The sequence below is a fragment of the Pan troglodytes genome, chromosome 13 (assembly GCF_028858775.2).
Source record: "Pan troglodytes isolate AG18354 chromosome 13, NHGRI_mPanTro3-v2.0_pri, whole genome shotgun sequence".
In the NCBI taxonomy this organism is placed as follows: Eukaryota; Metazoa; Chordata; class Mammalia; order Primates; family Hominidae; genus Pan; species Pan troglodytes.
This window is the reverse complement of record NC_072411.2, coordinates 144,038,425-144,102,675: the sequence shown is the minus strand read 5'-3', so window position 1 is coordinate 144,102,675 and position 64,251 is coordinate 144,038,425. Positions and strand designations below refer to the sequence as shown.

At 54.5% G+C, this 64,251-nt stretch overlaps 1 protein-coding gene and 1 long non-coding RNA gene across 10 annotated transcripts; one reads left to right on the top strand and one right to left on the bottom strand.

The window, feature by feature from the left end:
* Nucleotides 1-23,311: 23,311 nt before the first annotated feature.
* On the bottom strand, nt 23,312-57,482 carry D2HGDH (D-2-hydroxyglutarate dehydrogenase). 9 transcript variants are annotated; one of them, XM_016950940.3, is made up of 12 exons: nt 57,381-57,476; nt 56,562-56,945; nt 50,973-51,030; nt 49,761-49,900; nt 48,507-48,700; nt 47,435-47,603; nt 43,362-43,439; nt 41,480-41,623; nt 40,388-40,530; nt 35,200-35,826; nt 34,873-35,038; nt 23,312-24,398 (listed from the first exon to the last, which is right to left on the bottom strand). In XM_016950940.3, the coding sequence occupies exons 2-12, from the start codon at nt 56,851-56,853 to the stop codon at nt 24,139-24,141; spliced, it is 2,271 nt and encodes a 756-aa protein (XP_016806429.2). In that variant the 5' UTR covers nt 56,854-56,945; nt 57,381-57,476; the 3' UTR covers nt 23,312-24,138. The 9 variants fall into 9 exon arrangements, with proteins under 9 accessions (XP_016806429.2, XP_024210951.2, XP_063647874.1 ...); XM_024355183.3 differs by having other exon boundaries at nt 48,507-48,683; nt 57,381-57,473; XM_063791804.1 differs by having other exon boundaries at nt 43,005-43,439; nt 57,381-57,395.
* A 67-nt stretch (nt 57,483-57,549) lies between these two features.
* Nucleotides 57,550-59,968, top strand: LOC129143441 (uncharacterized). The gene is made up of 2 exons (XR_008546891.2): nt 57,550-57,681; nt 58,258-59,968. It is a non-coding gene; the product is annotated as an uncharacterized LOC129143441 (long non-coding RNA).
* Nucleotides 59,969-64,251: the final 4,283 nt, after the last annotated feature.

Genomic DNA, 64,251 nt, shown 5'->3' with positions numbered 1-64,251 from the left:
TTCCCTCCTTCTTAACCAGTCATTTTACTTTAGGACTAAATTTATCATACAAGATTCTAACATGAAATTATTTCTCTTTAAGCTTTCTTACCAAAAAAAACTCATTGTTTGTATAACTTTCTATCTTGCTTCATATATAACTTTTAAATAAGCTTTGAATTAGACCAAAATTATTCACCTTTTTAAAAGGACACCTTTTTTTCAGCAAGAATGTTTTCCTACAATATATTTTTGTTGGAAAATAAATGAAATATCTATTTTTTAATATAACTTTAGATTCTAAATTATGACGTTTGTCTACAAGTATTTATCCTATTACATTTCCCTAAGTATCTTATTTTACTCATTTACTTAGATTAGTGAAACATTGTGCACATAACACATAAATACATAGACATATTAGGCATGCTGATAGAAGTACATTTTTTCTTTCTTTTTTTTTTGAGATGGAGTCTCACTGTTATCAGCCCAGGCTGGAGTACAGTGGCACAATCTCGGCACACTGCAACCTCTGCCTCCCAGGTTCCAACAATTCTCCTGCCTCAGCCTCCCGAGTAGCTGAGATTACAGGCGCCCACCATCATGCCCCACTAATTTTTGTATTTTTAGTAGGGACGGGGTTTCACCACATTGGCCAGGCTGGTCTTGAACTCCTAACCTCATGTGATCCACCCTCCTTGGCTTCCCAAAGTGCTGGGATTATAGGCGTGAGCCACCACACCCAGCCAGAAGTACATGTTATAGATCCATAAAGACCATATTTTTTTCCCTATCTTAGACTTTCAAATTCTTGATAATCTGTTTCACAACCCTAAGGCAGTTGTCAGCTAAATAGTCTTAAATTTGCATATTAAAGGAAATAACTCAGGTGAAAGTCAAATAGCAAAATTTACATAGTAAGGTACGAAGAGAAAGTCTGGTGAGCTAGAGGGAAACTAAAGCAGATTTAATTGCCAATTGAACATAAAATTATATAAGTCTATTATAAGGGCCTTCAACTATACACACACACAGACATATACATCACACATACACACACACAAAGATTCTATAGCTTTTACTTCAGTACTTTAGCCATGAGATAAATATAAGTTCACTGGCTTGCAAAAAAAGACCTGCTAGATCGAAACAGTGGTTTTTATCTCACTAGAAAGGTAACAGCAGATTTAAAGCAGGCAGAAAAGAAAATGGGGAAAAGGGGACGTAAGAACTCTATTGGTTTGGGGTCGACGTTAGGGCTCTTTTTTCCTTAATGTAAATGTGCACAAAGACTGTCTTACTTCCATTTTACTCTGGCAAGTAGATGTGCCTTAAACCCTACAGAGTGCTCAAAAGGGGATCATTCTCTGTGTTTTCTCCTCATTCTTGGATTATTTGTTTCCCACTTTTTTTTTTCTTAAAAGGAGGAACTGAGCTGTGGCCTAGGTTTTTGTGTAGTGGATTGATGCGTGCTGCTTGTGGGCAGGACTCCACAGTGTGTCACCACTGAGTCATTTCTGCCCTCTTATGAGTCTCAGTTTCTCTCTCCAGAGGTCTATGACCTCAGAGAGGGCTCAAAACGCTGGGTGATCAGGCTTTACATGCGTTTCCTGGATGAACTATTTTTAAATTAACTTTTGAGGGGATTTCCCTGAAGGGCTGCTGCATGTCACAGCGGGGGTCAACCCCCTAGACACTCCCACGAGGCCCCCTGGTCACCCAGGGGCACCTTTGGCTGGGAGAAGCAGATACCCTTTCTCTTTGGAGCTGAAAAACTCAGTCTCTCATTTACCTATGAAAACAACAGTTCAGTTCCTCACGCGAATGCACATAGACAAACCAAACTGAGATTAATGTTGGGAGAAAAGCAATAAGGAAGACCCTTTAGAATGCATCTTCAAACTAGAATTAGGATCCTTAAACAACAACCTCCTAGGAGAGAAAAGAAAAAAAAATACAGCCAAGACCACTTCCTGTAAACTGTATTCAGCCACCCATAACTTTGTAGCTCTCATCTGCCATTATACACGCCGAGGTCAAATCCTCTCACAGTGCAAGGTCATCTATGGTACCCCCCAAAGCCAAAGAGGTCAGGTAATGCAATACAGGAAAACAGAGCTTTAGACCTAAGAAGAACCTGCCCACGACTCTTGAAACTCCACAATGAAGACAGAACACCCCAAAAGCGGTGAGTGGTGCCCTTGTTCTGAATTATTTAAAGGGGTTCAAGTCATTAGAGGCCTTCTCTAGAGTCCTTGGTACTGGAGATGGCAAAGGGGGAAGGAGGTATAGGGCGGAAGAAAAGTAAATGAAGGAACAATTGCTTTTTTAAGACAGAAAGCAAACACATGGTTTTATGTTTGATCTTTTTTCCCCCTTTGCAGCTGCAAGGAATTTTAGCCAAATTAGAGAGGCCTTGTTACCCACAATTTGGAATTCTCACTCGGATTTGACCAAGTCAGGCTGAGTTGGTCAAATCCAATTAGAGAAAGACAAGAACAAACAACGACAACAAAATCCCCAACAATATATCACTGAGCACTCTGACGGAAAGGAGAAATTAAGACCAGCTGGTTGTCACGTTAGCCAAGACAGAACCCCAGTTCAGTTACTTACCTAGGGAAGGGTCTCAGGTTGAAAACAGCAGGAAAAGAAACTCATCTTCTCTGTTGGAAGTGAGCTCAAACTCCATAAAGGAGTTACCTGCCTTCCATCGTCATGGAAGCAGGAGAACTGGCCCTCCTTGTTGGAAGCAAGTAAAACTCCAAAAAAAAAAAAAAAAAAGGAGGAGAAGTTGTACAGCAAAATAAACTTTATATCTTGACCAATTTGGGGAGATTAGGGAGTCTCTGGAGGGGGTGCTCCCAGACATCAGCAAATTATCCTATTGATTTGAGCCATAAAGTTAGCTCATGCCAATACCAAGCACCAATAGATTTGTCAAAGGTCAGAATCCCTCTGTGGTTACCAAAATGTGAACCTAAAAATTTGAGACACGTCTCAGTTAATTTAGAAAGCTTATTGCGCCAAGGTTGACGATGCGCATTTGTTTGCCAGCCTCAGGAAGTCCTGACCACATGTGTCCAAGGTAGTCAGAGCACAGCTTAGCTTTTTTTTTATGTATACATTGTAGGGCGACATGAGACATCAATCAACATATGCAAGATGAACATTGGTTTGGTCTGGGAAGGTGTGACAACTAGAAGCAAAATGGGACAACTTGAAGCGGGGAAGGGCTTCCAGGTCATAGGTAGATAAGAGACAAACAGTTGCATTCTTTTGAGTTTCTGATTACCCTCTCTGAGTTTCTGATGAGCCTCTTCAAAGGATGCAATCAGATATGCATTTGTCTCAGTGAGCAGAGGGGAGACTTTGAAGAGAACGGGAGGCAGGTTGGCCCCAAGCAGTTCCCAGTTTGACATTTTGCTTTAGCTTAGTGATTTCAGGGGCCCAAGATATTTTCCTTTTGTAGACCTATTTCAAATTTTCAGGGTTTGCATTTCGGTAACCATGGAGGGATTCTGGGTGGAGATGTCCCTGACCTTTGGCAAACCTCCTGTCGGAGCTTGGTACTGACATGAGCTAACTTTATGGCTCAAACCAATAGGACAATTTGCTGAGGTCTGGGAGCACCCCCTCCAAAAAATCCCTGATCTCCCAAAATTTGGTCAAGATCTAAAGTTTATTTTGCTGTACAACTCCCTATTTTTTTGGAGTTTTACTTGCTTCCAACAAGGAGGGCCAGTTCTCCTGCTTCCATGACGATGGAAGGCAGGTAACTCCTTTATGGAGTTTGAGATTGTTTCCAACAGGGAAGGTGAGGTTTTCTTTTTTTCCTGCTTCTAAGATGGTAGAGAGTATCAGCCTGAGACCCATCCCTAGGTAAGTAGCCGAATTGGGGTTCTGTCTTGGCTAAAGTTATCAACCAGCTGGTCTTAATTTCTCCTTACCATTAGAGCACTCAGTAATCATATAGTTGTGTGATTGTTTGTTTTACTGAACTGTTTGTTGTTGTTGTTGTTGTTTGTCTCTGTTTTTGTTTTTTTTTTTTCAGTCTTTTTCCCATTGGGTTTGACCAACTCTATCCAACTTTATCAAATCTGAAGAAAAGTTCCAAATTATTGGGAACAAGGCCTCTCAGATGGTTAAGTTCCCCCCAACACACACACACACACACACACACACACACACACACACAAGGTGTGTGGTGGGGGAGAAAGATGCCAGCCAAAAGAAAAAAGAAGAGGAAATATTTTTTATTTTCACTACTAAAGGGACTGTATTACATAACAAGACCACCTTTTTGCTAGCCAGACCAAATTGAAAGAGCAGTGTCTGTATTTCTGAAACAGCAGCAATTTGTCGCAGGTGAAATATGGTAATGAGATTTAAAAACATTTTTTTAAAGGAGCTCAACTGTTAAAGTCAGCTTAATTAAAAGCTAACATCCAAGGGATGTGTGTGTGTGTGTGTGTGTGTGTGTGTGTGTGTGTGTATTTAAAAGGCCTTCTTCATGTTCTTCATGTTTTTGGGTTTTTTGTCTCTCCTAGGACCTTGTCCTTTTTTTGAGCAAAAGTTTTTTGTTTTTTCTCAGTTGATTGAGGTCTGTTTTTCTTTATTTACTTCTGCTGTCTCTCCTTTCTCTTGCACCCTCTGCTGCACGAGAGACCTAAAATAGTTTATAAGAGACTGGGGTTCCTTAAAGAAAACCAAGAAGGTGCCAGACTCCCTTTGGGTTCCCATGGAACCCCAAATGTGTAAACAGACAAGTTTGTCTCCGTTTTTTTTTTTTTTTTTTTTTTTTGAGACGGCGTTTCATCCTTGTTGCCCAGGCTGGAGTGCAGTGGTGCAATCTCAGCTCAATAAACCTCTGCCTCCCAGGTTCAAGCGAGTCTCCTGCTTCTGCCTCCTGAGTAGCTGGGATTACAGGTGCCCACCACCACGCCTGGCTAATTTTTTGTAGTTTTAGTAGAGACAAGGTTTCATCATGTTGGCCAGGCTGGTCTCGAACTCCTAACCTCAGGTGATCCACCCACCTCAGCCTCCCGAAATGCAGGGATTACAGGCGTGAGCCACCACACGTGGGCTGTCTTAGCTTTTAAACTGCTTGCTTTTGTATTGTGTTACCTGATTTATTGACTAAAATAGTTATTTGAAACAGAGGCTACTCTTGGGTTTTTACAGAAGACTGTAGTTTAGACACTTAGAAACATCTTTGTTTAAAAAAAAAATTAAGTGCACTGTAAAAGCATCACATGATCCAGCCTCATAATAATTCTCCCTTTTTGGAAACCCAGGATTCAGTGTGGGCTCTGCCCAGAGCTCAGAGGTCCAGTTACAATATAGGTAGTCCCTGTCTAAATAAAATTGGTCTCCTTATATAATCCAATGGTAGATTTTTATAATTTTATGTTTGATTTGGCATCCATCTTTAACCTCCCTCTAGCACGCCAGACTTGTTCTCTCCATATCATATGTTGTAAATTTTGCTATTTGATTTTCACCAGAGTTGTTTCCTTTAATATGCAAATTTAAGACTAGCTAACAACTGCCTAGGGTTCTGAAACAGGTTATTAAGAATCTGAAAGTCTGAGATAAAGAAAGAAAAAGTCTTTATAAATCAGTAAGATGTACTTCTATCAGCGTGCCTAATATGTCTATGTATTTATGTGTTGTGTACACAATGTTTCACTAGTAAAAATATATAAAGGAGCTCAATTAATTGGCTTAAAAAATAAAAGTACTTAGATGCTAAAGAAAAAAGACTAGTCAAATGCCTTTCAAGTTCACACCACTTAAGTCAAATCTTTAATACGCTGGATTTTAAATCATTGGTAAAGTAATACTAGAAATGTCTTAAGAATTTGCCAGCATCCATTTTTGTTTGCATTTGTTAATCAAGCAATTTCCTACTTATCTCTGCCAAATAATATAAGGTGTCAAAATTTGGCATAGGGGTTGCAAAACTATAAAGGCAGCCCAAAACCGAATGGTCTTTATTTGTGTAATCTTTAATAAAGAAGACTTTAGGCCAGGCATGGTGGTTCACACCTGTAATCCCAGCACTTTGGGAGGCTGAGGCGGGTGGATCACGAGGTTAGGAGATCGAGACCATCCTGGCTAACACGGTGAAATGCCGTTTCTAATAAAAATACAAAAAATTAACCGGGCGTGGTGGTGAGCACCTGTAGTCCCAGCTACTCGGGAGGCTGAGGCTGGAGAATGGCATGAACCCGGGAGACGGAGGTTGCAGTGAGCTGAGATTGCACCACTGCACTCCAGCCTGGGCAAGAGAGCAAGACTCCATCTCAAAAAAAAAAGAAGACATTAATATTTGTTTAATGATCCATAGCTACAGCTTGAATTTAGTAAGATTACCATAAATTCTAATCCTGTGGCTTTAGACAGTCTAGTCCACAGGCAGTAAGGAGGTTTGTTTTGGGAAAGGGCTCTTATCATTTTTGTTTCAAAGCTAAACTATAAACTAAGTTCGTTCCTCCCAAAGTTAGCTCAGCCTCCAACCAGGAATGAACAAGGACGGCCTGGAGGTTAGAAGCAACAAGGAGTCAGTTAGGGCAGATGCTTTTTACTGTCTCAGTTATAATTTTGCAAGAGCAGTTTCATAACGTTAAATGATGAATATCACAGTTTTCATAAATAAGTAAATGATTAAAATAAAATAATTAGGTAAATGTATTAGGATAAATACTTGCAGACAAATGTCATAATTTAGAATCTAAAGTTATATTAAATTAGATAATAGATATTTCATATTTGGGTATTTTCCAATAAAAATATATTGAAGGAAAACATTCTTGCTAAAAAAAATGGTATCCTTTTAAAAAGGTGAATAATTTTTGTCTAATTCAAAGCTTAAAGTTTATGTATGAAACAAGATAGAAAGTTATAAAAATACAGAGGATTTTTTGGTAAGAAAGCTTAAAGAGAAATAATTTCATATTAGAAAGAATCTTGTATGGTATATTCAGAGAAGGACTGTGTGGTAGATAGAGCTCCCTCTCCCCTCTCCCCTCTCCCCTCCCCCCTCCCCCCTCTCCCCTCTCCCCTCTCCCCTCTTTCCACGGTCTCCCTCTGATGCCGAGCCGAAGCTGGACGGTACTGCTGCCATCTCAGCTCACTGCAACCTCCCTGCCCGATTCTCCTGCCTCAGCCTGCCAAGTGCCTGCGATTGCAGGCGTGCGCCGCCACGCCTGACTGGTTTTCGTATTTTTTTGGTGGAGACGGGGTTTCGATGTGTCGGCTGGGCTGGTCTCCAGCTCCTAACCGCGAGTGATCCGCCAGCCTCGGCCTCCCAAGGTGCCAGGATTGCAGACGGAGTCTCGTTAACTCAGTGCTCAATGGCGCCCAGGCTGGAGTGCAGTGGCGTGATCTCGGCTCGCTACAACCACCTCCCAGCCGCCTGCCTTGGCCTCCCTAAGTGCCGAGATTGCAGCCTCTGCCTGGCAGCCACCCCGTCTGGGAAGTGAGGAGCGTCTCCGCCTGACTGCCCATCGTCTGGGATGTGAGGAGCCCCTCTGCCTGGCTGCCCAGTCTGGAAAGTGAGGAGCGTCTCTGCCCGGCCGCCATCCCATCTAGGAAGTGAGGAGCGCCTCTTCCCGGCCGCCATCACATCTGGGAAGTGAGGAGCGTCTCTGCCCGGCCGCCCATCGTCTGAGATGTGGGGAGCACCTCTGCCCTGCCGCCCCGTCCGGGATGTGAGGAGTGTCTCTGCCCGGCCGCCCTGTCTGAGAAGTGAGGAGACCCTCTGCCTGGCAACCGCCCCGTCTGAGAAGTGAGGAGCCCCTCCGCCCGGCAGCCACCCCGTCTGAGAAGTGAGGAGCGTCCTCCCTCCTCGTCTGGGAGGGAGGTGGGGGGGTCAGCCCCCCGCCCGGCCAGCCGCCCTGTCCGGGAGGTGATGGGCGCCTCTGCCCGGCCGCCCCTACCGGGAAGTGAGGAGCCCCTCTGCCCGGCCAGCCGCCCCCTCCGGGAGGGAGGTGGGGGGGTCAGCCCCCCGCCAGGCCAGCCGCCCCGTCCGGGAGGGAGGTGGGGGGGGTCAGCCCCCCGCCTGGCCAGCCGCCCCGTCCGGGAGGTGAGGGGCGCTTCTGCCCGGCCGCCCCTACTGGGAAGTGAGGAGCTCCTCTGCCCGGCCACCACCCCATCTGGGAGGTGTACTCAACAGCTCATTGAGAACGGGCCATGAAGACAATGGCGGTTTTGTGGAATAGAAAGGGGGGAAAGGTGGGGAAAAGATTGAGAAATCGGATGGTTGCTGTGTCTGTGTAGAAAGAGGTAGACATGGGAGACTTTTCATTTTGTTCTGTACTAAGAAAAATTCTTCTGCCTTGGGATCCTGTTGATCTGTGACCTTACCCCCAACCCGGTGCTCTCTGAAACATGTGCTGTATCCACTCAGGGTTGAATGGATTAAGGGCGGTGCAAGATGTGCTTTGTTAAACAGATGCTTGAAGGCAGCATGTTCGTTAAGAGTCATCACCACTCCTTAATCTCAAGTACCCAGGGACACAAACACTGCGGAAGGCCGCAGGGTCCTCTGCCTAGGAAAACCAGAGAACTTTGTTCACTTGTTTATCTGCTGACCTTCCCTCCACTATTGTCCTGTGACCCTGCCAAATCCCCCTCTGCGAGAAACACCCAAGAATGATCAATAAAAAAGAAAAAAAAAAAAAAAAAAAAAAAAAAAAAGAATCTTGTATGGTAAATTTAGTCCTAGAGTAAAATGACTGGTTGTTTAAGATGCAGGGAAGTTGAGGACAAACGAGAAAATCCACGTAATGAATGGTCTATGTAAGTCACAATAAGAGGATTTATATGTAAAAAAACAAAAACAAAAACTTTTATATGATCAAGTTGTCATATTATTATTAAGTTTTGGTTTCCTTAGGAAAAAAAATTGAGATTAAACTTTTTTTGTGTGGTTTTTTTTTTGGAGATGGAGTTTCACTCTTGTTGCCCAGGCTGGAGTGCAGTGGCACAATCTCGGCTCACTGCAACCTCTGCCTCCTGGGTTCAAGCGATTCTTCTGCCTCAGCCTCGAAGTAGCTAGGATTACAGGCACCCACCACCATACGAAGCTAATTTGTTATATTTTTAGTAGAGACAGGGTTTTACCATGTTGACCAAGCTGGCCTTGAACTCCTGAACTCAGGTGATCCACCCACCTCAGCCTCTCAAAATGCTGGGATTACAGGTGTGAGCCACCACACCCAGCCTTAAACATTTTTAAATTAAGGTTATTCCATTCACGTATCTCTCTGTATGCACTTTTAAAGTACTTGTGACACTGAATTACAGGACTTTGACTCCTGGGTGTAAAAAGGACACCAAGTCCTGCTACATTTTAAACACTGACAGCAATTAAAGCCCCAGTAGAAGATGCCAATCAAAATAAACTGCATTATTGAAACACAGAGTCAGAAATTAAAGCTATTCAACTCCTCGGGGACAGGCATGGTGGTACACGCCTGTAATCCCAGCACTTTGGGAGGCCAAGACATGTGGATCACCTGAGGTCAGAAGTTCAAGACCAGCCTGGCCAACATAGCGAAACTCCATCTCTACTAAAAATACAAAAATTAGCCAGGCATGGTGGTGAGTGCCTGTAATCCCAGCTACTCTGGAGGCTGATGCAGGAGAATAGCTTGAACCCAGGTGGAGGTTGCAGTGAGCTGAGATTGCACCACTGCACTCCAGACTGGGCAACAGAGCGAGACTCCATCTCAAAAATAAATAAATAAAAATAAAATAAAATAAATAAAGCTATCTAACTCCACAAGGCCCAGGGACAATCACAGAAGAGGTAGGCTTGTGAGATTATAAGGGCTGATTTTGAGAGATAAAATAAGTTGTTTCTCTATAAATTAATCATTAACGTCAAAGACACACTGATGCAAGACCAGCATATGGGCCTGTGCCAGATTAACAAGGTTTTCTTGAAGCATCAACCAACTCCTAAATAAAAGTTATAAAGGCTTACGGAAGTTGTATCTTATGATCAAGATTAAAATGTTATAGATCATTCATAAAATTTTGAAAAGCAAATTAAATTGGCTTCATGCTGTTTTTATTAGGGCTTATTGTTTGGAACACTAAGTCACCTCTCTCAAAGAATGAAGGCTTTTGCCTTTTTTGAAATCCTTGAGTTATCACCTTGGTTAAATGAATGATCCTGTTTTGTGATATAAAGTGTTTTAAACCTTTGATACTTGACAAACTTTCCAAAATCAAATTATAAATTATGTCTTTTTCTGACCTAATTAATCCTTTAAGACATTAGGTTTGCTAAAGTCCAAAAACGACATAGTTTGGCTTATTTGGTATAAAAGTTATACAGGAAGCATTGTCAAGTATGAAATGGTATTTGGTTTTCTTTAGGCTGTATTTGTATAAATATGTTATTGGTATGTGTACCAAAATTATGGGAAACTGCTATAATTCTGATATAATTTAATGTATGTTATCAATAATATTTATAATTCTTATGTTAAATTATACTGTGCCACAAAGGTAACAAATTTCCTTGTCAATTGTGTCTTTGACTATGGCTGTCCTAAAACTTTTTATCATCCACAGGCAATTGTTGTCTTGTTTTGGTCCTCTTTACGGTGGTTTTATAATCAGCTATAGAACTCTAACAGGTGTTCTTAAATACAGGGTTCTGATAACGTTGGAGACTGTGTCATCAGAATAGAGGAAAAAATTTTCAGGACTCTCATGGAGAGCTGAAATCTTCATGAATATCAAGCAGAACAGGAGTAAACTGTGTAAACTGAACTGACAGAAGACTAAAGTAATCTTTTTAATGTTTTTCTTAAAACATTGCTGATCCTTTGTTTTGTTTTTTAGAGTTAAGAAAACTTTTAAGTTATTACAGCTTTTAAGAATTGAGTAAAGTATACTCCTATGAACAAAATTTCAAGCATATTTGTTTCTCTCTACCTGATTTATCCAGAATTTGGAAACTATCTGTGAGCATTCTTAATTTATGACAATACAGTTATTTGCATAAGTGCAATAAGAATCTGTTTTCATTTGTAACATGACACAATTGGAGAAACTGGTTATTTTACCAAGACTGACTGGAACGATGAGCTTTCCTTTAAGGAATCAAACTTGACTTATTGACCCAATAAATGCCCCTTGGAAAAACTGGCCTCATACTTTTGTCTACAGAGTCCCCGAACAGGGTTCCTGACCTGTGGCAAGTAAAGAATATCACTTTCTGACATGTCCAGGAGCCCCAAGTTTATCTTGGATCCTCAAGAGGAGAGGATCACCCAACTCACAGATATTTAATGGCACAAATTCGTGGCTGGGCTCAGCTTTAAAAAAGTCTTATCTGAGATTCCTCCTATGGATCAATGTTCCATCAAAGCCAATTTAAAAGCCTATGTAAAAAGTAATTATTCTTGCTGCACTGTATACAAATAATTAGGCCAAGCATAATAAAGCAAACCAGTCCTACCATGATTTGTCTTTAGTAAAAATGGGAAACTGAAGAGAGAAAAGATTATGTTTCTTTTTTGTTGTCATTTTGTTTTTTTGAGACAGTCTCGCTCTGTCACCCAGGCTGGAGTCCAGTGGTGCAATCTCAGCTCACTGCATGCTCCACCTCCCAGGTTCAAGCAGTTCTCCTGCCTCAGCCTTCTGAGTAGCTGCAATTACAAGCGTCCACCATCATGCCCAGCTAATTTTTGTATTTTTAGTAGAGATGGGGTTTCACCATGTTGGCCAGGCTGGTCTCAAACTCCTGACCTCATGATCCATCCACCTCGGCCTCCCAAAGTGCTGGGATTACAGATGTGAGCCACCACACCCAGCCAAAAAATTATGTTTCAAAAACTACAGTACACCTGTTGTTAGATTCTAGTCTTGCCTAATGTTTTTCAATTTTTACTATTTTCTGCAGTTTGGACCGAATTCTAATTTTTCTTGGCTACAAGTCTTCAAAATAATGTTTGCATTTTTTTAATTTTTTTCCCATTTTTCCTAATTTGGAATAAGCTAGACAACTTAAACTTCAGAAGAAAATAACAGCAATCTATTTACATACATAAGCCACTTTTTTTTTTTTTTTTTTTTTTTTTTTTTTTTTTTTTTTTTTTTTGAGACGGGATTGTGCTCTTGTTGCCCAGGCTGGAGTGCAATGGCACGATCTCGGCTCACCGCAACCTCCGCTTCCCAGGTTCAAGCAATTCTCCTGCCTCAGCCTCCTGAGTAACTGGGATTACAGGCATGCACCACCATGCCCGGCTAATTTTGTATTTTTTAGTACAGACGGGGTTTCTCCATGTTGGTCAGGCTGGTCTCAAACTCCTGATCTCAGGTGATCCGCCTGCCTCGGCCTCACAAAGTGCTGGGATTACAGGTGTGAGCCACCGCGCCCGGCCACATAAGCCACTTTCATGTTTGCCTACTCATGTTTGGACTTCAGAGTAGTGTGGCCTGTATCGATTTTCCAGGATTGTTCTTTTCTTTGTTGTTGTTTTTCTCCTTCCTTCTCCTATTTTGTCTTCCTAGGACTTGACACTTCACAACCTGCTAAAAAATGAACTTCCTGGGGCCGGGCGCAGTGGCTTACGCCTGTGATCCCAGCACTTTGGGAGGCCAAGGCGGGTGGATCACAAGGTCAGGAGATGGAGAGCATCCTGGCTAACACGGTGAAACCCCATCTCTACTAAAAATACAAAAAATTAGCTGGGTGTGGTGGAAGGCGCCTGTAGTCCCAGCTACTCGGGAGGCTGAGGCAGGAGAATGGCGTGAACGTGGGAGGCGGAGCTTGCACTGAGCCGAGATCGCGCCACTGCACTCCAGCCTGGGAGACACAGCGAGACTCCGTCTCAAAAAAAAAAAAAAAAAAAGAGCTTTCCTAGTAACTCAGGACCTGCCCGTCTAGGAATAAACCATCCTAGCCATGAGAGATCAGATGAAACCTGGGACCAGAGACTCATTTTCTTCTAAAATACTTTCTCTAAAAGATTTTTAAAAAGAAATGGGGGGAAATGTGGAAGGAAAATAAATCTTGGGGCCCCCAGATCACTAAGCTAAAAGGAAAAGCCAAAGTGGGAACTGCTCAGGGCCAACGTGCCCCCCATTCTCTTCAAAGTCTCCCCTCTGCTCACTGAGATAAATGCGTATCTGACTGCCTCCTTTGGAGAGGCTCATCAGAAACTCCAAAGAATGCAACCATTTGTCTCTTACCTGCCTGTGACCTGGAAGTCCCCTCCCCACTTGGAGTCTTCCTGCCTTTGCTTCGAGCCGTCCTGCCTCTCCAGACCGAACCAATGTTCGTCCTGTATATGCTGACTGATGTCTCATGTCTCCCTACAATGTATAAAGCCAGACTGTGCCCTGACCACCTTGGGCACATGTCATCAGGACCTCCTGAGGCTGGGTCACGGGCGCGCGTCCTCACCCTTGGCAAAGTAAGCTTTCTAAATTAACCGAGACCTGTCTCAGATTTTGGGGGTTCACACCGGCATGGTGACCCCCATGGGCTCTGTACCACATCTTCTCTGATCATGAGTCCCCTCCTCCCCAAAGATACCTGGCCACACCCCAGGGAGGCAACACCCCCAAGTGCCATAGCTCAGAGTTTTGTGCCTGAATCATCACCAGCAAAACAAAAGATCAGCAAGCATCCAAGTGAGCACTTTGCCCGGCGGCCTGGATTTCCCATGGCCGGTGGTCAAGACTAGGCCTCACTAGCGCAGGCAAAGTCTCTCCTCTGTTCTGGGCGGCTCTTTGAATCACCCAGGTGGGTGCCGGTGGCACCACACACTACCGTCCCCTTTGTCCCCAGGGCTGTTGATTTGTTCCACCCACAGGCCAAGCAAGCTGACACAAGCGAGGTGAGCCTCCCACACTTGCCCAATCCCAGGAAAATAAATGCGAGGCTCAGGAAGGCTGCTGTCCAGGGTTGTGGGGAAGTGACTCGGGGCTTCCCTCCTGCGGGCCGTGCTCAATGAAGCCTGGGACACCCGGAGCCAAAGCTCCCTGGCCTTAGTGTGGGACGTGCAGCCTGCAAGGGCTGCTGCAGTGAGCCCATCCTGCCAGGCAGTGAGACCAGCAGCCGAGGAGCCTGTGCCCTGGGCTCCCCGAGGGCCTTCGGCTGCAATGCCTCCCATGTCTCACCCACAGAGTCTCAGCTGGGGTCAGGCACACCCGCCCTGGCCAACCTCAGGGGGCCCCAGGGCAGCCAGGGGGGCCCTAGCTTGGCCACCAGCTAATCAAGTGAGCCTGATTCCCCAGCCCCTGGGCCTCTTCTTCACAATATGGTGACAATGTCCACAGGAGGGGGCACCTAGGATGGTCCAGGCCAGGCAGCCGGCCCCACACCTCTCAGCCCTGTGACGGGGTGTCCTCGGCCAGTGTCCTGGCAGCTGGTCTTAAGTCACCCCTTAAAGGAAGGTAACTGAATTCATGGCGGCACACGCCCCGGGGAGGCAGGGACCTGCCAGCGCAGGGACGGCTTCAAACTGCCCTGGAATCACCCCAAACAGGATGGCGAGCAGGAGAAGGAAAACGCAAGGCATTCTTGGCCACACCCACCACCCCTCCAAACCTAAGTGGGAAGAAATCCACCTCCCCTCTGTTTACAGAAGGGAGACAGCACAGCAGAGCCCAGCCTCCCCGTCACCACCCAGAGCCCCGGGAGCATCCTGAAGCGCACGCACGACCAACGCTCCAGCAAGCGCCTGGCACTCCCACCCACACGGCCCAGCCACGGGCCTGAGCCGCAGACCGAGGCTGGGAGGTCCCAAGCCCGGCAGGTCTCGCCCTCCCCGGCCGTCACGCGGACACTCGAGCGTCTCCACGCCACAGTGTTGGGGGGCAGCTTTCTCACTGGGCCCCACATCCCAGAACCCCCAAACACCCAGAAGCAGCACCAGGCCTGGGCAGGAGGGGCCCCCTACTTCCGAAACGAAGCCAAGGCAGGTGAATTCAGGGAAGCCTGAGTAGGAACAGCCTCCAAATCCAAGTCACTTCCTTCGAAAGACAAACAAAACCCACTCCTGTCAGTCTCTCAGAATAGCCACAGATAAAGCGCTTTGTCCACCTGGGGGGTCCAGTTGCCCCCCTTACCTCTTCAAGCCGCCCAGCATGGACATCATCTTGGCCTCTGGCCTCCAGCGAGGGGACAGTCAAGGCTTGAGCTCCCCTGAGGTCCCACCGCCTCGGCCCCTGCCGGCTCTGGGCTCCCCGGGGCGCAGGCACAGGCAGGGTGCGGCTGTGGGGCAGGTGAACTGGAATCCCCAGAAGCTCACCTGCCTCCTGGGACGGGAGCCACGCCCTCTCCCCGCACCTCCATCGGAGGGCTTGGTTTTAACTGTTCTGTTCTCGGGAAGAACTGGCTGAGGGAGTCTGGGGAGCCCTCGATGGGCCCCTGTGTTCCCCAGGCCCTGGGAGGACCTGCCTGGGGCCTACCCCTGCTCCCCTGCCCCACCCTCAGTGTCCATCCCCCCGGGGGGCTTGGAGGGAGCTGTCCCCACAAGGGACGGGCTTGGTGGGCTCCAACAGCACAGCGAGGGCTTCTGGACTCAGAACTCAGGACCTGACGCAGGCGAGAGGGCAGAGGGCCCTGTGGCCACTGCAAGGATGAGCGAGGAAAGCTCAGCCCAGTTCCCAGCTTCCTCCCCCTCCTCCTCCTCCTGAGCCTGCTTCACACCAAAAGAAAATCTGACTTTTTAAAATCTTGGGCTGGACAATAAGTTTGAAACAGGACATGGAGGTGGAAAATAAATATAAATATTTGTTTGATTTTACTGCAAGAAAGTTCATTTCCCTTTTCAGGAAATAGATATTAATTCCGAGACAAGCAGCCAGGGAAATGCTGCAACATTGTGACCAGGCGCTACAGCGAATCCACAGGAAAACGCAAATGCTCCTCAGAGCTACGGGCCACGCGCCATGAGTCACCACCACCCTCGCCGCATCCCACCAGCCCTGGTGCCCACCATGCCCTCCGACGCCAAGCTCTCCACACGGCTGGTCACCTTCCCACAACCCCTCCCTGTCGGTGCCAGCTGAGCCTGGATTCCGGGACTGGCCCCAGCCCAAGGCAGCCTCCCTGCCCCAGCCAGTGCCTGGCTCGGATGGGTGCAGGCCCCATAGCCATGGAGGCAGAAACAAGGCTGGGCTGAGGGGCTCAGAGGAGGGGCCGAGCACACATGGACCTCCCTGGCATCAGAGCGGCTGCTGGCGAAAGGCCCAGAGACCCCCGGCCTCCCTTCCCCATTTACCTCCACCTGCAGCCCAGGGGCCTGGCATCTCCGCCCCCGCCTAGGCATCACCCTCCCAGCTGCTCTGTAGACCTCCAGAGCCCGAGTCTGTGGGAGGGTCCAGCAGAGCAGCTCCCGGTGCTAACGGCAGGCGGGAGGGATGCCGGGGCCTTGCTGGCACGGCTGGGCGGCTCTCCACCGGCGTGCCCTGAATCCTCCGCATTCCACTATCCAGAGACATCCGTGTGGGTGTTCACTCCACCATTAAGGAGCCTCCCTGCTGCTTCCTCCACCCACCCTGCCCAGAGCACCACAGGCTCAGCCTAGGAACAAAGAAGATGGCGCCTCATGGGTCCTTACCCCAGAATCACCTTGGCCGAGCCATGTGTTACAAACGGTGGGGCCGGTGGAGAGCAACCTGCCAGGGACACACGCCTGAGGGTCACGGCCTGAGGGTCACGGCCAGGCACCTCCCTACACACGCCTGAGGGTCACGACCAGATGCCTCCCTCCCAGGTCAAAGTCCCCAGCTCTTCAGATCCCAAGTGACTTATGGGGCCTGAGCAAGAAGTGTGGGCCTGGGCAGGGGGTCCTCAGCCACCAGCCACCTTCACCCCCTGCTGGGGCAGACAAGGGCAGTGCAGTGTGGTGTGGAGCGGTGGCCCCAGCCCCAGGCTGGGAAAGGGACGGAGGCCCGGCGGCCAGAGGGAGGAGGCTGCCTGTTGCCAGTGGGGCCCTGCTGGGAGCCCCAGGGAGTCAGGGTGTCTGCCCGGCCCCAGCTCCCCGCTAAGAATCAGCCGTTCTGGCAGCCTGCCTGGTCCACAGTGACTCAGGAACACCAATCAAATGTACACGTTGTTTGTCAGAACAGATGCCCACGCCCCCATGGCAGAGCCCTAACCCCTGGGGTGCGGGCGGGGCTGGCTGGAGGCCCCTCAGCTGCTTCGTGTAAGGGACAGGTCCACATGCCCAGGAACCCGCCTCCATCAGCATCGGCATCGCCATGCCCATGTGCTCCAGTGTGTGGCCTGGTCCCACTAGGAGGGCCGCACCCACCAGACCCAAGGCCAGCGGGGAGCAGCGGGAAGCAGCCGGGAGCAGCCGGGAGCAGCCAGGAGCAGCCAGGAGCAGCCAGGGAGCAGCCGGGAGCAGCCGGGGAGCAGCCGGGGAGCAGCCGGGAGCAGCCGGGGAGCAGCGCGGAGCAGCCGGGAGCAGCCAGGAGCAGCCGGGGAGCAGCGCGGAGCAGCCGGGAGCAGCCGGGGCGCACGCACGTTACCCTCTTCAGCCGACACTGCAGGCGGGTGGGCAAGCCCAGGGCCACCTCGGGGCAGGGGCAGGGGTGGCCTAGCTCAGAACAGAGCAGACAAAGGATGGAGTCAGCTTCTGGGTCTCAGATCCCGGGTCCGGGGCTGCAGGAAGTCTCCTGCCCCGGGCAGGCAGTGGTCGACTGTGGGCTGGGGGCTGGCAGGAGGTGGGGGCCCTACAGAACTCCCGGCCAGTCCTTCACCAGTCCAGGGCCACCCATCCGCCCACGTCCACAGAGGGCCGAGGCCACAGCCCCCAGCACTGTGCTTTGAAGTGGGCCCTGCTCCACGGTCTCTGCTTTCCGGAGTCAAGGGGCAAACCCTCACCACCAGGAAGAACAGGTTTCACCCCTTCCACCGGTGACGCTGAACATCCCTGGCCACTGTGCATCCCATTCCCTCCCTGTCCCCAGGGCCCCAGGGCCATGGAACCCGGAAGGTGGCTCCAGGTGCCACACACTCTGCCAGAAACAAAGGGAGCATCACCTCGCTTCCTGGCCTCTGTTTGCACAGCCGCTGGCACAGGGCCTGTGGGGAGAGGGCGAGGCAGGAGCCAGGAGGCCGTCTGAGGACCTGCCCACAGCCCAACAGGACCCCAGCCCTGTCAGGCCGCACCCGGGCACACCCAGGAGGCACCTCCGTGCCCGTCCACCAGGCCGGGCACTGTTCTAGAAACTTCACAGCAACTCTTGATCTCCCAGAAGGGCAGGTGGGGAGACAGGGCCCATGCTCCCTCGAGAGGATCCCCCTCTGGGGGTGGGTGCAGGAGGGCAGAGCCTTTGACTGGGGCTGCCAGGACCATGACCCCCACCAGCCCTTGTGGCCTCCTGGGTCCTGCCCTGGTCTGTCCTCCCCACACCCCTGAGGTCCAAGGGGCAGTGCTGGGGAGCATTGCCAAGGGCTTGCGCCCACCCTGGGTCTAACCGGCTACCAAAGCGAGGAGGGGCCCGTCCCGGGGCCTCAGCCTGGGAGCAGACAGCCGCCCCAGCTCCTTGCCTGTGGGGTCCAAGGAAAAGTGAGTGGGAGGGCTCAGGTCTGCGATGTTCCACCAGGAGGAACCTGGCCCAGGGCCTAGGTGTCAGGAGGGCTCTCCTAAGACAGCCCCGAGCTTCCCAGCCCCTCCACCTGCCCCTAACCCTCAACTCAGGCTCCTGGTCCACCCCAAGGGCCCCCAGCCCTCCCCGTCCCAGGCAGCGCCACATTCTAGCAGCTATTTGCTCTTGGCCTCCCTGACCAGCTCCTTTTTATTTTTCCAGAGAGGGTCTCGCTCTGTCACCCAGGCTGGAGTGCAGTGGTGCAGTCACGTGGGGCTCCCCACAGCCTCGACCTCCTGAGCTCAGGCTTGTCCCTCCTCCCCTGTAAGAGCCTCCTGTAGCTGGAACTCTAGGTGCATGCCACCACGCCTGGCTATGTTTAATTTTTTGTAGAGGCAGAGTCTCACCATGTGTGCCCAAGCTCTTCTCAAACTCCTGGGCTCAAGCAATCCTCCCACCTCGGCCTCTCAAGGTGCTGGGATTCCAGGCGTGAGCCACCGTGCCCGGCCCTGGACCGGCTCCTCGAGGAATCATTTTTCACTCCTCTGCGTCGTTTGGGTGGGTGTGGGGGTGGACACGCCTACCACACAGGCAGCTTCAGGGTCCCAGAAGGTCAGTGGCACCCCAAGGGACCCAGGCCGAGGGTAGGGCCTTTTCAGGTCACAGGTGCTCAGAGGCAGCAGAACAGGGCCTAAACCCCGAGTGCTCAGGAAAGCAGCCGGCGTGAAGCCACATCACTGGGGGGCCAACGCGCCGGGCCAGGTGGGCAGAGCCCTGGTCACTGATCGTTAACGTGCCTGCCATCTGGGTCCAGACACACTGCCCTGCACGCCTGTCACCTCTGCCTCCATGTGGGCGAAAGTACCTAGGTGCCGAGGCAAGAGACTGAAGGCACAAACTGTTTCAGTATAATAAAGAAAATAGTTGGAATAAGAATAGTCATAAGACAAATTAGATATAGAGATGATCATGGACAATTATCAATCATTATTATAAACATTATTAATCATTAGCTTTTAATATTACTCTTTGTTGCATTTCACACTCCTCCTGTACTCCTGGTTCCTCTTTGAAGTTCATAGCAGATAGCGGTAAAATAAATAGTGAAAGTCTTAAAGTCTTTGATCTTTCTTGTAAGTGCAGAGAAGAAAATGCTGACGTTTGCTGCCTTCCATCTCTGCTTCGGCTACCTAAAAGGGAAGGGCCCCCTATCCTGTAATCACATGACTTACTTCACCTTGTCAATCACTGAGAAGATTCACCCTCCTTACCCTGCCCCCTTGTCTTGTATGCAATAAACATCAGTGGGCCTAGCCCTCTGGGACCACTACCGGTCCCCGTGTCTTGATGGTAGTGGTCCCCAGGGCCCAGCTGCTTTCTCTTTATCTCTTTATCTTGTGTCTTTATTTATTACAATCCCTCATCTCCACAGACAGGGAAAACACCCGCTAAGCCCCGTAGGGCTGGACCCTACACCTCCACACTGCCAGGATCCTGATGGACGTCTTCAGGGGCCTGCGGCGTCCCAGGAGCCCCAAACCCCAAACGCTTCCTCTGGGCTCTGAGTCCACAACCGTCAGACACCCCTGGGTCCCAACCACTTGCCCTTCTGCTTACAGGAAACTGGCTCCCCCAGGGGCTCTCCCAGGGGCCAGCCGTCCTGGGGGAGGGGAGGGGCGGGCAGTCTCCTCCCCCAGACTCCACTCTCCCAGGGGCTGAGACCACCAGGCCCACCCCTTCTCCCCTCTCCCCTGCTGTACACAGGCAGCTCTGGCCCTGCCTGGGGCCCCTCCCGCCACTCTCCTGGCCCCCTCCTTGGCCTCAGCTCAGGGGCCCTGGTTGTGTAACATCTTCTCAGATTGCAGCAGCTTAGAGGTCTTAATGTGACAATCACCAGCTTCTAATCCGAACACAAAGGCCGCCCCTGAGCACCCACCCCGCCCCGACGACCCTGGCTGGAGCCGCTGCAGAATTCCGTCAGAACCTGCCAGGCCGGAGCCGCTGCGGAAGGAACGGGGTCAGAACCCGCCTTCCTCCCCACACACTTGTGCTCCTGATGGCTCTTTCCGCGTGGCTGCAGGCCTCGTCAGAGCCTCCAGCTGGGAGGTTGGGACGGTGTGGAATTCTTTGCGCGTCTCTTACACACACCTGACCACGGACACTCAACGCCGTCGCACGGCCGTTGGGGGAGCTGTCTCCGGGGCACCAAGACCGGTGGCCTGCCTCACGCAGATTCGCCGCGTTCTCCTGCGTCGGAGTCACTCGGAGGCTGTGTGAACCCGCGGGGGCTGCGAGCACACGGCCTGCCTGGATGTGATCGGGTCTCATCAGATTTTCCTGCTGTTAGGTAGAGAAATCTAACAGGTTTCCGGCTTGTGAAAACTGGCCTCCCAGCCACCACGCAGTGTGGGTTTTCCTCATGGCAGACAGGCAGTTCTTGGGGCCAGCTCGGGCCAGCCAGGTGTCTCACCGGCACCTGCTTTGCCTGGCTGTGTTGTATTTCACATATCTAAAGGCACAAAGAAAAGCCTGAGGGGGATCTAAGAAGCCCCTCTCCCCATTGCTGGATAAACTGGAGGTGAACATGGCAGGGCAGGGCAGCAGCGGAGACGGCAGGACCCAGCCACGGAGCTCCAGGAACAAGCGCCCACAGCTGGTAGCAGGGCTGTCATGGGCAGGACGTGCCCGGCACTGGCCTGCTCCGGCCCAACCGTCACCGCAGCCTCCTGGAGCCGGACCCCCAGGGAAGAGCAGCCATGGCCTCTTCCTCCTCCAACAGTCCTGTACTGTGTCTGCTTCCCCAGTCCCCGACTGTGTCTGCTTCCCCAGTCCCCAGAGGCCCAGCGGAAGGCAGTGTGGATGCAGAGGTCTTGCTCTCCCAGGGTCCAGAGGGCACTAGAGGGAAAAATTCCTCCTCCCCCCTCTGCAGGCGCTGCCAGCGGGTGTCCCTCAGCAGGCAAGGCCAGGCCTCTGCAGCCCCACAGCCCATCCTGAGCCCAGATCCTCACAGGAAGCCCGGGGCTCTGGGCTTTTCCCTGTCACCCGGCTGGCCTCTCCAACAACAGGAGTGAGCATTTAGACCACGGCCAGGGCCGCAGGTCCTTAGGAAAGCAACGGACCCCAGGTCTGAGAATCACAAGTCCCTACCCAGGGTGGGACGTGGGGTCGTGCAGCCAGCACGGGCAGAAGCTTGAAAGCCCCCAAGTCACCCCTGGGCCAGCAGCAGCCACCCAGGGCAGGAGGGCAGGTGCACAGCCAGGGTCAGCGGGTCAGCAACTCACCCTGGCCTGCAGCCTACCCAGCACGGACCATGTGCCCAGTAGCAGAGCTAGAGGAACAAGCAGAAAAATGGCCGGCCCCCAACCAGAGGTCAGAGGGAAGGGCAGGAGCCGCCGGCTGACCTCGGGGGACACGGGCACACGCTGTGGGGCTTCGTGTCAGGCACCCATGGGGCCTGGGGTCTGCTCTGTGCAACAGATACTGTCGGGCTGCCCATGGGTACCCAGCCTGGGATGGTAGAACAGTGGCCAGAGCCCAGGGACAGAGCCGGGCCTTGGCCAGTGAGGCAGGACAGCCCCAGGTGCCCCCAGGCACAGCAGGAAGTAGCCCAGGCATCGGGCGGGACCCACTGGCTCTGCTGGGCCAGCATGAAAGTGCCCCTGATTTGTGCCTTCAAAGCATGCTGGATCGGCTGGACACAGAGGCTCGGGCCTGTAATCCCAGCACTTTGGGAGGCTGAGGTGGGAGGCCGCTGGAGGCCAGGAGTTCAAGACCAGCCTGGGCAACACAGGGACACCTCATCTCTACAAAAAAAAAATTAAAAAATTATCTGGGCATGGCCGGGCACGGTGGCTCATGCCTGTAATCCCAGCACTTTGGGAGGCCAAGGCGGGCAGATCATGAGGTCAGGAGATCAAGACCATCCTGGCTTAGACGGTGAAACCCCATCTCTACTAAAAATACAAAAAATTAGCCGGGCACGGTGGTGGACACCTGTAGTCCCAGTTACTCGGGAGGCTGAGGAAGGAGAATGGCGTGAACCCGGGAGGCGGAACTTGCAGTGAGCCAAGATCGCACCACTGCACTCCAGCCTGGGTGACAGAACAAGACTCTGTCTCAAAAAAAAAAAAAAAAAAATTATCTGGGCATGATGGCTCACACCTGTACTCCCAGCTACTCAGGAGGCTGAGGTGGGAGGATCACTTGAGCCCAGGAGGTGAAGGCTGCACTGAGCTGTGACTATACCCCTGCACTCCAGCCTGGGTGACAGAGTGAGATCCTGTCTCAAAAAAAAAAAAATCATGCTGGACCAAGGCCCCCACCCATCCCCCAAGGACCTCCACCAGGAGGACGTGGCCTGTCCACACAGAGGCCCTGGCTAGGCAGGCGGGCTCTGCAGGGCGGCGGGTCAGAGGTAGGTATCCCCCTCTGAGCAGGATCCGAGGTCCTCGACGCCCACGGGGACAGGAGGGGCCCGTGGATACGCCTCGGTCAGGCCCAGCTGCTGAGGGCCTCCAGGGCCACCAAGGGCTACGAGGTGCCCGTTCCATGTCCAGGCCTGCCCTGTGCAGCCAGTGGGAGCTCAGCTGCCACCAGGACAGTGCATGGGGGACAGGAGGCACAGTGACAGTCACAGTAGTGTCAGGCCCGGCCACACAATGGCCCCAGTGGTCCAGGGGCTGTGGGAATGGGATGCACAGGCCCTTCACAATGGGCTCTGAAAGATGATTTTCCAGTAACAGAAGCAAAGAGAAGGTTGCAACCAATTCAGATTTTTACTGGACATTCATGACAGAAAGAGATGTGCGTCCAGCTGCGTCGCCCAGCCCATCCGCTGCCCAGGGTGGCTGACGAGCAGAAACACACTCTGCAGTGACCCTTGTCCGTGCCGGGGCCCTCGCCCGCAGCACCGCACGTTCTTTGTAGGAGCAGAACCTGAAACTCAGAGCACAGCTTGCCCTGATAACTGTCTTCCCAGCTGGCAGCCCTCTAGAAGATGCGGGAAATGACACATTCCTGTCACTCAGGTCCAGACACAAGCCACAGTCACCCCTCCCGAGGGCGTCCACGGCCTGAGGGACCCGGCTCCATTCAGCAGAGCCGCAGCGCTCAGGTCCTCTCGGCAACCCACGATCACGGCCCACGTGGTCCTGCCCATGCCCACCGCTGCCCCCCGCTGCCCACGCGTGCCCGGGGAACGAGCAGCAAACAGGCAGAAACACCACCCAGTGCCTGCTCCCTAGACTGCAGCAGGCAAGATGGGGCCAGGGACCACCACCATGCAAGTGAGACCCACCCCGCTTCCACGTGGGCAAAGCTGCCGCCACCCCGGCCTGTCCAGGATGGCTGCAGAGGCCCCACCTTGCCCTGCAAAGGAGGGTGCCTGCCGCGCCCCCCACTCTGCCAGATGCTCCTGCCCGAGGGCCTGCGTCCGGCAGTTCCCCAGTGCGGGCTCCCAGTCCCTTCGACCAGGTGCCTGGTCCCCTGCCCACTGCCGGCTCATCGCTCAGAGCCACCGCAACACCCCCGCCCGAGAGCCACCCGCTGACCCCCAGTGGGCCTTGGCAGCAGCGGGAGTGGCCGTCAGGCCTGGCTGGGCAGCGTCTTGTAGGGGTTGAGGATGCCCTTGGGGTCCAGCAGGGCCTTGAGCTGCTGCATGAGCTGCAGGGCCCCCGGTGGCTTGCTGTAACCCAGGACGTCCCTCTTCCTGAAGCCCACTCCGTGCTCCGCGCTGACGCTGCCCTGCTGCCCGGCCGTCCACTCGTACACGTGGGGCTCCAGGGCAGCCAGGAGCGACGGGCTGAAGGCCTCCGCCGTCACATTGAGGTGCAGGTTACCATCTCCTGGAGGGACAAGAGCACACGGGTCAGGCTGGGCAGGGCAGCCCCCAGGACCCCACTCCTCCCCCAACAGCCCCTCCCAAGATCCCCTCCCCAGCAACCCCGAGACCCCGGGCTGAGCCTCACCCTCATGCCACTCGCCCTGGACGTGCCGACCCCTCCTCTGGGGCCACTGCTACCATGGCTTCTCCCTGCTTCTCTCCCCAAGTTCTCCCCCCTCTTCCTACTCCCTCAGCCCGGGGCTCCCATCTCCCCAAGTTCTCCCCCCTCTTCCTACTCCCTCAGCCCGGGGCTCCCATCTCCCCAAGTTCTCCCCCCTCTTCCTACTCCCTCAGCCCGGGGCTCCCATCTCCCCAAGTTCTCCCCCCTCTTCCTACTCCCTCAGCCCGGGGCTCCCATCTCCCCAAGTTCTCCCCCCTCTTCCTACTCCCTCAGCCCGGGGCTCCCATCTCCCCAAGTTCTCCCCCCTCTTCCTACTCCCTCAGCCCGGGGCTCCCATCTCCCCAAGTTCTCCCCCCTCTTCCTACTCCCTCAGCCCGGGGCTCCCATCTCCCCAAGTTCTCCCCCCTCTTCCTACTCCCTCAGCCCGGGGCTCCCATCTCCCCAAGTTCTCCCCCCTCTTCCTACTCCCTCAGCCCGGGGCTCCCATCTCCCCAAGTTCTCCCCCCTCTTCCTACTCCCTCAGCCCGGGGCTCCCATCTCCCCAAGTTCTCCCCCCTCTTCCTACTCCCTCAGCCCGGGGCTCCCATCTCCCCAAGTTCTCCCCCCTCTTCCTACTCCCTCAGCCCGGGGCTCCCATCTCCCCAAGTTCTCCCCCCTCTTCCTACTCCCTCAGCCCGGGGCTCCCATCTCCCCAAGTTCTCCCCCCTCTTCCTACTCCCTCAGCCCGGGGCTCCCATCTCCCCAAGTTCTCCCCCCTCTTCCTACTCCCTCAGCCCGGGGCTCCCATCTCCCCAAGTTCTCCCCCCTCTTCCTACTCCCTCAGCCCGGGGCTCCCATCTCCCCAAGTTCTCCCCCCTCTTCCTACTCCCTCAGCCCGGGGCTCCCATCTCCCCAAGTTCTCCCCCCTCTTCCTACTCCCTCAGCCCGGGGCTCCCATCTCCCCAAGTTCTCCCCCCTCTTCCTACTCCCTCAGCCCGGGGCTCCCATCTCCCCAAGTTCTCCCCCCTCTTCCTACTCCCTCAGCCCGGGGCTCCCATCTCCCCAAGTTCTCCCCCCTCTTCCTACTCCCTCAGCCCGGGGCTCCCATCTCCCCAGGCGGAGAGCGACCACATGAGTTACCGCATGGCCTGCCACTGCCTCCCTCCTGACCTGGAAGAGTCCAGACCGTCTCCCAGTCTGTATCCCCAGCACCTGGTCAGATGGAGGGGTCTGCAGTGGCACCCAGGGCAGCTCTATCTGGACGCCCCCACCCCCATGGGCGTCGCCCCTGGAGCTGCCCAGCCAGTGCCCACTGCAGACAAAGTCCTGGCTCCCAGCTGCCTCCTCTCTGGTCCACTTACCCCACACTGAGCCCCCAGGGCAGTGGCTCTCCAAGCACACCCTGGCCCTGGCCCGCCCCACGCACAACCTCCTCTTCTGACCTCAGAGGTCAAGAAGGCGACGGCTCAGAGAAGAGGCTGGGGACAGCCAGGGTCAGAGTCAAGTGAGGACCCCGCCCCACCTCCGGGCCAGCAGGAGAGGGAGCCAGAAACCAGCTCAAGGGCTGCCCAGACAAGGACAGCGGCTTTTAATGCAGAGCTGCACACCGAGGAGGAGCCCCAGAGGCAAACCAGGACGCACCACCCCAAACTGTGCCATGTTGGGGTGAGGGCTGTTTTCCCACAAAGGCAACTGAGAAGCGGCAGATCCAAGAAAAGCTCCCCCGACTCAGGTCCTGCCTCAGAGCGGCACAGGAATGACTGACAAGGGCAAGGCCCCTCCCTCCACCAGAACCGACAAAGGTCGAGGCAGCTTCAGGCCCTGCCGTCCTCTGCCAGCTCCCTGCCTCCTCCGAGATGCCACCTGGAGACTCACAGTCCATGTCCTGTCATGTGACATCCCTAAAACTTGACTGTTTGTTGAAGACGCCACGTGGGCCTGAATTCACAGCCAGCTCTTTGAGAATCACTCATTCCCTGGCCACTCCCAAGTAGACGTGAAACAAGCACGTCATGAGCCTCTGTTATTTCTCCTGTTAATCTGTCTGTAGCTGCAGGGTCCATCCCAGCTGGGAACTAGAAAGGGTAGACAGAAAACTATTTCTCCACCCCTACGAGAACAAACCCCAGGCAGGGAGTACAGCAGAGACCCCTCCCACAGTCCCCGTCACCCCACAGTCCCCGCCCCTCCCACAGTCCCCACGGACGCGTGCTCAGGCCAGAGAGGGCTGAACACAACCCCTGCCCGGGGACTTGCCCAGGAAGGACTGGTTGTGAAAGAAGAAAAACCACATCCACAGAATATGTTCATTTGGTTTTGTTTTTTTGAGACAGGGTCTCCCTCTGTCACCCAGGCCGGAGGGCAGTAGAGTGATCGTGGCTCACACTTCAACCTCCTGTGCTCAGTCAGTCCTCCCACCTCCGCCTCCTGAGTAGCTGGGACTGCAGGCATGTACCACCATGCCTGGCTGATGATTTTTTTTGTAGAAACGGTGGGTGGTTGGGGGTGGGGGGCCGGTCTCACCATGTTGCCCAGGCTAGTCTTGAACTCCTGACCTCAAGCAGTCCTCCCACCTCAGCTTCCCAAAGCGCTGAGATTACAGGCGTGAGCCACGTGCCTGGTGTCCACAAAGTATGTGAATACAGTCACGCTTCATAACAACGTCTCACCCAACACCGGACCACAGAGATGATGCTGGTCCCATAACATTAAAATGGAGCTGAAAAACTGCCATCATCTTAATGATGATGTCACCATGTTGTAGCACAATTACTTGTTAATATCAGTTTAGTGTGGCCTCAATGTGCAGCGTTTATAAAGTCTAGAGTACGGTCATCTCCTAGGCCTTCGCAACCCCTCACGCTCACCCACTGCCTCGCCAGAGCAACCTCCAGTCCCGCAAGACCCACTCGTGATGGGCACCCCACGCAGGTGTGGCATTTTTACCTTTTATACCGTACTTTTACGGTCCCTTTTCTAGGATTAGCTTCTGTGTTCAGGCACATACTTAGCATTATGTCACAACTGCTTCCGGCATTAAGTGGATGACAGCTGTGGTTTGTCACCTAGGGGCAATGGCTACACCACACAGCCTTGGTGTGGAAGAGGCTGTCCCATCTGGGCGTGAGTGCCCTCCGTGATGCTCGCACAAAATGAAACCACCTAATGACACATTTCTCAGGACGCATCCCCATCATACAGCAACACCCAACTGTATTCCCAAGCAACGGCCAGCCTGCACCCGGAACTCACGCTGCCTCGGGTCCCAAAGGCTGAGAATGTGGAGATTAAAGAGGTTCCGGGCGGGGCCCCAGGCCCTCACCCTCCCCACCCACTGCAGAAGCAAACCACCTCCCCTGCAGGCCTCAAATAATTCCTACAGATAAAAATCTAACGAATATGAGCTCATGTCAAAAATCACACACACAAGAAGACAAACCACCACGGCTAAGGTCAGAATCAGACCCACAAACACCTCAGACACCGTCATTTCCAGACACAGAACACAAATGTGTCATGTGTAAAGAAATGAGACAAAAATATAAAACCAAAAAATCTGACCAAGCAATTTTTAAATATCCACGCCAATCTTCCGGAGATGAAATGCATCATGGCTGGCCTGTGGACCTTAGCAGACAGATCTGACGGCCGATCACACACGGCAGAGAACGCCAAGCTGGAGACACTGCAAATAGCATCCAAACGTGAGAGGCGGGACCCTGGCAGCAGCCGACAAGAAACAAGGGGGCTTGGACTGAGTTCCAGGAAGAGAACAGAGGAAGGGGAGAAACGGTGCTTGAAGAGGCTCTGGTGGCTGAGGAATTTCTAAAGCCAGCAAGACCCCAAAGCCCAAGAAGTGCCAGGCAGGTAAACAAACACTCACCCGGCCGACAGGCAGGTAAACAAACACTCATCCGGCCGACACCCGGCTGAACCAGAGTGAAACCGCAGAACCCCAAAGACAATGGAAGGAGCTGAAAGCAGCAAAAAGGAAAAAGCAGGCTGGGCGCGGTGGCTCACACCTGCAATCCCAGCACTTTGGGAGACTGAGGCGGGTGGATCACGAGGTCAGGAGTTCGAGACCAGCCTGGCCAATATGGTGAAACCCCATCTCTACTAAAAATACAAAAATTAGCCGGGCGTGGTGGCACACGCCTGTAATCCCAGCTGCTCGGGAGGCTGAGGCAGGAGAATCGCCTGAACCCGGGAGGCTGAGGTTGCAGTGAGCCGAGATCGCACCACTGCACTCCAGCCTGGGTGACAGAGCAGGACTCCATCTCAAAAAAAAAAAAAAAAAAAAAAGGAAAAGAAAAAGAAAGAAATTATTTATTTCCCTCTGTTCCCTCCATTCCCCCGAAGGGAACTGCCCTGCACTGAGGCTGTCTCCGCACCAGCAGACATCAGAAGAGAGAACAGAGACTCCCTCCTGCTGCTGGGAAGCAACTGTCAACCCAGAACCACTGAAATCCACTGAGGAAAAGACATTTTTATCAACTAAATCAGTACATTTCCAGACAAAGAAAATCTGAGCTGTTCCGTCACCTATTTTTCCATGCCGGGGAAAATTCTGGAGGCTGAGATTCAAGCAGAAGCTGTGTGCAAACTGGCTACGCAGAATCAGGACGGTGACATGGTGACAGGGTTATGCGTGACTGAACAAGGCAGAACCAGAATACACCACCGAACAGCATGCAGGTGCCCCTCAGTGTCCCTGGGGGACTGGATACAGGACCCCTCGGATATCAAAATCCTGAGATGCTCGAGTCTCTGACAGGAAATGGCATAGGATTTGCATATAAACTACACACATCCTCCTGTATACTTTTTTTTCTTGAGACGGAGTTTCGCTCTTTTGCCCAGGCTGGAGTGAAGTGGCACAACCTCGCCTCACTGCAACCTCCACCTCCCAGGTTCAAGCAATTCTCCTGCCTCAGCCTCCCAAGCAGCTGGGATTACAGGCACACGCCACCATGCCTGGCTAATTTTTGTATTTTTAGTAGAGATGGGGTGCCACCATGTTGGCCAGGCTGGTATTGAACTCCTGACCTCCGGTGATCCACCCGCTTTGGCCTCCCGTATTGCTGGGATTACAGACGTGAGCCACTGTGCCCGGCCCTTCCTGTATACTTTAAATCACCTCTAGATTACTTACGATTTCTGGTACGACGGAAATGCTGTGTCTGTCACTGTTATACTACATCGTCTTTTGTTTATTTTTTATTGTTGTATTGTTATTTTTATGGTTGAATCTGCAGATGTGGAGCCCGCAAATACAGGGGCCACCATAAACTGGGGGGTAAACGACAGCCAAAGTGACGGGGCCCTGAAGTCCTCGCACTGTGCAGCCATCAGGGCTCCCAGAGAGGCAGAACCAGCAGGATGTGTGTGTACAGACAGTGCGAGCAAGAGAGTGAGATTATACATATTTAGAGAAACAAACAGAGAGAGAAAGATGGAGAGACACACTGAGACACAGGGAGATGACAGACACTGATTTTAATGAACTGACTCATGTGACTGAGGGAGCTAAGTCTAAAATCTGAAATCCAGGTCAGCAGGCTGGAGATCCCAGCAGGAGCTGGTGCTGCAGCTCGAGTCTCCATCTGGGTCAGAATCCTCTCTTCCTTGAGAGACCTTAGATTTTTGCTCTTGTGGCCTTCGACTGATTGGGTAAGGCCCACCCACGCTGTGGCAAAGGACTTCGACTGATTGGGTAAGGCCCACCCACGCTGTGGCGAGGTCCTTCGACTGATTGGGTAAGGCCCACCCACGCTGTGGCGAAGGCCTTCGACTGATTGGGTAAGGCCCACCCACGCTGTGGCGAAGTCCTTCGACTGATTGGGTAAGGCCCACCCACACTGTGGCGAAGTCCTTCGACTGATTAGGTAAGGCCCACCCACACTGTGGCGAAGGACTTCGACTGATTGGGCAAGGCCCACCCACGCTGTGGCAAAGGCCTTTGATTGGGTAAGGCCCACCCACGGTGTGGCAAAGGCCTTTGACTGGGTAAGGCCCACCCACACTGCGGCAAAGGCCTTCTACTGATTGGGTATGGCCCACCCACGCTGTGGCAAAAAGCCTTCGACTGATTGGGTAAGGCCCACCCACGCTGTGGCGAAGGCCTTCTACTGATTGGGTAAGGCCCACCCACGCTGTGGGGAAGTCCTTCGACTGATTGGGTAAGGCCCACCCACGCCGTGGCGAAGGCCTTCGACTGATTGGGTAATGCCCATCCACGCTGTAGCAAAGGCCTTCGACTGATTGGGTAAGGCCCACCCACGCTGTGGCGAAGTCCTTCGACTGATTGGGTAAGGCCCGCCCACGCTGTGGCGAAGTCCTTCGACTGATTGGGTAAGGCCCACCCACGCTGTGGCGAAGTCGTTCGACTGATTGGGTAAGGCCCACCCACGCTGTGGTGGGAGATCTCCTGTACTCAACGTCTACTGATTTAAATGTTAATCACACATAAAAAATATCTTCACAGAAACATCCAGACTGGAGTTTGACCAAACGAGGGTACCAGGGCCCAGACAAGTGGACACAGAGAATTCACCATCACACATTGTTTGGAGGAAGATAGTGACTCTGATTAACCTCAAACCTAGAGGGCTAGAAATGTCCACTGTGGTGCCAGGGCGACCACTAACAGTAAACGGCAAAAAGGTAAATGACAAAGAACATAAACCAGAAGAAGAGCAAAAAACAGAGGAAAAAACAGACAAGAAGTGAGAGACAAAGAGCAGGGTGAAGTAAACAAATCTAAACAGTGGGCCACAGCACGTGCTCAGCAGCCAAACGCTCTCATTCAAGACGGCAAACAAGCACGCAACAAACCTGTCCGGGGGCGTCCGCAAGAAACCTGTCCGGGGGCATCCACAAGAAACACATCTAAATCACTAAGGATGGAAAAGCTGAAACTAACAGGAGGAAAAACAACACGTCAGGCAAACACTAAATAAAAGAAAGTTAGCATCACTGTGTAATAAACGAAGCAGACACCAAGGCAGCGGGCAATGCTGGAGATAAAGAGCGAGTCCATCGCGTTTCCCAAAACAAAGAGACGAACCTCATGTCCTATGCCCCCAAGAACACGTCTCCAGAACTGGCAAAGCTACAGGAGGAATAGATTAGTCTGTTGTCAGCGGATTTCTAACACCTCCCTCAGAGAGTGGCAGGTCAGCAGGATGCAGAATGAACACATGACGTAGACTTCTACCTGATGGATCTGTACAAACACTGATTCCAGCAACTGCAGAGAGCACATTCTTTTCAAGCATTCCACAGTTACGAAAGCTAATCATAAGCTGGCCACTGATCAAGTTTCAAAAATCTGATCTGATAAGGACGAAGTTTCCTGGGTATAATGCAATAAAAAAGAAATCAATAATTTTAAAAATAACTAGAAAACCACCACGTTTGGAAATTAAGAAACACACTTCTGCATAACTCATGGGTCAAAGAAGGAATGATAATGCAAGCAGCAAATAATGCCAGGCACAGTACCTCACGCCTGTAATCTCTGGCTTTGAGAGGCCAAAGAGGGAGCACTTGCTTGAGGCCCCGGAGTTCAAGACCGGTCTGGCCACACAACTGGCTCTACATGAGTCTGGCTCTACATATATCCACACATACACACACACACACACATACATATATTGTGGGGCGGGGGGCGGTATAGATCAGATGTCACTGTGTTGCCCAGGCTGGTCTAGAACTACTGGACTCCAGTGATCCTTCCAGCCTTGGCTTCCTGAAGTACTGAGATTATAGGCGTGAACCACTGCACCGGGCCTACAAAAAAATTTTTTCTAGTTAGCCAGTCCTGCTGGTGTGTGTGAGGTGGCAGCCCTGCTTGATCCCAGAAGGTCGAGGCTGTGGTGAGCCACTGCACTCCAGCCTGGGTGACAGCGAGACCCTGTCCTCACCAAAAAAAAGGGTGTGGGGGGCATCCCACAAATGCTAGATAAAAAGACAACAAAAGAATATTCGAACAACTTTATGCCAATATGGGAAAAAATTAGCAATACCAATCTAGAAGAAAGGAAAGCTTGAAAGTCCCAAAGCTATTGAAGAAACTGAGCTATAATTTTAAAATACTCCCTCAAAAAAACCTCCAGGCCCAAACAGCTCCACTGGCAAGTTCTGCATAATATTCATGTTATGATTTTGATACCAAAATCCAGCATGGACAGAAGAAAGGAACAGCGTGGAACAGAATCATCCACCAAGACCCCTGTCAAAATCCCACACCAAACATAAACAAACTCATCCAGCAAGATACAGAAAGGATCATGGCCACCTTGGGCCTACCCCAGAAACACAGACTCATCTGACTCCAGAGGGATCAATCAGTGTAACTTACCACACTGATTACAGGCAGACAAGCACCCGGTCACCATGACAGATGCAGGAAACGCATTTTAAAAATTCAACATTCATTCTTGCTTTTTTTTTTTTTTTTTGAGATGGAGTTTCACTCTTGTCACCCAGGCTGGAGTGCAATGGTGCAACCTCTGCTCACTGCAACCTCCGCCTCCTGGGTTCAAGTGATTCTCCTGCTTCAGCCTCCCGAGTAGCTGGGATTACAGGTGCCTGCCACCATGCCCAGTTAATTTTTTGTATTTTTAGTAGAGGCGAGGTTTCATCATGTTGGCCGGGCTGGTGTCGAACTCCGGACCTCAGGTGATCCACCCGCCTCAGCCTCCCAAAGTGCTGGGATTCCAGGCATGAACCACTGCGCCCGGCCCATTCTTGCTTTTACAAAGTAACAGAGGACTCATTCCATTTCTCACCAAGATGGTCTGCTTTATCTGTGGCCAAGAGAGACTGAAGTTACCTGGAGAGGAGGAAGCCTCCTCCTGGCTTGAGGTCATATTCTGAAATATTGGGGCTCCCGTACCCCTCTTCTCTGGATGATGACACACTCATCATGCCCTTACCCCCTTCCCATATTCTGAAATATTGGGGCTCCCGTACCCCTCTTCTCTGGATGATGACACATTCATCATGCCCTTACCCCCTTCCCATTCAGGAGTCCTGCCTTCCTATCACAGAAGATTACCATCCATCCTATGTCAAATCCTCCAGATGTACCCCTCCACAGGCTGGGCAACTTTGGGCAAGTTACTTAAATTCTCTGAACCTGTTTACATGTGTGTAAAAGGGAAGCAACACCACCAGTCCTAAAAGCTGTTGTGCAGAGAAGTTTCTCCACATCAAGTGCTTAGAATAATGCCTGGGACAGCACGGGACCTTCGTAAGTAATACGTGTTATTGTCGTCACGCACAAAACCCTAGACCCTCCTGTAACCACAGAGGTGGCACCTGAATCCCATTTACTAGCAGGTGGATGGAGGCTTCAGGTCAGTGACTCCAGTGCCACCAGGCCAGGGAAGAAGCCAGAGTGAATACCTGTCAGGCCCCAAAGCCACGCTCCACACCCCCAGCGCTGCCCCCACCCCTGCCCTAAAAGCTGGCCTTTTAGACACCTCGCTCCAAGGCTCCAAAGAACTGACAGGAAAACAGCTGGGCACGGTGGCTCACTCCTGTAATCCCAGCACTTTGAGAGGCCGAAGTGGGCAGATCACCAGAGGTCAGGAGTTCAAGACCAGCCTGGCCAACATGGCAAAACCCTGTCTCTACTAAAAATACAAAAATTAGCCAGGCCTGGTGGTGGACGCCTGTAATCCCAGAGACTCGGGAGGCTGGGGCAGGAGAATTGCTTGAACCAGAAGATGGAGGTTGCAGTGAGCCGAGATTGCGCCACTGCACTCCAGCCTGGGTGACAAGAGTGAAACTGCGTCTCAAAAAAAAAGAACTGATAGGATTGAAACATTTTCTTCCTATGAATTAATAGCTTGCACGTTAAAGCATGATTTTTCTGCAGAAAAAAGACGATCTGAACGTGGTTTTGAAATCCTCCCATCTGAAGGGGTAGGAGCAGCTGGGGGCTGTGTGCCAAGCACTGAAAAGGCCTCGGGGCCGGGCCCCGAGAGAGGAGCCCGAGACCCGCATCCCGGACTCCGGGGTTAAGGCCGATGCCCTCCAACCCTGCCTGCCACTGAAGATCCCAGAACGTTCTGACAAGCTGAGCCACACGCTCTGCCATTACAAGTGCACGATGGCAGTCTTTTCCAAAATACTCAAAACGAGTCATGACAACGATTAGGATTTTCCCTTCCCTGTCAGACACCGTGGTCCTGCCAGTGTCTACGGGAGACATGCTAAGCCAGAGACCACGGTCAAACTGCCCTGCCTCGAAGCCTGGCGGGGTGACGGTGACCGTGGCGCCCACCACCCAGGACACACAGGACGGCGGCCCCGGGGTGCCGCTCACCAAGGTGGCCATAGCCCACCACGTGCTTGGCGTGCGGGCCGAGGCGGGCGCGCAGGTCAGTCACGATGTCGTAGAGCCGCTCCACGGGGAGGGAGAGGTCGTACTTGTACACGTAGCCATCCCGGCTCAGCGCCTCTGTGATCCTTTCCCTCAGGGCCCACAGCATCTAGAGGATGAGACGAGATGAGACAAGGGCTGGCTATGGGAACGACACCCGGGGACAGGGGGCACACCACATGGGGTTAGGGCAGCAGCACGTTCTGTATCTTCACCAGGTGTGGCTCCAACCCCAGACAGCAAATGCCCCAGACCAGGTGTGGCTCCAACCCTGGAATCGATCCCAGACAGTGAATGTCCCAGGCTCCACGACAGCACCGAGCACCCTGGGACTCCGGCAATCAGGCGACTGGGACACCTCACAGAAGGGGGACAGCCATGATGGAAGGGGGAGGCGCCCACCTGCAGCTTCAGGTCATGACACGGCACGGAGTGGCAAGGGCCAGGGAAGGCCCTGAGGATGAGGATGGGCCTGGACGCTCCCTGAACCACGGCGGGGCAGGGTAGGGAAGGGGGCGCAGAGTCACACAGGCAGTGGGGACGACAGCAGGGCCCAGGCAGCTCAAGGGGCATGTCGGGTGGGAGGCAGGGACATGGCGGGTGGGCCATGGGGGAGGAAAGGACATGGTGGGTGGGCCACGGGGGAGGAAAGGACATGGTGGGTGGGCCACGGGGGAGGGAAGGACATGGTGGGTGGGCCACGGGGGAGGGAAGGACATGGTAGGCGGGCCGTGGGGGAGGAGGGACACGGCCGGCGGGCCACGGGGGAGGAAGGATTCTGAGGAGGAGCAGACGGTGCTGGTGGCTGAAGCGGAACCGGGCCAAATCCTGGGGCTCAGACAGATCGGCCTGTGGTTCGCGTGGCTTTTGCTTGCTTCGAACTTCCATTGTGGAGATCTGCACCACGAGGAAGAGGACAGAGCCATCCTCTGTGGGCTGCAGGACCACCTCTCCCCTGCAGGGTCCCACCCAGGGCTCAAGCCCAGCACCTGCCCCTCCAGAGACCCCATCATTTCAGGAAATTCTAAGAGAAACACTTGGCCAGGCGCAGTGGCTCACGCCTGTATTCCCAGAGCTTTGGGAGGCTGAGGCAGGAGGATCACTTGAGCCCAGGAGTTTCAGACCAGCCTGAGCCACACAGGGAGGCCCCGTCTCTTAAAAACAATAAAAAGCAGCTGGGTTTGGTGGTGGGCACCTGTAGACTCAGCTACTCCGGAGGCTGAGGCGGGAGGATCGCTTGAGCCCAGGAGGTCGAGGCTGCAGTGAGCTGCAACTGTGTCACTGCACTCCAGCCTGGGTGAGAGCGAGACCCTGTCTCAAAAAAACAAGACAAAAAAAGACTCTGTTTTATTGAGGCAACCACAATGCCACACTGACACTTAAAAAAAATACCAACTCCTCGCCACCACTGGGAATCCAGCCAGTGTCCAAAATTCCCGCATTTCCCCACCATCAATTTTTTGTTTTTTTGAAGTCTCCCGATGTTGCCCAGGCTCGTCTCAAACTCCTGGGCTCAAGTGATCCTCCTGCTTCGGCCTCCCAAAGCTCTGGGATTACAGCATGAGCCACCGTGCCCGGCCCCTTTTACAAACTTCTAGAGCTGGTTCGGTCAGATCAGACCCTTGGGTCACGCCCTGCCCTGAGCAAAAGCACGTCCTACGGACCCTTCGTCACAGCCGCACGGGCATGGCTGCGAGGCCGGCTTTCGCCTCCATGGTCTGGCGGGCACCGGCTGCCTGCGGGGCCTTCTTACCTCCTCATCAGACCGGCTGCCCCATGTGTCCCCGTGGCCACAAGATGGGCTCTACCCTTGTCTGCTCACGCCTCAGTCACTCAGCTCCACACCCACCATCTCTGGAAGGTTCTAGAACATGGCAGGCACGCGCCCCTCAGGGTCTTGGTGCTCCTGCACTTGGTGCTCCCCACACCCCGTCTTTGCTGAAATGACCCCTCAGGGTCATCTTTCCGGCCCTCCCGGCATTCCCGGGCACACCCCATGACCCTGCCTGGCCCTGCCCTCCTCCCCGGCGCTTCCTGGCTCTGAGGGGCCATGGGCTGAGCTTGTTCCTTCTGCTGCGTGAGTTTATGGGGCAAGGCACAGGAGGCATCTCCCTAGCAGGTTTGCTAACTGAATGACACGTGACGGGTGGATAGGCAGAGCCAATGAGACCCACCGTGGTCACTACTCAGAGGAGCCCGGGGCATCTGGCGCGACCAGTGTGGCCTCCACTCGGGTGGGCTGAGGCTACAGCGGGGCCTGGGCAGGGCTGAGCGTCCCCCGTTGAACACAGGGCCCCCGCGGCAGCGGCTGGACCTGCGCAAGCCCCATTGTCTCAACACGTCCAAAAACCCAGGGCTCCCAGAAGGGAAAGACCACAGAGTGGAAAGCAGAATGGCTCAGGACCTGCCCAGAGCCTCGCCAACACCGGACAACAGCAGAGAGAAGCCTCAGGACCTGCCCAGAGCCTCGCCAATGCTGGACAACAGCAGAGAAAAGCCTCAGGACCTGCCCAGACCTGCCCAGAGCCTCGCCAACACCGGACAACAGCAGAGAAAAGCCTCAGGACCTGCCCAGACCTGCCCAGAGCCTTGCCAACACCGGACAACAGCAGAGAAAAGCCTCAGGACCTGCCCAGACCTGCCCAGAGCCTCGCCAACACCGGACAACAGCAGAGAAAAGCCTCAGGACCTGCCCAGAGCCTCGCCAATGCTGGACAACAGCAGAGAAAAGCCTCAGGACCTGCCCAGACCTGCCCAGAGCCTCGCCAACACCGGACAACAGCACAGAAAAGCCTCAGAGCAACTGCACACAACCGCATATCCGGGTCAACTCATCGAGCCGCACACCTAAGAAAGGGTGGTTTTGCTATCTGCAGAAAACAAAGGCCAGATCACCTACCCGTCGAGCATGAGCCAGAACGAGGTGACAGACACACAAGGCCTCTCCTGAACCCATCCCAGGAAGCGTCTGGAGGTGACTTTGTGAACACAGAACCAGCCCCGCCCGGCCCTGTCCTGGTCATGAACCCGGCTCTGGGCATTAATGTTCAAGGCACAGGTCTAGGACTGGACCAGGCTGTGGAGGGGCTGGGGACTGATGTGCAGAGGCTGGGGGCGTCGGGGACAGTCCGCCCTGGGGGTGGCGTGGGGGATGATGTGCAGAGGCTGGGGGCGTCGGGGACAGTCCGCCCTGGGGGTGGCGTGGGGGATGATGTGCAGAGGCTGGGGGCGTGGAGGACGGCCCGCCCTGGGGGTGGCATGGGGGCTGGTAGAGAGGTTGGGGGTGTTGGGGGCAGCCTTCCTTTGTGGGGGGCATGGGGGCTGATGTGTGGAGGCTGGGGTGCCAGGGTCGCCCTCCTGGGGGTGGTGTGGGGGCTGCATGACTGACTGCCACTCCAGCAAAGCAGCCAGCACAGGATGAGGGTCCCCACCTGCTGGGGTGTCAGGGTCGCCCTCCTGGGGGTGGTGTGGGGGCTGCATGACTGACTGCCACTCCAGCAAAGCAGCCAGTGCAGGATGAGGGTTCCCACCCGCACCAAGGGCGGTTGGGCTCACATTCCTGCCCCATCTCAAGCAGAAGCTGAGAGAAGCCCCGGCGGCTGTCCTGCTCTTTCTGCTGGGAAAACAGACTGACTGGTCGGGTGGCTGCTTCAGCCCGGGCCCCTGGACTGGAAGCCGCAGGAGCACATGCAGCCACAGCGATCACCCACACGGAACACGAGGGAGGGTGAGCCTTGGTTCGTGTGGTCCCTGGGGCCTGGGGATTGCTTGTTACTGCGGCAGAATGTAAGGGAGCTGACTGTCACAGTCCACTTAGAAAAATGCAGGAATGGCAGGCAGAGACCTAGGAAGGATGCACACTTCATCATGCCTCAGTCAACAGAGACGGCACCACACAGCTGCCATTCGCCCAGAGGACGCCCCTGGGCTGGGCATCAGGACACACGAGTGAGCCCAGCCAACCACAACCCAGCCCTTGGAAGCAGACACCGTTTTGCCCAGAAGCACTGGAATCACGACAGTCAGGCGGCAAAGGTGAGGGGGGAAGATGGTAAGGGCAACACCCAGGCTAACACGAGCCTGGAATCAACTAAGCGGGAGTAAAGGCCTGCGCCCACTGCCCAGGCCCCGGTGACGGTGACCAAGGGCGCCTCCCCCTGCCCAGGACCCAGTGACGGTGACCGAGGGCTCCCCCTGCCCAGGACCCGGTGACGTGACCGAGGACTCCCCCTGCCCAGGCCCCGGTGACGGTGACCGAGGGCGCCTCCCGCTGCCCAGGCCCCGGTGACGGTGACCAAGGGCGCCTCCCACTGCCCAGGCCCCGGTGACGGTGACCAAGGGCGCCTCCCCCTGCCCAGGACCCGGTGACGGTGACCGAGGGCTCCCCCTGCCCAGGCCCCGGTGACGGTGACCAAGGGCGCCTCCCACTGCCCAGGCCCCGGTGACGGTGACCGAGGGCTCCCCCTGCCCAGGCCCCGGTGACGGTGACCGAGGGCGCCTCCCGCTGCCCAGGCCCCGGTGACGGTGACCAAGGGCGCCTCCCACTGCCCAGGCCCCGGTGACGGTGACCAAGGGCGCCTCCCCCTGCCCAGGACCCGGTGACGGTGACCGAGGGCTCCCCCTGCCCAGGCCCCGGTGACGGTGACCGAGGGCGCCTCCCACTGCCCAGGCCCCGGTGACGGTGACCGAGGGCGCCTCCCACTGCCCAGGCCCCGGTGACGGTGACCGAGGGCTCCCCCTGCCCAGGCCCCGGTGACGGTGACCGAGGGCTCCCCCTGCCCAGGACCCGGTGACGGTGACCGAGGGCTCCCCCTGCCCAGGACCCGGTGACGGTGACCGAGGGCTCCCCCTGCCCAGGACCCGGTGACGGTGACCGAGGGCTCCCCCTGCCCAGGCCCCGGTGACGTGACCGAGGGCTCCCCCTGCCCAGGCCCCGGTGATGATGACTGGGTCTCTCACTGCCCCAGGCCTTGCCCCTCCTTCCTTTGGCCTCAAAAGGCCAAATCATCTGGTCACACAGTCAACGCCCCTTCCTCCTAGGGAAGGAAAACTGCCCATCCTAGGACTCCCGAGGTCCAGGCTAAGACTCCACAGCCCCAGGGGCTCCTCCTGCCTCCACTCCTTCCACACGACTCTATGCGGAGCTGCCGCTGACTAGCCGCTTAACCACAGGCTGCAGGGGACCAGCAATGGGGCAGTCCCCTTGCTCACCCCACAGCATGGGGTTGGGGAGGGACACGGTGGTGGGAAGTACTTTTTAATATTAATGAAAATGGCCTAGACACCAGGAATACATTTTCCATCCAAAGAGGCTGCTCTCTCAAAGCCATGAAACCCAGTCACATTTCAGCCACATCCCACACTGTCTAGGCTGCACCAATGACCGTTCCAGGCATCCCAAGACAAGGCTGGACTGGACGGACAAAGAGCGGGGACCTGCAAGCAGAACACAGGGCACCTTGACTTTCCTCTGGTCAGTGGCCATGGTCCCATCGGTCACCAGGCCGGAGCCCAGCACGTGCTCCAGGAAGTGGCCCAGCTTCTCAGCGTCATGGCCTGCGTTGGAGCCTGAAGTCTCGATGAGGACGTAAAACGGACTCTCTAGAAGTGAGCAAGGAAGGCAGAGTGAGCAGAGGCTCCGGCTGCCAGGGCAAGAATCAGGGCTGCTCGGGCAGAACAGCTGTAATAGCAACCACTGATCTTTTGTGGCCAAGAAGGACCCAGGCAGCCTGCGGAGCACACAGCTCTCTGGTTAAGCTGACTTTCAGAAGGTTTAAAAAGTCGTCTTTGGCCGGGCACGGTGGCTCACACCTGTAATCCCAGCACTTTGGGAGGCCGAGGTGGGTGGATCACCTGAGGTCACGAGTTCGAGACCAGCCTGGACAACACGGCAAAACCCTGTCTGTACTAAAAATACAAAAATTAGCTGAGTGTGGTGGCAGGTGCCCATAATCCCAGCTACTCAGGAGGCTGTGGCAGGAGAATTGTTTGAACCCGGGAGGTGGAAGCTGCTGAGGCAGGAGAATCGTTTGAACCCGGGAGGTGGAAGCTGCTGAGGCAGGAGAATCGTTTGAACCCGGGAGGTGGAGGCTGCAGTGAGCCAAGATCGTGACATTGCACTCCAGCCTGGGCCACAGTGCGAAACTCCATCCCCCAACAACAAAAAATTATTGGCTTTTTTCCCAGCATAAAAGAAAAACCTGCTTACAGAAGGCAACATGGGAAAACAAAGAAAAGAAGAAATGGAAAGAAAGTCTCCCAGCTCACCAAAAATAGCCACTTAGTTCCTTCCCGTTCTTCCTGCAGAAGATCAGGAAATCTGTGTAACTACAAACCTTACACAGGACCAGGGCAGCCTGTTCTTTGTCCTAAATATGTTAAGAGCAGCTTTCTTACACGAGCCCAACGGCCACTCCATGCTCCGCCCAGGGACCCCCCACCCGCCCACCCGGGGACCCCCCGCCCACCCGAGGTCTCTGAGCCGTCCCATGTGTCCAGACGTGCAGAAGGAGCTGCAGGACCAGCTGCCCCCTGTGTGGGGGGTCAGTACCTTGCACCGGGCTGGCCAGGTGGAGATGGCGCCCGACCAGCTGCATGCACACAGCATCCATGAACTCGAATGCAGACAGGATCTCGCCCAGCATCCCCTTGCAGGTGCTGAAGGTCTGCAGAACCTCAGCAAAGCCTGGGCAGCCTGAAACGGGTCACAGCATGTCAAGCACCGCATGGAGCTAAACCCAGCCCACCCAAGTCCCCCTTCAAAGCAGCAACATCAGCCCGACTCATGTGGGTGGGTGAGCTGGGCAGCCACGAGGAGCACGAGGACTGGCACTGCAACAAACAGCCCAGGGTTCGCCTGGCAGGTGCACGCCTGGTGTTACCACCAGCATCAGATCAGGAGGGATAGGTGCACGCCTAGTGTCACCACCAGCATCAGATCAGGAGAAGGTGCACACCTGGTGTCACCACCAGCATCAGATCAGGAGGGGCAGGGCACGCCTGCTGTCACCACCAGCATCAGATGCCAGGAGGGGCAGGCGCACGCCTGGTGTCACCACCAGCATCAGATCAGGAGGGGCAGGCGCACGCCTGGTGTCACCACCAGCATCAGATCAGGAGAGGCAGGCGCACGCCTGGTGTCACCACCAGCATCAGATCAGGAGGGGCAGGCGCACGCCTGGTGTCACCACCAGCATCAGATCAGGAGGGGCAGGGCACGCCTGGTGTCACCACCAGCATCAGATCAGGAGGGGCAGGGCACGCCTGGTGTCACCACCAGCATCAGATCAGGAGGGGCAGGCGCACGCCTGGTGTCACCACCAGCATCAGATCAGGAGGGGCAGGTGCACGCCTGGTGTCACCACCAGCATCAGATCAGGAGGGGTAGGTGCACGCCTAGTGTCACCACCAGCATCAGATCAGGAGAAGGTGCACACCTGGTGTCACCACCAGCATCAGATCAGGAGGGGCAGGGCACGCCTGCTGTCACCACCAGCATCAGATGCCAGGAGGGGCAGGTGCACGCCTGGTGTCACCACCAGCATCAGATGCCAGGAGGGGCAGGTGCACGCCTGGTGTCACCACCAGCATCAGATCAGGAGGGGCAGGTGCAAGCCTGGTGTCACCACCAGCATCAAATCAGGAGGGGAAGGCGCCGAAGAACCACACAGCACCTGAGACGGCAGTGGGACTCAGAGGGGGCATATCTTGGGAATTCTGCAAACACAGGGCCAGCAACAGGCAGCCTTTGGGAATGGCTGCATTTCTCTTAACACAATCAGCACTCAGCTCTTCCCTGCACTCAGGACCTCATCCAACAGGCGTGTTAGTGCTCCAGGGTTGGAGGGGGCTACCAGTGAGGCCGCTGCCCTGGGGAAGCCGACCCTCAAGGGCAAAGATGGAAAGGAACTGAGTAGAGGTGTCTGCAGGCGGGCATCCCCAGAGACGCTGCAGCAGGAGGGGGCCCGTGCCCACCTTTCAGGGCGAGACAGGGAGGCAATGCAAAGGCATGTGGATATCAGAGAAGAATTTTCCAGAGAGAAGGTCTCACAGGCGCAGAGGCTGGGGGCAGACACCTGCACTGGGTGACACAGGAGCACCTCAAGGCCTGTGACCCGAGCACCATGTCGGGGCGTGGCTGCAGACGCGCAGAGGGCCGGGGTGTGGGAGGTGGTGGTGGTGTTGGAGGGTCTGGCGGTGGGGACTCGGCATCTTGCTCAGAGTGGGCAGGAATCCCCAGGAAGTGGGACAAGAGTGCCTCGTCGGAAGTCGCCCCAGCTGCAGGAGAGCAGGAGCCAGGGCTGACCGGGGCCCTGGAGAGCTGGATCGAGCCCACGAGCACGAGGGACACCAGGGCCATCCTCACAGGGGCCTGTTCTACACCGCTTAGATGTGGGCGTGGCACGAAGAGGCGAGTGACTCCTATCTGAGACCTGGAGTGCGAAGAGCAGGATGCGGCAGCCGGGCTGGCCTCGGGCTCCCAGGACCACAGGCGGGCGGCACACAGGTGACTGCAGTTGGAGTGGGATCAGAGCAGAACACAGAAAACCTGGATGAAGAGGAACCACTGATCCAGATGGCACTGCCGCCCAGAGAGTAAGTCGGCAGAAGCAGTCAGGGCTGCCCCAGCCGTTCCAGGGTCAGGCGGTGAGGAGCCCCACCAGGGGCTGAAGGTGGAGGGCGGGGAGGAGGCGGTGTGGGGGCAGCATCACAGGCCAGGCTTGTGCCGGAGGCAATGGGCGAGAGGGGCAATGAGAACTGACGGCTGGGTTGGCTGTGGGAGGACAGTGGCAGCCATGGTGGGAGGGGCACCAGTGAAGCGGGCAAGGCCTGATTAGGGCAGATCCAGGAGAAGGGGCCTCCACCCAGCAGCAATGGGCTAGGCCACATGACCCAGTGCCCAGTGAAAACACCACAAACGCTGGGCCAAAAAACACCAAAGAGAAACGCTGAAGAGGCCGGGCGCAGTGGCTCACACCTGTAATCCCAGCACTTTGGGAGGCCGAGGAGGGCAGATCACTTGAGGTCAGGAGTCGCAGACCAGCCTGGCCAACATGGCGAAACCCTGTCTCTACTAAAAATACAAAAATTAGCTGGGCGTGGTGGTGGGCGCCTGTAATCCCAGCTACTTGGGAGGCTGAGGCAGGAGAATCGCTTGAACCAGGAGGCGGAGGTTTCAGTGAGCCAAGATTGTGCCACTGCACTCCAGCCTGGGCGACAAGAGTGAGACTCTGTCTCAAAAACAAAAACAAAAACAAAAAAACGCTGAAGAGCATCAAGAGCGAGGGAAGAGCCTGACCTGGGGGCTGAGTAGCACCAAGTCAACGCTCTTGGCCGACAGCCCTTGCCCCGCTAGCAGGTTTGGCCTCAAGCTTCCCAGCCTACCCAGAGTGAGGAATCCAGGAGACCCCCACAGGGCCACATCTTAGGAGTCAGGGCCAGAAGCAAGCCTCTCCCAACCAACTTGCCCCGAAGACTGCAGGGGAAATGGCTGAACAGAATGAAAACAAGCAGAATGGAGCCCGATGCAGGCGCTCATGCCTGTAGCCCCAGCACTTTGGGAGGCCAAGGCAGGAGAATTGTTTGAGCTCAGGAGTTCAAGACCAGCCTGGGCATCATGGGAGACCCTGTCTCTATAAAACGATTTTAAAAATGTAGCCAGGTATGGTGGTACACACCTGGTCCCAGCTACTCGGGAGGCAGGAGGATCCCTTCAGTGCAGGAGGTCAAGGCTGCAGTGAGCCACGACTGCACCACTGCACTCCAGCCTGGATGACAGAGCGAGACCTTGTCTCTCAAAAAAATACAGAAGAATGATGTAAAAAAAAAAAAAAAAACACTCTCCTGATAAATCATGACCATGGATCAGCCCGACACAGCCCTACACTGACTTGCTACCTGGGAGGTTCACAGAATTTCATCCTGTGAACTTGGTCACTCTCAGGCTGAACAGACCCAAAGTCACCTAGCAAAAGCAAAAGCAAACCCTCTCTGGAGGAAGGTGCCTCGTCTTTGGCATCTAGGAACCCCTACAAATAATTCTTCAAACATAATGAGCTGCACACTGCCACAGACAGCCAAGCACACAAGAAACTAAGGAGCCAGGAGCATGAACCAGCAGAAACAACAGACACTAAAAACAGACCACACAGGTTGGGTGCGGCGGCTCAGGCTTACACCTATAACCCCTGCACTTTAGGAGGCCATGGTGGGAGGATCATTTGAGCCCAGGAGTTACATAATGAGACCCTGTTTCTACATACAAAAATTTTTTTAATTACCTAGGCATGGTGGTGTGCACCTGTAATCCCAGCTACTCAAGAGGATGGCTTGAACCCAGGGGCTATGATCACACCACTGCACTTCAGCTTGGGCAACAGAGTGAGACCTTGTCTCTAAAAAAAACTTTTACAGACTACACAGACTTGAAAAAATGGAATTGCCTGATTATAAAACATCACAAAAAATTATTCAAAGTATTTTTTTTTTTTTTTTTTGAGACAGAGTCTTGCTCTGTCACCCAGGCTGGAGTGCAGTGGCATGATCTCAGCCCACTGTAACCTCTGCCTTACGGTTTGAAGCAATTCTCCTGCCTCAGCCTCCCAAGTAGCTGGGATTACAGGCGTCCACCACCATGCCCGGCTAATTTTTGTATTTTTAGTAGAGATGGGGTTTCACCTTGTTGACCAGGCTGGTCTCAAACTCCTGACCTCGTGATCCGCCTGCCTCAGCCTCCCAAAGTGCTGGGATTACAGGTGTGAGCCACTGTGCCCAGCCTAATTTTTGTACTTTTAGTAGAGACAGGGTTTGATCATGTTGGCCAGACTGGTCTCAAACTCCTGACCTCAAATGACCCCCCGCCTTGGCCTCCCAAAGTGCTGGGATTATAGATGTCAAAGTATGTTTAAAGACGCAGATGGTGAGCTTGAGAATACCTAGAATAGAAAACTATAAAAAGTAACATTGCAGATTTGACAAAAATAACAAAACTTTTAGAAATAAAAACTTTCATAATCAAAATGTAAAACTCAATGGACGGAGGGAACCACTCATGGAGGGGTTCAGCAGCAAATAAAACACAGCAGAAGAGGGCATTCGTGAACTGGAAGACAGATGAGAAGAAATCGCACAGAATGCAGCACAGAGAGACACGATGATGACAATATGGAGGGGAGATTAAGAGACACAGAAGACGGACTGAGACGTTCTATCCTGAATCACAGTCCCAAAAGGAGAGGAAAACACAGACAATATCTGAAGCAATAATGGCTAAGAATTTCTAGAACTGGTAAAAGATACCAAGCCACAGGTTTAAGAAATTCAGTAATTCCAAGGAGATGAAAAAGAACGTACACACACACACCACACACTGAAAACTTTAGAAGATCAGAAAGAATGATCTTTAAGTGGCCCAAGGGGGGCCGGGAGAGAGGCAGAATCCCTTCACAGCAGCAGCTACTGACAGCAAAGTTCCCAACAGCGAGGAGGCCAGAGGACAGCGGGTCAGCGTTTCCACCGGGATAAAAGAAAACAAACAACAGCCTGAAGCCATGCGCCTGCGGAAAAGAGCCTTCAAGAATGAGGATAAAATAAAGGTATTTTCAGACACACCAGAAGTGAGGAAGTGGTCACCAGGAGACCTTTACTGCAGGAAATGAACGAGGATATGTTTGCAACATAATCCCAAACGGAAGATCAGACGCAAGAGAGTGGAGGGCAGAGAAAGTGGCCATAAAGTAATAATCCTGGTGAGATTGCTTAAAATACGGAACACACATCACAACAAGAAGATGTAAGTGGCTGAAGGAACAAGCACGCGGAGTCTCAGCATCCTCCAGGGCTGCCCAAGCTTCCGGCAGCTCAAGACACCGAACTGGGAGTTGGTGAACTAGACCCGCCACCTCCCGCGCGAAGGCTGCCGGGCTGTGCGACTTCTGAACTCCTGAGGAGGAAATGCTGGATAAACCCGCCCGATTCAGATGAAGCAAGAAAGGAGCCGAAGGCAGGTCCCGGGAGAACCGAAGAAGTGGCTGAGAGTGAAGCAGGCCTGTGGAGACACGGCAGCAGGCAGGTCTGCTGAGACCCCCAGTCTGGGCTGACTGGGGAAGCCCCCCATTACAGGAGGGAATTCTTTATCCCCACGGTAACTAAGAGTGGTGTCCTGAACTGATGCCAAATGACAGCATGTCCCTCAATCGTACTCCACAAGCTACTCAACCAACATGATGGGGTGAATGAGGCAACACAAGCCTCAGTTTTGTTATGAAATGAAGTGTCCTCTGACCAGAGACAGAGAGAGGCCTCACTCCACACCTTAACCCATGACCACCAGGAAGGCCAGGTCCTGGATTCCTGATTCCTTTGGAAGCAGAGATGTCAGGAGACACGGGAACCGACTGTCCTTGGGGGGATCCCTCCATCCCCTTCCTCACACCAACAGCGGCACCATCAGAGCAGACGCTCGAGCCCAACCACCCATCTCAAGGCACACATCGAGGAAGCCCACCGAGGAAAGCCACGTTCACAGCCCTGGGCTTGGGTGGACACAAGATGGACACCGCGGTGATGATCCCCAAAGTGCCCTCCGACCCGATGAACAGCTGCTTCAGGTCATAGCCCGTGTTGTCCTTCCTCAGGGAGGTCAGGCAGTCCAGGACAGTGCCGTCGGCCAGCACCTGGGGGCGAAGAGAAGCACGTTCACCCACCTGCCAGCCTCCTGACAAGACGTCGGTCGCCTCCGGGGCCAGGTGTCACTTCTGCAGCAGCCTGAGGTCATGCCAAGAGGCTGAAGGATGGACTTTCCTCCCGTACGAGTGACACCCTCCACACACAGCAGCTCACTGCCCAGGGGGCACGCCCGGGGTCGGGGGCAGTGGGGAGGCTCCCTGGGAGTGGGGCATAAGCCCAGTGAGCCCAGCCCAGGACCCAGCCACCTCCGGACCCACCAGCCATAAGGCATCAAAGCTCCCGAGCTGTGGGCCTCTCCGAGTCCTGTGTGCTGGTACTGTGAGTCAGAGGCCTATACAGCTCGTGAGTGCAAAAAAGTAATTTACAATAAAGATAATCAGTGGCTAGCCAGAAAAAAAAGCTACTGGAGCGTCATAATTTACTGGATGGCACCAAAGCATGGTTTTGTGTTTGCTTCGTCCACTTGGGTAAACAGGACAGAGAGCTCTGCCTGTGACACTCGGCTGGTGAGGGTGCAGGTAAACAGAGGGGCCCTGGAGGAACAGTGGGCGGCAGAAGGTCACAAAGCTGACCCTGGATGAGCCTTCCTTCACACCCGGCTCCCGGAAGCCCGCCACTGCCGGGGCAGTGTCCCCTGTAACTGCATCCTCTCTTGTGTGGCCCCGAGGCAGTGGACACAAAATCACCCTCTCGTGGGAGGACAGGGCAGGGCCAGGCCTCCCTCAGGATGGGGGTGTATGTAGCCCGCACATCCTTGAGGGGCCCAGGGCCAGGAACCAAGACCTCCCACCCCGAGGGGCCCCATGCACCTGTGCCACCACGTGGGCCCATGAGAGCCGTGAGAGGACACCCCGTGGCGACCTCTGCACCAAGCAGCTGCCCCAGCTCACCACTTCCAGGCCCAGGACAGTCCCATGCAGTGAGCCATATCGAAGAAACCGCAGGCCTCCGGCGTTGGTTGCCACGTTTCCCCCGATGTGGCAGCTGCCCTTGGCTCCTAAGTCCAGCGGCATGATGAAGTCCCGTTCCTCCACGTACCGGCTCAGCTCCTCCAGGACGCAGCCCGCCTGGCAAACCAGAATTCCTGCAGAGAGTGACCAGGCTGCCACAGCACTCGGCTTCCAGTGGGCCCCCGGGCTGGTGAGTCCCAACCCCCATCTTGCACAGGCAAGCCACCCAGAAGGAACATCAGCCTCAGCGCCAGGGCTGAGGAGAAGAGGCCCCCCCACATCGCTGGCCCAAGGACGAAAACATCTGGGCCTCACAGGACCTTTATGATTATGGTGACACAAAAGAAAAATGAGTAACATGAAAAGAGAGGAAAAAACTTCCCACCCCCACACACGCTCGTGGAAAGGAGTAGAAGAGGGAAGATTCTCAGCTGGGGCTGATCCTGCCCTGGGCACGTGGGACAATGCCTGGGTTGGGGGTGCCATGGGCACCCTGTAGGCGGAGGCCAAGGATGCTGCTCAACACCCAACAGTGCAGGCGCCCGACCACAGAGTCTCAACACCCTACAGTGCAGGCGCCCGACCACAGAGTCTCAACACCCTACAGTGCAGGTGCCCGACCACAGAGTGACCAGGGCCTGGAGCCCGGCCTTGCGGGGAGAGGCCCAGCTCCAGAGCAGGACCCTGGCGCCCTGGGTCTGCCACACCACATGAGCACAGGATCCCCTCACGCCCGCCACGCCCTGGCGCCCTGGGTCAGGATCCCCTCACGCCCGCCACGCCCTGGCGCCCTGGGTCAGGATCCCCTCACGCCCGCCACGCCCTGGCGCCCTGGGTCAGGATCCCCTCACGCCCGCCACGCCCTGGCGCCCTGGGTCAGGATCCCCTCACGCCTGCCACGCCCTGGCACCCTGGGTCAGGATCCCTGCACACATGCCACTCTGCACCTCACACACCTCTAGAGCGGGATGGAGTCGGAAGGGACCAGAATGACAAGCCCTCACCAGCACGCATGTCTGGAGGGGCCGGGCGAGGTGGGGCTAGGCGGCCAGGCTACAGACGCTGGTTCTTTCCCCAGCGCCGGCCCTAACTCATTCACCCACCCAAGCAACCCACAGTTGCAGACACTGGCAAGGAAGAACTCCACCAGCACCAGGAGGGACTCCTGGGCCCCGACGGGTGGCACAGGCTTACCAGACACGCTGTGGAAGCTGAGGACCCGGTTCATGCGGGCAGTGGAGAGGATGATCTCGTCAAAGACGGGGACGCTGCCACCCACCATGCCTGTGTTGCCCCCCTGTGGGTTCACGGCCAGGTTCCTCTCGTGGCAGTGCCTGGGATGAGGACAGGAGGGACGTTGGGGCTCTGTCCCCACCCCCACGCCACCATCCCCAAGGACATGCCGCAGGACCAGTGCCTGACCCCAAATCCTGATTACCCTGCCCTGCCTGCAGCCTCAGCGGGGGCTCCTCCCCAGCCCACGCATGTGAGGGATTCTGAGGAAGGACAGAGGCCAATCCGAAAGCTGTGCACAGGGAGACGGAAGTGGAGGCCCCGATTCTGATGTCCTACAAGGCTTCCCTCAAAGGACAGAACGTCCTACACGCCCGGCTCCCATCCTTCCTGTTCACACCATGCTCACAGAGGGTCCAGCTCAGGGTTCCTCGACCGCACTGCCCCCACTCCCTTCCACCCTCCGCCTGCATCTCCCCACCCTCGGCCCATTATCCCCCAGATGTGTGCCCAAGGATACCTCCCTCCCAACCAGCCTGCACCTTTGCAAAGCCCCAAAGCCTGGAGCACACCCAGTGGCTAGGGGTCTGGAGAAACCAAAGTTCCGTGCCCTGGGGAGAGGAATCTGCCCACGTACATGAAATAAACCCTGGAGACAGCAAGCCCCATACATTAAGTAAACCCTGAAGACAGCAAGCCCCATACATGAAATAAACCCTGGAGACAGCAAGCCCCACACATGAAATTAACCCTGGAGACAGCAAGCCCCATACATGAAAGAAACCCTGGAGACAGCAAGTCCCAGGGATGGAGTTTAACAGAGTAAGTGCACGTTGCCCCAAAGCACCTGCTGAGGATGATCTAAAGCACTGTCCATAATCATGGACACCCGGAGACCAGTGCCACCCTGTAGTGTGTTCATGGGGGAGGAGCTTTGCTGTTACAGACAATGCCAAGAAACGGGCATGGGCATTGCCAAATGGGGGGAAATGATTACACACCACAGATGCATTGAGATAGCACCGAAAAACCACAGAACAAACACTGAGACACACAAACCAAGATGTCATTGGCTGGCTTCCCACCGCGTCACCCCAGCTGCCTGCAGGCTCCATGAGGAAATGACCCACAGGCAACAGGGAAGGCTGGGGGAGCCGGGAGCCACCACCTCACCTGAGGATGTGGGACACCTCCTCCGACGTCCGTGGCCTCAGCAGCACCTTGCTACAGCCTGTGACAGGAAGGAGACCCTATGAGACAGCGTGGGGGGAGCTGCACATGAAGCAAGTGGTCGCTCGCCCCAGAGAGCGAGCTTTTTTTTTTGGAGACGGACTCTCACTCTGTTGCCCAGGTTGAAGTGCCACGATCCTGGCTCACTGCAATCTCTCCCTCCCAGGTTCAAGTGATTCTCCTGCCTCAGCCTCCCGAGTAGCTGGGATTATAGGCACCCGCCACCACACCTGGCTAATTTTTGTATTTTTAGTAGAGACAGGGTTTCACCACATTGGCCAGGCTGGTCTCGAACTCCTGACCTCATGATCCACCCACTGCAGCCTCCCAAAGTGCTGGGATTACAGGCATGAGCCACCATGCCCAGCCCCCAGAGAGTGATCTTATTTGGGAAGCTGAGGAGGGAGAATCATCTGAGCCCAGGAGGTCGAGGCTGCAGTGAGCTATGATCACAACACTGCACTCCAGCCTGGGTGACAGAGCAAGAACCCATCTCAAAAAAACCAAAACTAGGTCCCACGTGGGAGGTGGTGGGCTGGGCACTGGGCACAGTGTGCAGAGGTGGGTGAGGCTGGGCCCATGGACGAGAGTCCCACAGGCCAGGCACTGGCAGCTCCGAGGTTGCCCACCCACTTGTGGTGAGGTCAGCTCGGTCCCACGGTAACGGGATGTCTGCAGGCTTCCCTCCTGCCACGCCACCACACTTCCTTTCATGATGTGTGTGCACCTCGCAAGCAGACGCTTGAGACTATGTGGACATCCTGTTGCTCCTCGAGCTTCACCCATTAACATCTTTGATTATCCTAGACCAAATCAGCTACTAGGATGGTTGTCAACTGGTGATTTTCCTAAATCCATCCGTCCACCTACATTTCCTTTTATTTCTTTTGAAACAGGGTCTCACTCCGTCACCCAGTCTGGAGTACAGTGACACAATCACGGCTCACTGCAGCCTCAACTCCTGGGCTCAAGCGATCCTCCTGCTTCAGCCTCCCAAGCAGCTGGGACTATAGGTGCCTGCCACCATGCCCGGCTAATTTTGATATTTTTAGTAGAAACAGGGTTTCGCCATGTTCCCCAGTCTGATCTTGAACTCATGGCCTCAAGCAATCCACCCACCTCAGCCTCCCTAAGGGCTGTGGTTACAGGCATGAGTCGCCGCGCCCGGCCTCTTAGCTGACTCTGCCACGAGGGAGGGCTTTCCCTTCGCTCCCACTGACGTGTTTATGTAGCTGCTTATTCACAGTGATGTGGGCTCTCGGCTTCTCACTTTATTCACTGGGCTGTAAGTCTTGGCCGCCTTATTTGCTGAATGCCTGGATGTGACCAGTGGGAGCCCTCTGAGCTAGTTGGCCGGTGTTGCTAACCACTGCTGCCCCAAGTGAGCAGGCGTCTTTCTGCCTTTGGGTTTCCTTGAGACCACTTTCCCAGGTGATGGGGGCTGCAGAGAGGCAGCAGGTGCAGTCACGGGTGCCTGTCACCTCTTCGTGGAGCTCTGAGAACCAGGCTGTGGTGTCCACCTTGCTTTTCTGATCAGAAAGCCACTTATCTCTCTTTCATCAAATGAGCAATTTTTGCAGAGGGGCCTGCTGGGCACCTGGGCCTCGGCCCGACACTTCAGTGCAGCACCTGAGGGAACCCTGGCACCTGCGCTCACTGCGTCCCTGTCCCGAGTGGGCTCAGGAGCCCCAGGACTCATGGCAAAGCTTTCGACTCGGGCACACTTGTGACGCGCCTGTGGCAGGGTTCTCAACACAAACATGAGTACCCCCCAAGAATGCAGGCCAGGCCGCGTTCCAGACACAGAATGAGCACAGAATTTCCCACTCCTGTGATGTCTACCTTCTAACGGGAAAGATGAGAAGGAGGGCTCCCTCCCGGTGGTGCAGTGTTAACAACGGGAGCCCCACAAAGACGGAGGGGGCCATGGGGGCAGAGCCGCCAGAGGTGACACAAGGGCCCAGCCTGTTTTCACACCGCGAAGCTCCCACCTTCCCGCCAGTGCAGGCGTGCTCACTAAACGTCTGCAGCATCCATCCTGAGCAAATGGTCTAGATTTTTGAATATGATGCTTAATGAGTTTTCAGAAGTCTAGACAAGCTCTCTCTCCAAAAGCAAGCCACATGAAGGGATAATTCACCTAAAATTCAACAACTAAGCCTCACATCAGCAAACACCTACTGAGCAGACATTCAGGACCAAACCTGTGGACTCAAAGATGAGTGAAATTCAGCCTCGCCCTCACCAAACTCGGGGCAGCAGGACGCAGAGGAAGGCGCCCTCCCACAGGCGCACACAGACACCGAGGGGCGGCCCTGCAGCAGGACAGGGTGTCCATGGCCACGGATTCCCAAAAAGGTGCTGATCAGAGAGAGGGAACCCAGGGGGACAGCCAGTTCTTGCCCAGTCAGGCTCAGGCAAGGCAGAGGAGAGGAAGAGTGTGGTCACCCCTCAATCTCAGTTACAGCTTCCTCCCCGCTCCTGCAAGCCCCGGGGGGGGCCCTTGCCCACAAGGGCAGCAGCGGCATAGCCCAGGGTGCTGGCCTCCGAGCAGGCTGGGAGCACGGGAACCCAAGCATTGTGCTCAAGGCTCACGCTAGGTTCCTGCCCCACTTACCCGCACGGTGTTCCTGAGGCAGTGGCTCCAAGTCCCATTTTGTAGGGCAGGCACTTAGGGTCATCTGCCTAGGGCCACCCAGACAGCAGTGCTGAGCCAGGACTGGGGCCCGACTTAGCCAAGCCCAGGGTGGGCGTCCATCCTCACCTGCCTCCGGGGACAACATTCGTGAGCCCGCAGGCCCTGGGCCATGGTGTGCACTCAGGGCAGCAGCTTGAGATCGCCCCAGAGGGGTCCTTACTTCGGGAGCAAGGTGAGGGTGGGGGCCCTTCCACTCAAGAGAGCTCCTACACAGTGACCATCGGTCCAGCGATTTCCAGTGACTCCCAGCCTTTCTGCAGGGAAAGAGCTGCTTCCATTATCTGAGCCTAGACCCCAGTTCAACTTGCTAACTTTCTGAACTGTTTTAACATACACTGCACTCCCAGATTACACGGTCTGGAAACTTTCTGAGTGTTCTTAATAATTTCAATCTTCTACAAGGGCCAACAAAAAAAAGACAAAAACAATTCCAGATCTTCCCAATGACAGCACACCCTACGTTCAGCCCCAGGACCTGGTGCCAGTGCTACAGATTTAAATATATCATTTTGTTGTAAATTAAGAGTCAACCAATTCTCTTCTACCTCGCTTTACTATTTTAGCACACAGACACATGCCACCACACCCGGCTAATTTTTAATTTTCTGTAGAGATAGAGTTTCACCATGTTGCTCAGGCTGGTCTTGAACTCCTGGGCTCAAGCGATCTCCCACAGAACTGGGTTACAGGCGTGTAACCCAGCTGTAGTCCCAGCTACTCAGGAGGCTGAGACAGGAAAATCGCTTGACCCCAGGAAGTGGAGGTTGCAGTAAGGGGAGATCGTGCCACTGCACTCCACCCTGAGTGACAGGGCAAGACTCCATCTCAAAAACATAAATAAAAAAAGAGAAAACTGGGCACTGTTACCAAAAGGAAGTGCCAGCCCCAGAGGCTGAGAAGTCCCTCATTCGTGCACAGACTTGTATGCCACTGGGCAGAAGTGCAGTGGGAGGAGAGGAGCAGGCATGGTTGGCCAGGAGCCCTGCATCTTACCTAATGGGCTCCAAAAAGATACGTCTACTTCCCAATGCCCCAAGACCTGTGAATGGGACCTTATTTGAAAAAATGGGGCTGGGCATGGCGGCTCATGCCTGTAATCCCAGCACTTTGGGAGGCCGAGGCAGGCGGATCACGATGTCAGGAGATTGAGACCATCCTGGCTAACACGGTGAAACCCTGTCTCTACTAAAAATACAAAAAGAATGAGCCGGGCGTGGTGGCGGGCGCCTGTAGTCCCAGCTACTCGGGAGGCGGAGGCAGGAGAATGGCGTGAAGCCAGGAGGCAGAGCTTGCAGTAAGCCGAGATCACGCCACTGCACTCCAGCCTGGGCGACAGAGCGAGACTCCGTCTCAAAAAAACAAAAAGAAAAAACGGTCCAGCTAAGTGCAGTGGCTCATGCCTGTCATCTCAGCACTTTGGGAGGCCAATGTGAGTGGATCACCTGAAGTCAGGAGTTCGAGACCAGCCTGGTCAACATGGTGAAACCCCGTCTCTACTAAAAATACAAAAATTAGCCGGGCATGGTGGCGGGCACCTGTAATCCCAGTTACTTGGGAGGCTGAATTGCTTACACCCAGGAGGGGAAGGTCGCAGTGAGCCAAGATTGCACCATTGCACTCCAGCCTGGGCAAAAAGAGTGAGACTTCGTCTCCAAAAAAAAAAAAAAAAAGGATGAACGGTCTTTGCAGATGTAATTAAGTTGACAGTACTGAGATACGATCATCCTGGATTAGGGTGGGCCCTCAATCCAATGAGAAGTGTCTTTATAAGACAACTGGAGAAGAGTCACAGAGAAGAAAAACCTGTATGAAAAACAGAGGCAGAGACTGGAGTAATTTGGTACCTGGGGCCACCAGAAGCTAGAGCTACAAGAGACAGGAAAGAGCCTCCTCTGGAGGCTTTGGAGGCAGCGGAGGGAGTGCAGCCCTGTGATACCCTGATTTCACACTTTTGGCCTCCACAGCTTAGAGAACAAACTTGTGGGGTTTGGTGGGGAGGGGAATTCTGTTTTGTTTTAGAGATGTAGTCTTGCTCTGTTGCCCAGGCTGGAATGCAGTGGTGAGATCATAGTCCACTAAAACTGGAACTCCTGGGCTGGAGTAACTTTTTTACTTTTTGTTTTTTCAATCCTGGGCCGGCTACTTTTATTTATTTATTTTTATTTTTAGAGGTGAGTGGGGCGGGGGTTCTGGCTATGTTGCCCAGGCTGGTCTTGAACTCCTGGCTTCAGCCTCCAGGGCAGCTGAGATTACAGGCAGAGCCACTGCGCCAGGCAAACTTGGATTGTTGGCAGGGCGGGGTGGCTCACGCCTGTAATCCCAGCAATTTGGGAAGCCGAGGCGGACGGATCACGAGGTCAATAGATCGAGACCATCCTGGCCAACATGGTGAAACCCTGTCTCTACTAAAAATACAAAAATTAGCGGAACGTGGTGGCGGGCGCCTGTAGTCGCAGCTACTAGGGAGGCTGAGACAGGCAAATCGCTTGAACCCGGGAGGCAGAGGTTGCAGTGAGCCGACGTCGCGCCACTGCACTCCGGCCTGGCGACAGAGTGAGACTCCGTGACTGCACTCCAGCCTGGCGACGGAGTGAGACTCCGTCTTAAAAAAAAAAAAACAAAACAACAACAACAACAACAAAACTTGGGTTGTTCTAAGCGACTTGTTCGTGGTCATTCATTCCAGCAGCCTGTGGCGGTGCACACGCCCCTCTCAGCGCAGCCAGGGGCTGGCACCCCCAACCAGGTTGTTCTCAGCCCGCTTTGAAGCCTCCACGGGAAGGCGCAGCGGAGCAGGGACGCGGCCCCGCCGCAGCTTCCCAAACCTCACCCACCTCGCAGCGTCCGCAACCAGTCCACGTTGGGAGCCTGCAGCGCTTCCGGGTCCGTGATGACCCCGCCGGGCACGATGCGCTCAAAGGCGGCCAGGTCCTGCTTAGACACCGTGGAGAACGGCAAGCGCCGCACGGGGTAGCGCTCCCGGGTCAGCGGCACCTCGGGGATCCCCGGGGCGGAGCAGCAGCCTCTGCGGGCCAGGGGGCCAACCGGCCGACCCCAAGAACCCGCGGCTCCCGGAGCACCCCGCAACAGCCACGCGGGCCACGCCAGAGGCCGACGGGGCAGCATCGCCGCCGGGACGGAGACCTCGGGCTCCTCCTTGGTGGGGGGCCGGTACTCAGGGCCCGGAGGGGAAGGGCAGGGAGCCGCTGGCTGCGCGCCTGGAAGTGACCAAGGGTAATTTCATGTTTTATGCACGTTGTACAAATTGAAACACGCTTGCAGAAGCAGGGAGGGGGCAGGAGGGCAGCGAAGGGAAGGCTCCGAGCACCCGGGCCCTCCCCCTGCCCGGGCCGCAACCCCGCGAGAGCGCGAAGCCCCACGCAGCAGGCCTGCACTTAGCAACGCGCAGGCTCGGGGCGGCCTCGCCGGGACCTTGCCCAGGACCCCGTTCCGCCAAGCTCGCCCCCCGAGGGGATCCCGCGGACGCGCGCGCGTTCCACGCGGTCACGTGACGAGCTGCAGCGCCGTCCCCCTCCCCCCACAGGCACCGACTGGCTGACGGCGCCCGAGATCGCGCCCCGCCACCCCGACCCGCGGCTGAACCGCAGCCCGGGACCCTAAGCCCAGCGCTCCGCGCGGCCGCGCGCACCCACCCACGACCACGTCCCGGGCTCCAACCCGCAGCGCCCGCCGCAGGCCCAGAGCCGCCGAGCCGGAGTGGGCGGGGCGACGCCGCGCCTGCGCATTGACGGCTCCGCCCAGCGGGCGAAGCCCCGCCCCGCGCGCCTAACGGGCCCCGCCCCGCCTGCCCTCCAGGCCCGGCCGTGCGCGCCTACAGTCCCCGCCCCGCCGTCCAAGCCCCGCCCCGACTGGCACCGGAGGCTCGACGGCCACTGCCTCGTCCTGCGTTTCCTGAGGGCCTCCGGCGCCCCGCTGTCGGGCGCATCCCTCCAGGTAGAGAAGGGACTAGGCTGAGCGCAGCCCAAGACGCCCAAGCAGCAGCTGGAGGGTTCTCCAGAACGAGGCCCGGGACGTGGGCTCGGCCGAGGGACCTGGGGGCCGGCCCGCTCCTCCGAGGCCGAGCCCAGGGGGCGCCCCTTTCCCCAGCGGCCTCCCCAGCTCCTGCACGGACCACCCCTCCTGGGTCCCCAGCCTTAGCTTAGGGGGCAGCTGCCTCCTGCAGGTGTTTTCTTGCCTCCGTGTCCCCTTCTGCCTGTTCAGCCCTCCGTGCCCTCAAACCCTTTGCACACCTGGGGAGCTCCTGCCCTCCTGACGCAGTAACTGCTGTCCCGAGGAGCCTCCCGGCCTGGGATCCCCTGCCTGAGGCATCGCCAGCACTTGTTTTGTGTTTTTTTGAGACAGGGTCTAGCTCTGTTGCCCAGGCTGGAGTTCTGGGGTTGATCTCAGCTCACTGCAACCTCTGCCTCCCGAGCTCAAACCATCCTCCCACCTCGGCCACCCAAGTAGCTGGGACTACGGGCGTGCACCACCACACCCGGCTAATTTGTTGTTGTTGCTGTATTTTTGTAGAGATGAGGTCTCATGTGCTCCCCAGGCTGGTCTCGAACTCCTGGACTCAAGCGATCCGCCCGCCTCGGCCTCCCAAAGCACTTGTTACTTCAGCTCACCCAATTCCATAGAACCCTAGGGGGTGCAGAGGATGCAGATCTCTGAGCAGATGAGGGCAGAGAGCAGGAGGCCACACTCGGTCCGAAGCAGGACTGTGCAGCTGTGCAAGAGGTGGAGGCTACGCCCGTGACAGCAGATGGGTCCTGGTAGTCACACAGAAAACCGGCGAGCTGGATTTGTCCTGGTGATGAGGCTCTGGAGCAGCAGTTGCATGGAGTCATTCCTGTCCTCCTTAACCACATCCCCAGGGGCCACTCACCTTCTTCCCAGGTGAATCACCCATGCAAGACTCTTCCAAGTCAGCAATGCATTTTGCCTTTGGACTACAACCCTGGAAAGAAGACATCCACCTGGCCCTTCCTACCTGGCTGGCCCTTGCTCTGCAGATGAGTGTGGGAGTTTGCCCATTGTCAAGTGTAACTGTTTCAATTACACATTCAGGAACTGGAAAGACGACCACAGATGAGGTCTGTGGACCCCCTTACCACCTGACCTCCACACGCCCTCCCTTTGACTAGCAGGCCAGTGGCATCTTGGACCCCTGGGATTAGGAATGATTCAAAACCCATAAAGATTACCACCCATACCATCCCCTAAAATAACTGATTTTTCTGACCAGGCACGGTGGCTCATGCCCGTAATACCAGCACTTTGGGAGGCTGAGGCAGGTGGATCACCTGAGGTCAGGAGTTCGAGACCAACTGTGGGCAGCAAGCCACCCAGGTGCCGAGGCAAAAGACCGAGGACACGAGCTGTTCCAGTATAATAAAATAAGAATAGTTATACCAAATATAGATCTTAGATATGATTATATATGAATATCATTAATCATTAGTTGGTAGCAATTACTCTTTATTCCAATATTATAATAATCCTCGCTCTACAATCATAACCTAGGAAAAACCAGGCCATACAGAGATAGGAGCTGAGGGGACATAGTGAGGAGTGACCAGAAGACAAGAGTGCGAGCCTTCTGTTATGCCCAGACAGGGCCACCAGAGGGCTCCTTGGTCTAGCGGTGACGCCAGCGTCTTGGAAGACGCCCGTTACCTAGCGGACCGTGGTCTAGCGGTAGCGAAAAGTGTCAAGAAACAACACCCGCTACTTAGCAGACCGGAAAAGGGAGTCTCCCTTTCCCCGGGGGAGTTTAGAGAAGACTCTGCTCCTCCACCTCTTGTGGAGGGCCTGACATCAGTCAGACTCGCCCGCAGTTATCCGGAGGCCTAACCGTCTCCCTGTGATGCTGTGCTTCAGTGGTCACGCTCCTAGTCCGCCTTCATGTTCCATCCTGTACACCTGGCTCTGCCTTCTAGATAGCAGTAGCAAAATTAGTGAAAGTACTAAAAGTCTCTGATATGCAGAAATAATGGCATAAGCTGTCTCTCTGTCTCCTCTCTCTTTCTGCCTCGGCTGCCAGGCAGGGAAGGGCCCCCTGTCCAGTGGACACGTGACCCACATGACCTTACCTATCACTGGAGATGACTCACACTCTTTACCCTGCCCCTTTTGCCTTGTATCCAATAAATAACAGCGCAGCCCGACATTCGGGGCCACTACCGGTCTCCGCGCATTGGTGGTAGTGGTCCGTAGGGCCCAGCTGCCTTTTCTTTTATCTCTGTCTTGTGTCTTTATTTCTGTACTCTCTCGTCTCCGCACATGGGGAGAGACCCACCGACCCTGTGGGGCTGGTCCCTACACCAACCTGGCCAACATGGTGAAACCTGTCTCTACCAACAATACAAAAATTAGCTGGGCATGGTGGTCGGTGCCTATAATCCCAGCTACTTGGGAGACTGAGGCAAGAGAATGGCTTGAACCTGGGAGGCAGAGGTTGCAGTAAGCTGAGATCACGCCACTGCACTCCAGCCTGGCGACAGAGTGAGACTCTGTCTCAAAAAAAAAAAAAAAAAAAACTGTCTCAGAAAATAATAACAACTGATTTTTCTTTTTCCCAGGGCACAGTCACCCTAGCAAAGCCCACATGTACCCTCAGAGAATGCTTGGAGGAAAATACGGCATGTGCTGGTTTCAGCGTTGTGGGGCCCTCACCCAGCATCTCAGCCTCCTCTTCCAGCGAGATGGCAGGTGCTGGTTTCGGCGTTGTGGGGCCTTCCCCCAGCATCTCAGCCTCCTCTTCCAGCGAGGACTCCGGTCTACGGACTGGTTTTCACCTGGACGGTGGGTGAGAGGCCGACTGTACCTCGTGATGACCAAGCTCTTCCCAGGTTCTGTTAATGCACTCCTCAAGGCAACATCTTGAGACCCATCAGCTCCTGTTATGTTTGTGTCCCCCAGAATTCGTATGCAGAAGCTGTAACCCCCAATATGGCCGTATTTGGAGATGGAACTTCTGAAGAAGTAATTAAGGTTAAAGTCAGTCACAAGGGTGGGGCCCTGATCCAACAGGACAGGCATCCGTAAAATAAGAGACACCAGAGAGCTCCCTCTCCCAGTCAGTTTCGTAGGCACACATGAGAAGGCAGTGTTCACAACCCAAGGGAAGAGCCCTGGACAGGCACCAGACAACCCCAGCACCTTAATCTGGGACTTCCAATCTCCAGAAATAGAAGACATTTTTCTTAAGCCTCCCAGTCTGTGGTATTGTGATAACAGCCTGATGTGGTTTGGATTTGTGTCCCCGCCCATAATCCCCCATGTTGGGGGAGGGGCCTGGTAGGAGGTGACTGGCTCACGGGCACAGATTTCCCCTTGCTGTTCTTGTGGAGGTAAGTGAACTCCCAGGAGACCTGCTTGTTTAAAAGTGTGGCACCTTTCCCCTTTGCTACCTTTCTCTCCTGGTCCGCCATGGTAAAACGTGCTTGCTTCCCCTCCGCCTTCTGCCATGATGTAAGTTTCCTGAGGCCCCCGCACCACGCTTCCTGTACAGCCTGCAGAACTGTGAGTCAATTAAACCTCATTTCTTTATAAATTACACAGTCTCAGGTCGTTCTTTATAGCAATACAAGAATGGACTAATACAGAGCCCAAGCTGACTCCAGCAGCTTCCAAAAGGCAAGTGCAACACGGTAAGTCTTGCCCTTCCAGAGCAAGCACAGTACTCCTTTAGAAAGCAACTGCAGCGGCCGGGCGTGGTGGCTCACGCCTGTAATCCCAGCACTTTGGGAGGCCGAGGCAGGCGGATCACGAGGTCAGGAGATCGAGACCATCCTGGCTAACACGGTGAAACCCTGTCACTACTAAAAATACAAACAATTAGCCGGGCATGGTGGTGGGCGCCTGTAGTCCCAGCTACTCGGGACACTGAGGCAGGAGAATGGCGTGAACCTGGGAGGCGGAGCTTGCAGTGAGCAGAGATTGCACCACTGCACTCCAGCCTGGGCAACAGAGCGAGACTCCATCTCAAACAAAAAAAAAGCAACTGCAGCATTCTCACACGTTTTCCTTGGAAGTCAACTTGAGCCCCAGCACTGGCCACTGAGCTTCCTGAGCAACCACCCAAGGTAAGGCACAGGGTCCTCCCCAGACCCCCAGCCAGCAAGCTCCGCAAACCACTCTCCAATCACTGCATACCCCTTCAGAATTCAATTTCACACACCTGTCTCTGGGCACAACACTAACATTTTACACCTGTTTCCCAAAATGATGCTGAGTCTTGGGGGTGGTTCCCCCATACTTTTCTCGTGGTAGTGAGTAAGTCTCACGAGATCTGATGGTTTTTTTAAGGGGAAACCCCTTTCACTTGGCTCTCATTTTCTCTTGTCTGCTGCCATGTAAGATAAGCCTTTCGCCTCCCGCCATGATTGTGAGGCCTCCCCAGCCATGTGGAACTGAGGGTCCACTAGACCTCTTTTTCTGTCAGGTGAGGTGGCTCACGCCTGTAATCCCAACACTTTGGGAGGCTGAGGCAGGCAGATCACCTGAGGTCAGGAGTTCAAGACCAGCCTGGCCAACATGGCGAAACCCCATCTCTACTAAAAATACAAAAATTAGCAGGGCGTGGTGGCGCGTGCCTGTAGTCCCAGCTACTCAGGAGGCTGAGGCAGGAGAATCACTTGAACCCGGGAGGCAGATGTTACAGTGAGCCGAAATCATGCAGTGCCATTGCACTCCAGCCTGGGTGACAGAGCAAGACTCCATCTCAAAAAAAGAGAAAAGAAAAATTTTTTTTAAAAAACCTCTTTTTCTTTACAAATTACCCAGTCTCGGGTATGTCTTTATCAGCAGCGTGAAAACGGGCTAATACAGATGCACTTTCAATTGTTTGTTCCAAAAAATACTTTATTTATTAAACAATATATCCATAATCTATAACATGATCCAAAAATACTGATATATATACATCTTTACATTATCTAATAAAAAGATTTACAACATTATGTTTCCTTTACAAAGGGAACATAGATAATAATTCCTTGAAAATAAAAATGTAACATTCATGTTAAAGCTGCATCATCGTTTTGGATGAAACGTGGTTAAAGGTGGACACCACAAAATACATACAGAGGAAGAAAGAAACTCCTGAATGGGAACATTTTCTTACACTTCCCCTGGCTTAAAATTCCTCTCAGCACAAGTATTGAAGGCCAATCACTGCTCACTAAAAATTTAGGAAAACCTTAAGTCTTCAATGCCCATAATTAACATCCCTCACGATTTTATTCTAAACCATGGGACCTAACCTAGGACAGGGCAGACCCTCGGCTCTGGGGTCATGTGGGAAGCTGCTCTGGGCCAGCGTCATTGCTCAAAGCAGCCCCAGCCAGGGCTCCCAACGACAGGACAGGAGGCCAAGTCCGACAGGGCTGCTGGACAGAAGACAAGCTGGCCGGTGTCCCCATCAGTCCCAGCAAACCCTCCCACCGCCACCAGTCCGCACAGCTGCTTCTCGCTGCTCCAGGCAGACTGGAAAACACCCACGCCACAAAGCCCTGGCCAACAGTGAGACGGGCAGTCAGCTGCTGCTCAGGCAGCCACGTAGGCCTCCGCGCGGCGTCCCTGGCCAACAGCGGTCTCACGTCCACCCGCCCAGGGGTCCCGTCCAGCATGAGACGGGTGGTCAGCTGCTGCTGCTCAGGAGGCCACGCAGGCCTCCGCTCGGCATCCACGTCCCCAGCAGCAGCACCTAGGGCACGTTCGCAGATGCAGAGGGCTCGGTTTCACCAGCTCCTGTTTTCACTGCAGCCTGCCTTCCCCTACAGGATTTCCTCAGATCACTGACTGACACCGTGGCACTGAAAACAAGGAAAATGGGCAGAACGCTCCTTCCCATCGAGGTCAATCGCACAGCCACTGAGGACCCACACCTTCAGCTCAGATGAAGCTGCCACAGTGACCCACTGGGTCCAGCCCACACACTCTCAATCCAAGAGATGGGTCTGGGACCGGGCAGCTGTGGAGGGGGGTCTGGTCTGAGACCAGATCCCTGAGTCACCCCCAGGGAGAAGGCGGCCAGGCCTTCTGGAGCAAGGCGTGGATGGTGCAAATGGTGTGGCTTCTGTGTCCCTGCAGGGCGGGGTCCAGGCCAGGGGCCATGACCTTCTTTTCTGGCCAAACGGCCACTCCTGAGTGTGTCTCTCCCACAGGTAGACAGCGTCAGCCACAGAGCACTCAGGATTCAGTTGGGTCCAAACTACAGCCCAAGGAATTGTCTCATTCTGCTCATGTTTTCTGTGTTTCTTCCAAAACTCTATGCATATTATTTTGGTGATATTATTGTAAGTGGCAAAAGTAAACATTAAAAACACTAAGCACAGAAACTTGAAAAGAAAAGGTCAAAATTCAATACCTGGGATGGTGCACAGTGGCAGGCAGGACCACATCATCACATGTCAGACAAAAGCTTCCCACATGGAAGCCAGTCATCTTTCCCCAGAAAGCAGCGAGACCTCAGGAAGCCGGGCAGCCAAAAGCATCAACAACCCCAGCGCTTTCCAG

Coding starts and splice junctions, on each gene's coding strand:
- D2HGDH (XM_016950940.3), bottom strand. CDS start 56,853: ATGCTGCCCCGTCGGCCTCTGGCGTGGCCCGCGTGGCTGTTGCGGGGT. Junction 51,031..56,561: donor CTGGTTGCGGACGCTGCGAG/GTGGGTGAGGTT, acceptor TTCCTGTCACAG/GCTGTAGCAAGGTGCTGCTG. Junction 49,901..50,972: donor GAGGTGTCCCACATCCTCAG/GTGAGGTGGTGG, acceptor TCCTCATCCCAG/GCACTGCCACGAGAGGAACC.